This window comes from Aedes albopictus, chromosome 3 (genome assembly GCF_035046485.1).
Source record: "Aedes albopictus strain Foshan chromosome 3, AalbF5, whole genome shotgun sequence".
Classification (NCBI taxonomy): Eukaryota; Metazoa; Arthropoda; class Insecta; order Diptera; family Culicidae; genus Aedes; species Aedes albopictus.
This window is the reverse complement of record NC_085138.1, coordinates 109,619,343-109,691,431: the sequence shown is the minus strand read 5'-3', so window position 1 is coordinate 109,691,431 and position 72,089 is coordinate 109,619,343. Positions and strand designations below refer to the sequence as shown.

The 72,089-nt window shown below is 40.1% G+C and overlaps 2 protein-coding genes across 2 annotated transcripts; one reads left to right on the top strand and one right to left on the bottom strand.

Annotated features, from left to right (window-relative positions):
* Positions 1-14,373: 14,373 nt before the first annotated feature.
* Positions 14,374-34,083, bottom strand: LOC109414724 (probable protein phosphatase 2C T23F11.1). Its single transcript, XM_029875678.2, has 3 exons — positions 33,910-34,083; positions 33,382-33,627; positions 14,374-15,744 (listed from the first exon to the last, which is right to left on the bottom strand). The coding sequence occupies exon 3, from the start codon at positions 15,703-15,705 to the stop codon at positions 14,545-14,547; it is 1,161 nt and encodes a 386-aa protein (XP_029731538.1). The 5' UTR covers positions 15,706-15,744; positions 33,382-33,627; positions 33,910-34,083; the 3' UTR covers positions 14,374-14,544.
* A 4,503-nt stretch (positions 34,084-38,586) lies between these two features.
* On the top strand, positions 38,587-47,343 carry LOC109414743 (probable splicing factor, arginine/serine-rich 7). The gene is made up of 3 exons (XM_019688576.3): positions 38,587-38,742; positions 38,819-39,294; positions 45,934-47,343. Exons 2-3 carry the CDS (start codon positions 38,890-38,892, stop codon positions 47,101-47,103), a joined length of 1,575 nt encoding a protein of 524 aa, XP_019544121.1. The 5' UTR covers positions 38,587-38,742; positions 38,819-38,889; the 3' UTR covers positions 47,104-47,343.
* The last annotated feature ends 24,746 nt before the right edge of the window (positions 47,344-72,089 follow it).

The following is a 72,089-nucleotide window of genomic DNA, read 5'->3' as shown; positions in this document are numbered from 1 at the left end:
GTAACTGTCACTGTTGAAGCAACTCTCCACTAATGTAATAAGCCTAATGAATAATGGGACCAATAGTGGTGCGGAGGAGCTCGTCACGGCACTACGGTAATAGTGCGAGTTTAACATGGCCACCGCCAGGTTGCGGAATGGCCCGTTAGGGACACAACTGGTCTTGATTCGGCTACCTTTTGCGGATAACAATGCATCCGTAAAAGTTGGGACGCTCAGAGTGGCATGGTCGTTGTGCAGCATTTAAGCGTTTACCAGCCTCCGGAGACTTGTTTCAGGTATTTCGAACCGGGACACTAGTCTTGGAACTGCAAAAGCTCAGACAGGAACAAGTTTTGCCGGCGATAAGGAGTACATACTCAGTCCAGGAGCTGGTGTCAACATCTAACGAAGGCTGTGTGGTTATGAAAGTAAGCGGGGTCTTCTTCTGTAGCTGTTGTGCGTCTCATCGGTGCCCGGATAAAAACTAACCATAGGGTGTTTGGTGAAAACCATTCCTTCACAATACAGTGTACCAGCTACAATAAAATGTATCGTAATGAAATGGTTCGCTAAAAGCTTTGCACATTGTAGCTACTATACATTTACATTCGATTTTTATGTAACAATATATTATACTGTTTTTCTTACGTTTGAACCATTCACTTTTCTAAAACATTATTTTTCCGTGCATTTTTAATTATTTATTCAGTTTTTCCGTGCTTTGTTTTGTTGATGTTTGTGACTTTTTTGATGCAAAGAGTTTATTCGGGTAGTTATAACTATAGCCGGCAGAGGCCAGGTCACGCAGATGTTGAACAGTATATATCGGCAGAGTTAACAGAGTGAAGCCCGGTGGAAATAGAGGGTGATTTCAATTCCTATGCCGGAAGGAAACCGTTTCTCAAACCAACCGGATCAAATCCTGCTAGAGGCACTGACTATGCTCAAAATGTCGATCTAGTTAATGTCGATACAAAAAGTACCTTTAACAGGACGGAGCAATCGATTACCTGGCGGTCCGCTACAGTATCGTCGACTACAACAGTAATACATAGGCAGTGGGTGGAAGAAGGGCCGACCAGAGGATTATCCTCAACAGATAGTTGAGATGCACCGAGGGTGTAGATGATAACAGCTCAACTTCCGGAAGGGGAGGTCGACCGTAGACGCTATCGTGTCGATTACCAGACCGCAGAGATAACTCTCCAAATTCCCTACTGTGCAGTAATGAACTTCGATGAAAGCAATGCGTTCAATAGCGCCAGTTGGGTAGCTATTGCCAAAGTGCTCATAAGTATGGGTATACCCGAGTACCTGTACAACATTTCTTGAAAACTATTTTCAGAATCGAGTACTGATACAAGATAAAGAGATGTATTCTCGCATAAGTTTAGGAGTCCCACAAGGTCATGTACGACGTAAGATTGAAGTTCCTAGTGGGTGTTACCATCGTCGGTTTCGATGACAATATTACGCTGGAGGTCTACGGTGAATCGATCGAAGATGTGAAGCTGACTACTGCCCACTTGATGGCGGTTGCGGATCAATGGATGAGCTCCAGGTAACTGGAATGGACTTACCACAAAACCGAAAGTCGGACCAGCAACCAATGATTGGTATGGGCGAATGCACTATGACTTGGTTTCGTCAAAGTGAGAGGGATGATCGACGATAAGCTTACCTTTGTTATGCCTGCAAGAGATCCCTCACAGCTATAGCAACACTGTACTGGATGATGTCCAATAGCTCTGCGGTGTTTGCCAGTAAGCGCAAATTTCTGGCTAGTGTCGCCTCGTCTATACTATGCAGGCCCGACTTGGGACACGGCACTATGTCTCGACAACTATCGTGGTAAGGCGCTGTCCATAAACTACGTAGACTCATTTTGGGTCATCTCAGACCCCCCCTCCCCCACCGTAGACTTTTGTGCATACAAAATTTTCGAAATTTGTATGGAGCGTAGATTTCGGCCAGATCCCCCCGTCCCCCCTAAGAGTCTACGTAGTTTATGGACAGGCCCTAAGCTGGAATGTACGTACAACCTAACGTGGCTAAGTGTGGAAAGTGCGTACCGAACTGTGTCACACTCACAAAATGCACTTTGTGTTATGACAGGTATGATGTCTGTCGGCTCCGGAGGCACGTTCTCCTTCATTTGCGAAATTTGGAGGCCATCGTCACTGTAACTGTCATCGTCTCGAAACTACAGGGAATGTGGCCTTGGATGTGGCACGTGGACTCAAGAAATGGCTACGTCAGTCGCAACCAAAATGTGGTTCGGAAGTCGGCTACCCAAGTTATACCGGTGCTCTGATGCCGTACTCGACCCTTTTATCGGACAGTCAGCTGTGCGGAACTCTGGTGTCGTGGCAACAGCCTAATAGGTTGGATCCGAACTTGTGATATGGTTAGAAAAACAACAGTTCCCAGACTGCACTACCGGTTAGGTTCTGGGCTCAATCTCTGTTTTTACACGATCACATCTGTGTTATCCTTTGTAGACGAAATACATAGATCTAATATCTGGCATATAACCCAAGTAACACACATGTTATATAAAAGTTACGACAGCGCAAGTTTTGGTTGTATAGATGTTTATTTTACGTTATTTCAACACAATGTTAGAATTACGTAAAATAAACTTCTATACAACCAAAACTTGCGCTGTCGTAACTCTATTATAACATGTGTGTTGCTTGGGAAGTTTTTGAATGAAACAAAAAAAACATGGGGAAGCAGTTTTATGAAGATAACATGGTCACGGGAAGAGACAGAGGCAGTGATGTTGGGGTAGACGTTGATTGTGATGTTTTCAAGATATTGAATAATAAAAATATGTGTGACAAAGGTGATTTTTATCGCCACTCTTATGGACCTGGAAAACCTTTATACTAGCAGCAGGAGGAATATCGACCTAGTACGATGACTTTTAAATTCCACCATTAACTTAGCGGCGGCGATCCATGCTGTGATACATCAATCTCTAGAATAAACAGACACCTTCTTGTGAAAATATTTATTTTAAAAATATGCTTGCTTTGTTGCTCAGACAGTGCACTGTAGGCGAGCTGCACGTGCTCGACAAAAAAGGTTACATAACCCCGGTTATTCCTAGAGAAAACAGAAGAACCCTCTACGTACGTATGGTATGTATGTACAAATAACCAAAGCGGTAGTCGAACACTGCTAGAGGGACCACCTACCTTATACAAGGGTTCGGCGGAGCCAAGTACTGTCAAATGTCATTCTCATAATGTGTTAGAAGGGACTCCTTTAAAAAACGGGTCAATGTACAAGACTCTACCAGACTTTTTCTTTTTCATCTATCGCTAGGTTGTTTATTGTTTATTATTAGGTATATTTATTTATTATTTGGGGGGTTTGCGCGCTTTCACACGAACACTCACCGCGGCAACGGTCATCCATCCTCGAAGAATTTCACATCCGATATTACAACACTGTTCGACATCATCGGCAAGAAGCCACCTTAATTTACTAGCAGTTTTTTAAAGTGTGGAAAAGAAAAAAAAACGGAAAACTATTGCCCTATTCCTAGATAGTTTTGCTTGCATCGTACGTAATTATTCACCCTTTTTGAGACCAGTACACATCAGATTATACACTTAGTTTTTGTCCTTTATCTTTGAGAAAAAAAACTAAGTATTAGATCCGACGAGTATGGTCTATTCCAAATTCAGCTCAACGAATAAGTTCGCGAGTGTTGGGCATGTTAGATTAGATAATATAGGCTGCTGGTTGCTCATCATGTAAAAATGTATTTACTACTATAGGGAGTTATCCTCTTTCACTATTAGGTATACAGAAGCGTATTTATCCATCGTTTATCGTCGTCATCTTCATTGTAATTGCATCTTGTCCTTTGTATTTTGATCTCTTAGAATTTTCTTTTTTTTCGCTTTTTATGTTTTTGGCTCGTAGTAATGTGTTTTCTTGGTTTGTACTTCTAGCAGTACATCAGAGTGACAAATATCTAAGTTGTTGTGAGTAAATCAACGTAAAGCTCCTTTTTATTGATACATATCTACAGGTTTTTTTTTTCTGGTATTATATCGTTACAATAGGTACCACTTGCTGTAAGGGAAAGATATTTCATGGGATACTTAAAGTTAACGTACGTCTTCAACGCTTTCAAAACTGACATAGGCTCTTCATGACGTCAGTAGCCTTTCATTAGAAGTGCAGTGCAATTTAGCACAAAGGCATTACCAAAACAGAACGTTCTTGTAACATCCATCTGACTATAATTGATCATAATTTTTTTAACTCGATGCGATTTGATAATTCTGTAAAGGAACTCGAATTGATTGAAGTTCATTTTTAGTGAAATGATTATGTACACGCGAGGTGTAGAAATAATGAACACCGACCAATTTTAGTTGAAGAATCAAAATAACACATAGTAAAGCCTGAAGTATTTACACAGTGTCAAATATTTTACAAGCAAACGACTCAAGAAACAACATCAGTTTGGCACTAATGAAAATTTGATCGAGTCAAACAAGATGGTTGAGCATTGGTCTTTTTGGACAAATATTTGTCCCTGTGTACTAACAGCTTAACGATCTGAAAGATATAATAGCGACAAAGCATAATGCCTCGAAAAGAAGTATGAAACAACTGAGGTGTTGCTGAGGAAAATCGTCTGTTTCTTGCTAAAGGCGTACGTTACCTAATTATTTTTACGTTACATCAAACTAATTCGCACTGTATGACAAAATACTTATGAAACGCGAAGAAAATCAATAGCTCAACTCGAAGTGGAAAAATACGATTAAACTTATCAATATCAGGCACGCAAAGTCTGTACGGAATCAGTCAAGTATGCTAGCGGTTAACTTTAAACTTTCCAGCTGTTCAAAATTCTCACGCTGAACCCGATTGGAACTTCATACAGATGATTCAAAAATGTTTTAAATTACAATTCTAGGTACAGATAATTCTAAATCTTAAGCGGCTGGAAAGCTGCATAAGATGCTTTTTGGAACTTTCATATTCCTTAAAGTTCACTGCGGTGCACACTGTTTCCAAAGGCCCAATTTCGTGATCGAAATTGTTTTGGGCATGAAAAATTGATTTTAGAGATTTGGTGTCTTCGAAGAAGTTGTTTGGTATATCAGAGCCCTTCTTTTGGAAGTATCACTAATGTGATTGATCCACCTAAAAGTGAGATAGAAATTCGATTTTTTTCACAAGTGAAGATAGCGTGTTTATGTCTTCAGCAAAGTTGTAGAAAAAGTCATTATGAGAAAACTTGCCGAACAAACTTTCTATCTGCTCAATTTCTAGAGATATGGGCCATTATTTGTGAATGACTCCTTAAAATCAGTTTTTTTTGTTGTTACTTTTTTCCAGACATTTTCAAATGTTCTACAAAGTTATTTAGTATGACAAAATACGTGTTTCTTCTGAAGACGGCAACATTGTATCTTTGATAGTTTTTGAGATATTCAATAATTTATTTAAAAAAAAGCCTTTTTTACGGCTTTGTGACATTTACAGAGGCAAAATGGGGCAAGATTTTTCAATTGAATATGAAAGAAGTTTATAATAGGTGTACATTTTGTTTCAACTCAGGCTGGACACTTGCTTCCTTGACGGTAAAATTGAGCTGTGAAATATTTTAGTTCGTAACTGAAATTTTCAAAAAACTCAAAAAGTATTGAAGATAGAACTTTGTCGCCTTTAAAGAAAACATGTATTTTATCATATATAATAACTTCGTAGAACATATAAAAATTCCTAAGAATGTCTGAAAAAAGTTACAATAAAAAAACTGATATTTAGGGGTCGTTTTCAGGAAATGACCCATATCTTTCAAAATGGAGCATATAGAACAATAGTTTGTTCGGCAAGTTTTCTTATAATGATATTTCCTACAACTTGCCTGAAGACATCAGTATACTATATTCACATATGGTAAACACTGAATTTTCATCTCACTACTAGGTGAATTGATCACAAAAGTGATACTTTCAAAAGAAAGATTCTTGTCTATCAAACAACTTCTTGCAACAAACTTATGTCCTATCTGCTCCGTTTTGAAAGATATGAGTCATTTTCTGTTAACGACTCCTAAATATCAGTTTTTTCATTGTAACTTTTTTCAGACATTTTTAGGAATTTTCAAATGTTCTACAAACTTATTATATATGAATTTCAAATAACTCAACGTACATGTGTACAGATGGGTAAATTATTGGTTAAATTGGGAAAAAATCCACAGCTCAGGTGAGATTTGAACTCACGACCCTTATTCGCTAGACAAGTGCCTTACCAACTAAGCTACCGAGCCAATTAATGACCCGGCAACCTAGTTGTCATAAGGTTCAATTCTAATCTCATCGATCTATATCATCTTCCCCTAAACCGCAAATATAACCATCTCATATATGATACCGTCTACCCCCGTTGGTTTGACCTCATCTAATCTGAACACTTTTTAGTTTGACCCCCTCTAATCTGCACATCGTTCAAACTAAAAATGGTTCAAAAGTCATTCTGCTAATGGAACGGTGTGAAACGGAACGCAGAACCAAAACAAAACACCAAATCAGGTTGCCAGTGGTGTGTTTTTCGATGCTAACAGAGTTGCTAGACGTTCAAATTAAAAATGAACCTCGTTGGTTTGCATGAAGTGTCGTTCAAACGAACGGGGGTAGACGGTATATGATAAAATGCATGTTTTCTTTAAAGACGACAAAGTTCTATCTTCAATACCTTTTGAGTTTTTTGAAAATTTCAGTTACGAACTAAAATATTTCATAGCTCAATTGGGTTGTTTAGCGAATAAAATATTGCTATTTTCTATAGCCTAATCGAAAGAGCTCATTTTTCTGAGTATAACGTGATTTTATTGGATTTCAATACCTTTGTTTTGATGGTTAAATCAATAAAACAGTTTTAATTTTCGTGGATAGAATGACAGTTCAATCGATAAAATGACAGTTCGACCCGAACAAAAAAATTTCCCCATACAAACTTTAAATGCATTTTAAAAATAGTTCCCGGACTCCAAAAATTATGAAAATTTGGATTTAGACTAATTTTTGGGCGGAGAATCTGATTATGAAATAATCCGGATAACCCTAAGGAACCCAATTTTACTGTCAAGGAAGCAAGTGTCCAGCCTGAGTTAAAACAAAATTTACACTTATTATAAACTTCTTTCATATTCAATTGAAAAATCTTGCTCCATTTTGCCTCTGTAAATGTCACAAAGCCGTAAAAAAGGCTATTTTTTTAAATAAATTATTGAATATCTCAAAAACTATCAAAGATATAATGTTGCCGTCTTTAGAAGAAACACGTATTTTGTCATACTAAATAACTTTGTAGAACATTTGAAAATTCCCAAAAATGTCTGGAAAAGGTTACAACAAAAAAACTGATTTTAAGGGGCCATTCACAAATAATGGCCCATATCTCTAGAAATTGAGCAGATAGAAAGTTTGTTCGGCAAGTTTTCTCATAATGACATTTTCTACAACTTTGCTGAAGACATAAACACGCTATCTTCACTTGTGAAAAAAATCGAATTTCCATCTCACTTTTAGGTGGATTAATCACATTAGTGATACTTCCAAAAGAAGGGCTCTGATATACCAAACAACTTCTTCGAAGACACCAAATCTCTAAAATCAATTTTTCATGCCCAAAACAATTTCGATCACGAAATTGGGCCTTTGGAAACAGTGTGTGGTGGCTCAACATCATAAGGATGACTAAATTGTTTCCTTTTTGTCCACAACATATCACCCTTGATGACATTTGGACTCGCTTATCTGGGACTTGAAGAAGAAATAACCCCGGATAATCGAATTATCTGCGTAATCAAGCTATTTTTTGATACCTTCAGTTTTTTTTTGTGTTGGGGCAACTTCTGAGGATTCTCCCAGCAATTATTTTTGGATCAATTCTATAAATTTATCCAGCAATTCCATTCGTTGTTTATCTTTTTGGATTTCTACATGAATTCCCGGAAGCAATTCTTCTAGAAACTCCAACTGAAAATTTCTCTACGAATTTTATCTCTGGATTATTTCAAGAGTGCCATCTGTAGATTCCTTCAGATACTCTGGAGTGTCCTACAAAACATTTATCTGAAGATTCCATTCCGGAATTCAATGTGAAATGGGTATTTCACCTTGGGTGCCATCTCATATTCAATTTCCCAGTTGCAAAACAGAAAGTTAGACAGTGCCTAAAATAAGTGGAAAAAAATAGTGACGAAAAATTAGAAATTAGCTACGAGTGAAAGAATTAGTGATTCACCACCTCGATGTACAAAATAATTAATCAGACCCCGACAGTTCAATGTAGAAAATTTGACGAAGAACGATAATACCGATTAACCCCTGAAGAAGACCAAAAAAGTGGTCGAAACGTTGGGCAAAGTCAAATAACATCGTTTGATTTCATCAAGAGACTGCTTAGCCGGTTACGTACAATAAAATCAAAGGTAAATTGTATATTGTTGACTGGAAGAGTAGTACTAAGTTAGTTTATTATAAGTTAAGTAAATGTATACAGATTAATCCAATGAATTTCAGCACTGAACGGTACTCCTGCAAAATTTCTAGAAGGAATTCCTGGAGCAATCCCAGAAAGAATTTCGGAAATCCTGAAGTTCCAGAGGTGATTCCCGAGGAACTTATGAAGATTTTCAGAATGAACTTCCGGAAGATTCATACACTGAGGATACTGCAACTCCGAAAATCATACGAATCAACTATGATTTTTTGCCACAAAAATTTCTTGCGAAAATCATAGTTACGAACTATGATTTTGGATTTAAAGCACCAACTATTATTGTCAATCTGTTACTGTATAAATTTCATAACACTTACGTATGAAAATCATATCGATAACGTATAAAATTTGAAACCATTTCTTATGATTATCATACATATTTTTATGAAATATTTTGCACGAATAAAAAAAATCGCAACCTGGAATCGAACCAGGAACGTTAAAGTTGTCGAGTGCGTGCTTTACTCATCCGCCCATCGACGCATTTGAAGTTTAAGTGGTTAAAAGCCAATAAAAGTTTTTGTTATTTTTTGGCAATGATGTTTCATAACACATCCTATGATTTTCATACGAAGCTTCTTATGTGATTTTTCATACGATAAGTCTTATGGATTTCGCTTTTCAATGTATGAAAAGCATACGAGAACTATGAAATGATGAAAAAATAAAAATAACTTATTCATAAGATGTAAACTATGAAAAACATACGAACAGTATCCTCAGTGTAGAAAAAGCACCTGGAAGATTCTCAGAAGCAACTCTTGGAGGATTTCCAGAAAAATGTCTTGGAGGTAACATCCGGAAGACTTCCGCAAGGAACTCCAAATGATTCCTAGAATGAACTTCTGGAACATACGCAGAAGAAGCTTTTAGAAGATTCCCAGAAGAAACTGCTGGAGGATTCCTAGAATGAACGTGATGATTTCCAGAAGGACGTCTTGGAGGAAACACAGTAAGATGCTGGAGAAGTTCCAGAAGGAACTCCTGTACCAATACCACACTGAACTCCAATGGAAATCCCAGAAAGAACTCTCGAGAATGCTCTTGGATGAGTTCCAGAAGAATTTCCTGCCAAAAGGAACTCCTAATATTGGGAGAATTGGAAGAATTTCTGTGGAAAGTTCTGAAGAAAACCTCAGAGCAACTGCTGCAGGAATTTCAGCAGAAGCATCTTGGGTAACTCTTGTATGAATTTAAAGAGCAACCTCAGAAACTATTTTGTAGAAATTCTAGGAGTCAAACATTGACGAATCTAGTTTTTTTTCTTTTTTCTTGTTCACTCTCCTTAACAAACACTCGAAAGAGAAGGATGGAAAGGAGTGCCGCGGGATGTGTTTATCAAGGAGGATGAGTGAGAAAAAAGAAAAAGCTAGATTCGTCAATGGAGTCAAAACTTCGTTTTTGGAAACTTTTTATTGAATTTCAAGAGAAAACCGAGCAGAATGGTATTAGTTAACTTATTAGTTAACTGGTAAAGTTCCAGAAGAGAACCTACAAATAGTTCTGGAGTTATTTCAAGGCATTACAAAAAAAAAATCCTGAAGGAAAAATGCGAAAAAATAAATATCTTAGCTCGGAATACAAATAATCATATAGGATTTTATTCGTGAGTATTATCTTAATTGCTAATTCTCAACAAGTTTTGATTGCTCAAATTCCATTCCCAACCCAAGTAAACTTTTTGATAATAACATGGTTTTAATAGGGTGTCCAGTTAGCTTACTGGTTAAGAAGGCTATGGATCGCCAATCCGGAGACGGCGGGGCCCGGGGCAATTCCTGTTCCGATCGGATTTTTTTTTTGATTCTCTGGGCACAGTGTATCATTGTACTTGCCCTCCAATTAATAACTGTGGAAGTGCTCAAAGAACATTAAATTGAAGTGAGGCAGGCCAAGTTCCAATGCGAACGTAGAGCCAGAAAGAAGAATATGATGGTTTTAAATCGGATATAAATCCATATTTTTGTCATCGGAACCACAATAAAACCTAAAAGGTTCCTGGGATTGGCTTTTGCAGAAACTCCTCCAGTATATTCTTTCAAAATTCGTCCATGAATGCATCCAGGATCATTCTAGAATCTTTTAAGAATTTCTCCTGGAATTTCTCCCGATCACCTTACCGTAAATCTTCTCAACAATCCGTAGTAGGGGTATGTACATATATTCGCCTCATTTCACTCATATTCCGCGTCATTAGTAGGCGCAGCTTTTTTTGTCACTTATTCCAAGGGGACGGCAACCTATTTTTTTCATTATGGAGCTTGAATTGTGCCTCCTTACGTGGAGCATAAATTTATGCTCCAGCCAAAATATTCACCAACACAGTCATGAAATTTGAATGTTTACCTTTTTATGAGGGATATTGGTGCAAAACGCTTGCATCACATTAGATCTCTTAAAAGTGTTTATCATGAAAAAGTGGCTTTTTGATAATTTTCAATTTGAGAGTGTCAATATTTAGGTAAAGTTCCTACAGAGAGTGGAAATTGTCTGTGGAACGACCTACAACACCTCTTTTCGCAAACTTTGTTCACCAAAGTGCATTTTTCTTATTTTCTCCCGCTGCTGTATTGAGAGAATGTCGGTATTACTGAGCTCTGGTTGCGTATGATAAGCGGCAACAAAATCAGATCACCGTAGCACCCCCGTGCCCGTGACTTAGGGTATTTTAACCAATAGTGGACCCCTTAGTAGCTGAAAATTGCTCTGATCGTTAAAACAGTATGATATTCCAATTAAATTGCCCCTGTAAACGTTTGCACAGCAAGTTCTATGTCTTTCCTGCACATTGCACACAAAAACCTTACCAAACCACCCTATATTTCCCATAAATTAATCATTTCAAATCTGGCTCAAATTATCCTATAGTGGTCCCCCCGGGGTCCACTATAGGATTGTTGGGGTCCACTATAGGATAAATCGTATTCTCTTACCATGTTAAAACGGAGACAATAGTGGACCCCCTTGGATTTAACCAATAGTGGTCCCCCAGATTTGTTTACATTTACAAATTTCAAAAAATCAAATTATTGCTTTCCAGCGTAGCTCCACCACTTGTAACTACTGGCTAGGAACATGATCCATCGTCTCCCGGTGGAAGTTCACCGGTAAAAACAGATTTAAGCAGGAAAATTAGGAAAAATATAAGGGGGTCCACTATAGGTAAGGGGTCCACTATTGGATAAAATACCCTCCTCTCCTCTTCTTGGCGTAACGTCCTCACTGGGATAAAGCCTGCTTCTCAGCTTAGTGTTCTATGAGCACTTCCACAGTTATTAACTGAGAGCTTCCTCTGCCAATGACCATTTTGCATTCGTATATCGTGTGGCAGGCACGAAGATACTCTATGCCCAAGGAAGTCAAGGAAATTTCCTTTACGAAAAGATCCTGGACCGACCGGGAATCGAACCCGTCACCCTCAGCATGGTCATGCTGAATACCCGTGCGTTTACCGCCTCGGCTATATGGGCTAAAATACCCTATTCTCCTTAATACACGAAAAGGGCGAGAAGAAAGAGGGTATGAAAACGTTCGCTGCAGAATGATTTCCAATACGAACAAAGGTGCAAAGTGAAAATCAGGAACCCTGATCCTTTGGGAGAATCCATTAATTCCTCACAAAAAAAAATTCAAAAGTACATAAGGAAAAATCTTAAGAGAAACTCCAGTACAATTCCCAAGAGAAGACTTTTAAGGAGGAACTCCGGTAGAAGTTTCGCCAGCCACTCCTACATGTGCGAAAGTATAGCGCATTTGACCCTTTAGTTTCAATGTCAAGTACGTTTGTTATGTACTTCAGCTAGCGTGCACTACTTTGGAGCTGGGGCCAAATCGCTGTATAGTTACGCGCATGCACTCTGGGAGGCACTCTTGTTGGATTTGTCCTGCAGAAATCCCAAGGGGAAAAAAATCATAAAAAAGACCCCCGAAAATTCGAGAGAAATCTTGCGAGGAACTCTGACAGAAATTCTGGAGGAGCTCTTGAATGAAATACACTAGTAAATCCGGAAGAAATACCGAAAGAAATCCCAGGACAAGGCCGATAGAAGTTTCGTAATAAAATTTGGAAAAAATGAAAAAGGAATCTCAATCCTGAAAGGGATTGCGAAAGGATTCATGGGAGGAAATACGGATTTTTTCCTGGAAATTAATTCAAGGGGAATTTTGGAGGATGTTTTGGAGAAATCTCTATACACCCGGAGACATTCGGAGAAGAATAACTAGATGAATCCTGAATAGGTTTATGAATACCGGCTTCGCCAGCTCCTACAACATCCATTTTCACTACCCAGCACTTATTTGATGTTCCGGAGAAGGGAAGTAAGAAAACTATCAAAGTTCTGCAAGATCTACAATCTACATGATTTGGCAAGCGATCTACATTGATTTTATCCATTCACTATTTCAAAATTCCTGGAAATTGAAGGGAGGCATTTTGCCCCGTTGTTTTACCATGACAAAATATGATCATCGGCCAACAAACGCTTCTTGTACGCGTTTTGTTTTCTCCCATATCAACCGGTTCGATAGCCGAGTGGTAGCGTGCGAGCCTGGTGATCTCAAGGTTCTTGGTTCGAATGCGATTGCCAACAGAAACTTTTTTAAATTGTAAATCGGGTCCATGATAAAATTGAGAACATTAATCTGTTAAAATGAAACGAAAATCAGTCTGCACAAATTTAGTGGCGTTGTGTAATTAAATTGACCCTCAGAATAGTAATTTCAACCGTAAACCGTCTTTCAGTGCAGTTTACCGTAGGTATGTGGCAAGCAGAATGCGTCTCCCGACTGTACTGTAAAATCTACCCAAATGTTGTCCTGGAGTGGTACGAAGCCCAGTGGTGAATGGCATGTCCAGGGACATGAGCCATGCAACACGACAAAATCATAGTCCATCGAAAAATAATGTGCTATTATGAAGCAGATACGGACCCCAGCTCAACGAAGTCAAATCTCAGGATGACATGAAGAAAAAGTTGGTACAGAAGAAACGGCAGCCGTATGTGTACAAATCCTAATGAGGCATACATTTACGGTAACCAAGTCGCATGGAATAAATAGGCTAAAAGCTTTCTAATGTAATAAGTTATATTTTTTTTTTGTCTCAAAGTTTGAGAAAGATTGGACAACTAGGAATTTTTCTACAGCCTTTTTTTCGTGATGCAGTATTATATGGGACAGTGCAGAAAACTTTATGAACCTTACTTATGAGAAGATACTACTAAGGGTTGAGTTCGCTAATTTTGATTCACACAACCCGTATTAGGCCTAAATGAGAGTGGCTGAACTAGGCATTAGAATAATGCAAATTAAGCATTAAGATGTCCCACATAAACGTTATGGTGGCCTTTATGAGCATAAGGGGTGTCTAATCAAAATTCGGGTTACCCGAATGAACATTGTGATAACCAGAATAAACATAAGATAAACGGTCGCCCTTGTAAGCATTTTTTTTTCATTTTGAGTTAAACTATTGAATTCATTAGTGTTTCATAGGTGCTTTTCTCGCTTTGCAATTGATACTTATTGTTCAAACGCAGCTTAATCACGTGTTGTAGTCTATTGCAACAAGAACCACCATTTTCCAATCATATGAACGACAAGCAGCCACTTTTCGACTGTATTTCACTATTCCTCTACAACCCAGTGTATATTTCGCTTATACTAATAATTTAAAATCCAAATGAGCAAAACACGATCCTCTACATAATTTGTTCTCTTTGCACCCGACTTTGGACGTCAACGATCCAAAAATAAGATCCTATACCACGCTGCATCATTGGCTAGGAGCGATTCCGGCGGGGATGGAGTCTTTCACAAGTAATTTTAAAACTTAGTGCGTAAGAGTAAAATAAAAACAGTCATCAGGATTTTTAACAATCTAAGGGAATTTTACAATTGATCGGCAAGGAACCACAGAAGAGAAAAACAGAGCATCAAAGGAACCTATGGAAAACTCTATCTACTACGATCACTCACGCCGTGCGCGGTGCGGCCTACTACGCTGTCTGCCTACTTCAGATCCAGTTCCTCGCTGGTGTCGTCGTCCTCATCCGGCGAGGACTGCCCATCGGCAGGTTTTGTCTTTTCACTGGGAGACGCCTTCGGGGATTGCTCGGGGGAGGAAAGCGGCGACGGGTCACTAGTTTCGCCATCCTTTTTCGGAGAACTCTTCGAACTGGACTGCTGCTGCTGCTGCTGTTGCTGGGGGACAAAACTCGACTCGTGATCGATGAACATCTCCGAGACCTTCTTGTTCATTTCGACCACGTGTTCCTTGCACCGGTTGACCAAATCCTCGTACGGCCGTCCGTGCAGGAAGCAAACGATGATCACCGTCATGTTATCCCCTCCAATCCCGCCCATCTGGCAATCCGGAGCGAGGCACCGGGTCATCAGGTTCTCGCAAATGTTCTGCGGGTAGATACCTTGGGCGATCTCATTCATAACGAATTCCAACACCGACTGGCTCGGCAGCACGTCCCAAATGCCGTCGCAAGCGATAACCATGAACTCGAAGTCCTCCGTCACCTCCCGTTCTTCCACGTCCGGGTAGGCCGTCACAACCTGCTCCTCTGCCAGCTTGTCGCTGTTACGCTTCAAACTGAAATCCCCTAGAGCCCTCGAAAGTGCCAAATACCCATTGACCCTATTGTATTCCACATAACCCCCCGCCCGCTTTATCCTCTCCAGCTCGGTGGCATTGTTCGGTTTGTGGTCAAAGGACAGCACGTCTAGCTTCCCATTAATGCACGCAATGGCCCTTGAATCCCCAGCGTTTGCACAGTACAACCTATCGTTTTTGACCATTACGGCAACGGCCGTCGATCCGGCCATCTGCTCCTTTAACGACTCATCGTTCAGCATGGCCTCGTCAATGTCCAGGAATCCCCGCTGCAAAGCCTGCTTCACGTCCTCCCCGTACTCTGGCCTCTTGGTAACAAACTTGTGCAAATGCTTACCGGCGTACTGGGCGATGTTGGCTCCCCCGTGGCCATCGTACACGGCAAAGAATGCCGTCCCTGGGTCGTCCGGCAGCGAGAGGATGTGCGTGTGCGAGTCCTCCATGTGGATGCGCCAACCCTGCATACAGCTCGAGCCCACCTTGTAGTAGTCATTCTGGCAGAAGGCCGACTCCTTCGACGTTTCCGGCTCCGACAACGTCTGACCCATGATTGGTGGGTATGGTTTCTTTGGTGACTAGCAGTCGATCTGGAATGGGGAAGAATCGGACGAAAACTGGGTTGAGTTGAGGGTCAGTGATAGAGTGATAGAGATACACACACATTTTTTCCATTTACAATGTTAATAACTTTTTATATGTAAATCAAAGCTGCAACGGATGTCGCACGCACATTCCTTTCCTTCTTTGATGACCGTGAGGACGGGGCCGGCGCTGTCATTGACTTTTTAAAGCTTGGAACTCTCAAAGATGCACATAGTAGGTGGTGAGCCAACCAGGCTCCATCTGTTGGTACTATGTGTAATTTTGATTGTTCTTATCAATCACGGAGTGGCAACTATGAATTGCACGGTCATCTATGCTCATCCCAAGTAACATTTTTCAGTCAAATAGACTAGAAGATATTCTTAAAATCATCATAAAACGAAAATAAAAGAGATTAGGTTTTATGACGGTTCTCAAAACCTCTACAAGACAATTGGTCATCAAAATGCTACTTGGAATGTAACCTATAGTTTAGTCAAATGATTTTCAAAAGTTTTGTATATTAGCCATATTTAAAATTCCATTTTATTCGTTTGACTGAATCCTGAGATATAACAGTTTAAAAACGGCTGTATGACAACAAATCATTATACCAGAACCGCTCCAACCTTGTTTTAGGTTGCAAAGAAAGCACATTCAACAGATAGGATGATCCGTTGTCAAGCGCCACAGTCGATGCAGCTGACTACGACAATTGACCACAAGCTCGTTTGTTATCGCGCGATTGATAAATGATGGGAGATACTGTTTGTTTGTCGTATTTGGTGCATAGGACATGGTAATTCTTTATCATCAGTACCGCGGCCGGCCATTCCAATTCAAGTTTGCTATCGCCTTTGTATCGCTTTTGTTGTGATGGAAAAAGACAGATAAATAATCATCACTGAGCACTTTGCAGCAGTTACGACCTTGACGGTAATTAATTCTGCAATACTGAACTGGACTAAACATTACAAATCCCGTTCATTCAGTATCTCCAGTAACGAATATTATCGACGTTGCAGCCTGAGCTGATAATAGATCGCGAATTCGATTAGAGACTTGTGGTCTTGACTCGTATATGTTCGATTAAGCACGTCTATATTCTACCTATTACCGTTTGTATATTCAAAATATTATCACATTTGGCGCCATGCTACCATGCTACAAGCACATTGCCATTCGGAACTGAGGTTTGAAAACATTACCCCTCCTTTCGCGTATAATTGTTCTATGTCAAGTCAACTTTATGAATGATAGGGTAAGGGAGGTATTGTGGACCCCTTTAGGAAGTGGATGAACAATTCAGTGAAAAAAGAAAGTTTTAAAACATAGATGATTTGAGTAGGCATTACTTAGAGCAACATGTGTTCTGCCGAAAAAGGCCAACCGGAACTCAAAATTGTTGTAGTATCACATTTTATCATTTATACCGTTTATAATTGTGTTATACCGTTTATACATAATTGTATACCGATACCTTTTTATCTGGCAAAAGTGTGATCATATAAATGCATTAAACGTACCTTACATAGAATGTATAGCATAGCTCATAGCATAATGTATATTTGCAGCATTTGGTGGAAGCGCAAGTCAGAAGAAAGCCGATGATAAGGAGGAGTAATGGCTGAATAGTTTTTGCTGACCACACAAACGTCATGGGATAGGAAAAGAGTATTTTGATATGGCGCAGTATCATAAAGTCCGAGGCCATAATGTCCCAGGGCTTTATGTCGCATTTTTCGAGGCATAGTGTCCAAACATGCAACCATGCAAGTATGCCACGAAGCCCAAGGAAAGAAGGTACATAGGATATTATGACGCACCTAAACTTTATTTCGCAACGTTATTTCGCAAAAAAAACATGACTTAACGACCGGGACAGTGTGGCCTCGGACGTTGTGATCCGGCCCCTTTTGATATTGGGTCAGCAAGTTTGTACAGACTTGACAACATCAGTCCTATTCAGCTTCAAAGGTTCAAAATTATCACAAAATTCTACTGACAAGTACCATGAGATAACAATATGCTACTAATAATAGGCAAACAAGAATTTGAGCTTATTTTCAAGAAAGTGACTCGAGAGCTAGTTATTCGTTTAAAGTCATTAATTGAAAAATAACTTATACAGCGAAATGCCGAAATACAACTTCTCATCTACTTATAACAAAAAAGCTATCAATTTCGATTTTATAACATAAAGACACACCATTGATCTAAGTTTGCAGTTCCCAATCATAATGAGCAGCTCTAAACAACGTAAAAGTGCAGCATAATGGCCTGTTTTTCCACATTTCCAAAAGTTGTATGCAACTCGTTGCAAAACTTGATTTTTCAAGTTGTACGACTCGTGCTGAAAAAATCATCATTTTGCAACTTGTATCTTTCCAAAAAGACTAAGAAAATAATTTTATCAATGAAATTTCAATCAAATTTGGCATACACATTCCTTAGGATGTGGAGGTGGTAGTAGGGGTATTGGAATTCAAGATGGCGGCTTAGGTTCCAAGATGGCGGCCTAATCTCCAAAATGTATGCTATTTAACGGCAATGCTGCTTCAGATACTATGCAATATAGGTATCTATTGATCCGGCTTCATGAGTAGAACTCAAAAATGAATATCCGACGCCAGTTTAAAATCCAAGATGGCGGACCTTATCCAAAATGGCGGCCATGGAATGGTAGTTTGAGCTATAATATCATGCATCGATCGAGCTTAATGAGTAGAAGTCAAAAATCGATATTTGACGACATTTTGAAATCCAAGATGGCGGACCATATCCATAATGACGGCCACGGAATGGTAGTTTGAGCTATGATACCATGCAATATGGGTATCTATCGATCGGGCTTGATGAGTAAAAGGGTAGAGGGTGAGATAAAGGGTCAGGGTAGATGGTAGGGTAGCGGGTAGAGTAAACGGTAGAGCAGACGGTCAAGTAAAGGGTTTGGATGAATGATAGAGTAGAGGGGGTGGAGTAGAAGGTTATCACAATATATAGAGTATGGTGGAGGGTTAGAGTAGAGGGTACAGTAAAGGATAAGGCACTGCCCGCATAAACGATAACCATAAGATGTGCTTAACCACCCATTCGGGATACAATTTGAACAGTATGTGGTATTGTTGAACCGTCTACAGTGCGGTCCGTGTATGGTGTTCGTTTATTGGGACTTCAAAAGCATCGAGAATCGAACTTTCGGCGGACGTTGTGAAGGCGAAGATGTGGCAGGATGTTAAATGGCCGCTGAATACGTCAAGCCAAGGAGCGTTATACACGAAGCAAAAACCACATCATCCGGCATCCCAAGGCAGAGAAAAAAGCAGGAGTGAGCTTTACGTGCAAGAAGCTCGGGAATTTTACTGCAAATTGTCCCCAGAAGCAGGGTGCTTCTAAGTTCAAGACAAGTGCTCTGTGTGCCATGCTGACCATTAGCAGTGGAAAGGAGCATACTTGGTTCTTTGATTGCGGAATCAAGTTCGCATATATATGCAAATATACTTCTCGGTTTCCTAGTAATTCTTTCTAAAATAGTGCCAAGAAAATTTATGTTATGTGATTTCTATAGAATATCTCGTACCACTACGCTTGTTGGGGTATGCAGTCATCTTCGGAGCGGTAAACCAACTATCGAAAGCAGCTTCCTGATAGCAGCTTCAATGCTGAAATTCATTTCTTTATCTATATCTATATATATAAAAATGCAGTGGCATACGTGGGACCGCGCATAACTTGCGAACGGAAGGTCCGATTTTGGTCGTCTTAGTTTTGTTCTGTTAGTTTTCACCCAAGGAAGGTTTATGAGGTATAAAACATGGACAAATTGATAGTTTTTGAAAATCGATCTTCCATACCGGGGACCGGGGATTTGGTCTTTGCTACAAACTTAAAACGTCAAAAAACGCAGTAGGCAAGACAAAGTTTGCCGGGTACAGCTAGTTTTATATATATTAACATTAATTATACTAAACTAACTTACATTTTGGTATTTAAATTATTCGCCCTTCCGAAGCGCTACCTCTTCACCCAACACTATACTATTTACTTCTGCTCTTCCTACTAATTAGTGTTGCCAGTTTCACAGAGAATGCTAAGTCACCACAACAACGCTTTTTTATTTCTTGGAATATTCCTTCTAGGAATATTCGAGGAGTTGCTGCGGGAAATCCTCTAGGAGTACTTTCTGCAAATCTTACAGAAGGTTCTTCTGAAAATCTTTCAGAGGTTCCTTTGGAAAGCCCTCCTGATGTTGCTTATGAAAATCTTCCAGATGTTATTTCTGTGAAGCCTTCAGGAGCTCCATCTGAAAGTTCTCAAGAAGTTCCTTGTGCAAATCCTTCAGAAATTCCTTCTGGTAATCTTGCAGCAGTTGTTTCTGGAAATACTCTAGGAGTTCCATGTGGGAATCCTTCAGGAGTGCCTGGAGTAGTCCATAGATCGAATTGCCAGACGAATGAAGGAATCCGAAAAAGTCCACAAAAGGCATTTAAGACGGAATTCCCAAAACGATCTTTCAGGGAGAATCCCCATCAGAAATTCCTGATGGAAAGCAGGATAACATTTCTGGAGTAATCGACACATTGTATTTCGGGAAAGAATCATCAGATGATATTTCTGTAGCAGTCTCAAAAAGGGAGTTATAGGAGGAATTCACAGATTAAAATTCTAGAGGAATTCCAGGCAGAAATCCATGTAGGAATCCCCTGATGGTGTTCCTGAAGTAATACCCAGATTTAGTTCCTGGACGAATCTCCAGAGGGAATTCTTGGAGAAATCCTCAGTTCTTGAAGGTATTTCTGGAGAATCCTCAAGCTACGGAATTCATGGAAAAATCCTGGAATTCACCTTGAAGAATTCCGGGAAGAATAGCTGGAACATATTAAAAAATAAATGTCTGGGGGAACTTATCCAGAAATTCCTAGAGGAATTCGTAGTGAATTTCTAGAAAAATTCCGGAAGGAAATCCTGGGTGAGTCCCGGAAGAATCTTCTTTTGGGGGAATTTTCTGAAAGTTCTTCTAGCACGTTTAAAGTAAGTCACAGTGACTGTGAAAGAATCCCAGAATATATTCCTGAAAAAAAATGCAGGACGAATTTCTAAAGAAACTCCTTTGCTGGAGCTGCATGGAGTATTCTTGAAGGATTTCATGGATGGATTCCTGAATAAATTGGTGGATAGACAACTTTAAAATGTCTCGGAGATAATTGTGAAAGAATACCTGGATGACTTTTTGGTTAATTTCTTGGGTCCTACATCATTCTGAAATTAGCTTAAAAAGTTCAAATACAAATCGCTGGATCGCCTTCCAAGTAAATCAAAAAATCTACAGGTCATCCTGGAAAAAATCTTGGATGAATCCCTGGAAAAGATGATGGACGGATTTCTGAAATTTGTGACCCTGAATCAATTTTTGAAAAGCAATCCCCGACAGAACTCCCGGAGCAATCCCTGGAGGAATTCCTGGAGAAATCCCTGGAGGTATTCCTGCAGGTATGCCTTGAGTAAACCCTGTTGCAATCCCTAGAGGAATTTCTGAAAGTATGCCTGGAAGAATCCAGGCAATTATGGGATCAATCCGTGGAGAAATTTCTGAAGAAATCTCTTGAGGAATTCCTCATGGGAATTCCTAGACAAATTTCTGGAGAAATCCTTGGAGAAATTCCTGGAGGAAATCTTGGAGAAATCCCTGAAGCAATTTCTAGAGAAATCTCTGAAAGAAATCTTGGAGGAACTTCTGGACAAATTCGTGGCGGATTCCGTGGAGAAACTTCTGGTGGAATTTCTGAAAGTAGTATACCTGGAGGAATTTCTGTAGAAATCGCTAGAGGAACTTTTGGATGAATATCTGGAGGAATTTGTGAAGGAATAACTGGAGGATTTCCTGAAGGCATCCTGGAGGAATCTCTAGAGGAATTCTGGAAGGGTCATTTGGAGGAATTCCCGGAGCAATCCCTAGAGAAATCCCTGAAGGAATTCCTAAAGGAATTCCTGCAGGAATACCTAGAGGAAACCCTCGAGGAATCCCTGGAGGAATTTCAGAAGAAATTCCTGGAGGACTCGCAGAAGACATTCCTGGATGAATTCCTAGAGCAAAACCTGGAAAAAAATCCTGAGAGAAATCCTTGGATGTATTCCTGGAGGATTACCTAGAGGAATTCTGGGAAGAAACCCTGAAGAAATTTTTGAAGAAACCTCTTAAGAGGAAGCCTTACTAGGAATCCTGAATCTTACGAGAAATCCTGAGATAAAATTCTGGAGAAATTCTTGGAAGAATTTCCGGGAAAATTCTTTAAAAAATCCCTGAAGCAAATTCTGGAGGAACCTCAGGACGAATGCCAGGAGAAAATTCTGTACAAATTCCTGGAGAAATCCCAGGAGCAACTCCTGGAGAATTCACTTGAGGAATTCTTGAAGAAATTCCAGGAGGAATCCCTAAATGAATTCCTAGAGGAATCTTTAGAGGAATTCTGAGAGAAATCCCTGAAGAAATTTTTAAAGAAACTCCTAGAGGAATTCTCAGAGGAATTTCTGCATGAATTCCAGAAGGAATTCTCGGAAGAACTTCTGGAGGAATTACTGGAGGTATCATTGGAGGAATCCCTGAAGGGTTCCTGGTGGAATTTCTGGAAAAACCCTTGGAGGAATCTCTAGAGGAGAAATGCGGAGGGAAATTCCTGGATAAATTCTTGGGGTAAACCCTAAAGAATACCTTAAGGAATTCCAAAAACAAAAAAAAAATCAACAAAAAGGAATCCCTGAAGAATTTCATGAAAGAATTTCTGAAGGAATCCCTAGAAGATTCCTTGGCCAAATTAATCGAGGAACTGTCGTAGGAATTTCCGAAGGAATTCATGAAAGAATTCCCGGAGAAATTCCTGGTGGAATTCCTGAAGAAATACCTGGGTTAATTTCTGGAGAAATTCTTGGAGGAATTCCTAGATCAATTTCTGGAGGAATTCCTGGATCAACTAGGGTAATTCTTGGTGAAATTCTTGAAGGTATTCCTGGAGGAGTCCCTGAATAAAAGCCTGTAGAAATGCTTGAAGGGATCCCTATAGAAATCCCTGGAGGAACTCCTGAAGGAATGCCTGGAGGTATTCCTAGAGGAATTCTTTAAGGAATTCCTAGAGAAATCCCTAAAAAACTCCCTAGAGGGTATTCCTGAACGAAAACCTGGAGGAACCCATGGAGAAATTCCTGGAGACATGCATGTTCTTGAGAAATCTTCAGAGCAATTGCTACATGAATTTAATGAGGGATCCGTAGTGGAATTCCTGAAGGATTTCCTTGAATAATCACTGAAGCACTTTCAGGAGGTACCCCTGGAGGAATAAATGGAAGAATTCCTGGAGGAATCCCTGAAGGAATCTCTAGAGAAATTCCTTGATGAATCTCTTTGGAGAAATTCCTAGAGGAATTCAGAAGCAATTCCTGAGGAAATTCCAGAAGGAGTTACTGAAGAAATCCTAGGATGAAGTACTGAAGAACTCGCTGACATTCCTGAGAAAATACAGTTCCTGAAGGAAGCCTTGGATTAATTGCTGAGGGAGTTTCTAAAAGAATTCCAGGAGGAATTTCTAAAGGAATCCCAAGAAGAGTTCTTGGAGGCAGTTTTAAAATTATTCCTGAAGTTGATTCTGAAAGAATCACAGAAGGAATTCTCTGGAGGAATTATTGGGAGGATTCCTGAAGAAACATCATGAGGAATCCCGGAAGCAATCGCATGAGGAATTCCTTAGGGAATCTCAGGAGAGCTTTCTTAGCGAATTCCTGGAAGAATTTCTGTAGGAATCCTCGGATAAAATATCTCAAGAAATCCATGTCTGCAGTAATTTATGGACGAATTATTGATGGAATACTTCGAGGGACTCTTAAAGTATTTTTTGTACAAAATTCTTAAACAATCCATGGATTATTTTTTGAATAATCTGAAGGTATTGCTTCAGAAAATCCTCTAAAAATTTATGCCAGAATTTCTCTAAATTTCTCCAAAAGTTCCTTCAGGAATTCCTCCAGAAAACCTCTAGGAATTTCTGCCAGAATTTCTGCATAATTTTCACCAGGGATTCCTCAAGGAATTCCTTCACAGATTTCTCCAAAAAATCCACGAGGAATTCCATCAGGAATTCCTTCGTGGATTCTTCCAGGAATATCTCCAAGAATTCCTCCTGGGATTCAACCATGAATTTCTTCAGAAATTCCTCAAAAATTCCTACAGAAATTCTTCCTGGAATAACCTCAGAAATTTCTCGAGGAGTTCCTGCAAGAAGCCTCAAATATTTCAACATAAATTCCTCAAAGAATTCATCCAGGCATTTCTCCAGTTATTCCTCCAAGAATTCTTCAAGGAATGCCTTCAAAACTTCCTTCAGGTATTCCTCCAGGTAACCCGCAATAAAATCATCTTAGATTTTTTAACAGATTTCCTCCTAAATTTCCTCTAGAGATTCCACCGAAAATTACTCCAGGAATTCCTCGAGAAATTTATCCATCCATTGATTGAAATTCTTCCAGGAATAACCTTACAAATTCCTCGAGGAGTTCCTGCAAGAAGCCTCAAATATTTCTACATAAATTCCTCAAATAATTCCTCCAGGAATTCCTCCAGTAATTTCTCCACGAAATCCTCCAGTAGTTCCCCCATGAATACCTCCAGTGGTTCGTCTTTAGAAATCCCCGGGTGAGTTTCTCGAGAAATTCCTGGAGGAATTCCTGAAGAGTACGGGAGAAATTTTTTTGAGATTTTCTGGAGGAATCCGCGGAAAAATTCCTGGAGGGATCTTTATAGGAAATCTGACAGAAATTCCTAGAGGATTTTCTGGAGAAATACCTGCTGGAATTCCTGGAGGAATCTGTGAAAAAACTCCTGGAGTAATCCATCTAGAAATTCCTGGAGGTATTCTTGAAGGAATTTTTAGAGGAATTCATGGAGGGACTTCGTGCGGAATTCCTGGTGGTATTTCTGAAAGAATTCTTGAAAGTTTTTAAGAGGAATTTATGAAGGAATTCCTGGAGGAATTCTTGGAAAAATTCTTGCAGGAATTTCCGGAGAAATGAGGCTTCCTAGAGAAAATTTATGTAGGAATGTCTGGAGGAACTCCTCGAGGATTTTTTCCTGGAGAAATCCAGGATCCCTGAAAGAATTTCTCGAGGAACTCCTGAAAGAGGAGGAATTCTGGCAGAAATTCCTAGAGGATTTTCGCTGAAGGAATTTCTGGAGGAATCCCAGGAGAAATTCTTGGAAGAATTCCTGTAGGAATTCCAGGAGAAATTTTTAGAAGGACTTTTTGGTGGAATTCGTGGAGAAATTACTGGAGAAATTCCTGGAGGAATTATTTAAGGTATTTATGGAGAAATTTAAAGTTTCCTAGAGGAATGAGGGAGAAACTCTTGCAGGAATTTCTGAAGGAATTCCTGGAGGAATTTCTTGAGGATTTTTTGAGGAATTTCTGAAGAAATTCATGGATGAATCCATGCAGGAATTTCCAAAGAAATTTTTGGAAAAAATCCTGGAGGAATCCTTGGAGAAATTTATTCGTTCTTTGACATCAAACTTCTAACTCTCATCGTTTTCTTGAAATTTTGATTTAAATGTGCGGCACAGTGCGCAAAAAAGTGCTTACCATGACGATTGAAAATTTATGATCTGAAATGCGACGTTTAAATCAAAATTGCAACAAAACGATAAGAGTTAGAAGTTTGATGTCAAAGAACGAATTGTAGAGTGGAACTAGGGCCTCAACTTTGCCAAAGAAAGAATTTTAATTTATTACGCATTTTTCAAAGATAATTGACAAAAACAAATTAAAACACACAACTTTTAGGCTATTTGCTCTAGAAAACTTAGTTATTAAACTGGTTAATCGGTTCAAAGATGCCATTTGATAGAAAATTCAATGATCTTTCGAATAAGGGTAAAAAAACTGCGATAAGTTTGACCATTTTTAAAGTTATAATCAGTTAAGACAATAGGAGTTAAAAACATGGGGAGTTCAATAACTACGTAACGGTTGAGATTTGACCATATGCGTAGAACATTTTTTTTCATCATTTATGGTCCTCTATCACCCTTTAAAAAGTTTGCACTCAGGAACCTAACACCCTGTAGAAGCAATTAGGGCATTCCTAATGAAAATTATTAATCAATACCTACTCATAAATAAAATAATTAAATTATTTTTCGTGTAGGATTTTGAGGAGTAATCCGAGGAGGAATTCTTGGTGGAATCCCTGGAGGAAATTGTGGAGGAATTCTGGCAAAAAATCCTAGATGATTTTCTTGAGGGTTACCTGGAGGAATACCTGAAGAAATTTTTGGAGGAATTCCTTGAAGAATTCCTGGAGAAATGTCTGGAGGAATTCTTTGAGGGGTTTATGGAGAAATATTTGAGGCTTCCTGCAGCAACTTCTCGAGGAATTTCTGAGGTAATTCCTGGAGAAATTTCTGAAAGATTTTTTTAAAAGAATTTCTGAAGAAATTCGTGGATTAATCCCTGCAGAAATTTGTGAAGAAATTCTTGGAGATATTCCTAGAAGAATACCTGGTGGAATTCCTCGAGAAATTCTTGGAAGAGTTGCGGGAGAAATTTCTTAAGGATTTTTTGAATGATTCCGTGGAGGAATCCCTGGCAAAAAATTTGGAGTAATTCTGGCAGAAATTTCTAGAGTGTTTTCTAGGGGAATTCCTGGAGAAATTCCTGGAGCAATCGCTGGATAAATTTCTGTTGGTGTTTCTGGAGGAATTCCTGAAGGAACTTTTGGAGGCGGAATTTCTGGTGTCATTCTTTAAGGAGTTTCTGGAGAAATGTTTGGAGGAATTCCTCGAAGAATTTCTGGTGGAATTCCAGGAGGAAAATCTGGAGGAAGTTGTGAGGAATTTCTGGAGAAATTCGTGGATGAATCCTTGGAGGAATCCCTGGAGGAATTTTTCGAGGAATCCCTGGAGGAATTTTTCGAGGAATTTCTCGAGGAATTCCTGAATGAGTTCCGGAAGAAATTCATTTGGGATTTTCTGGAGGAATCCGTGGAGGAATTCCTGGAGGAAATCTGGTAGGAATTCTAATGGAATTTCTGGAGGAATCCCTATAGGAAACTCCGGTGAAGTCTAGAGGAATTCTGGAAGGAGTTATTGGAGAAATTTATGAAGGTATTCCTGGAGGAATTATTGGAGGAATTACTGGAAATTTTTTTTGAGGAATTTCTGAAGAAATATTTGAGACTTCCTGAAGGATTTCCTGGAGGAATGTATGCAGTAACTCCTCGAGGAATTTGTGAAGGAATTCCTGGAGGATTTTTTGAGCAATTTCTGAATAAAAACATGGATGAATCCCTGGAGAAATTCCTGATGAAATTTTTGGAGAAATTCCTGGAGGAATCCATGGTGGAATTCCTACAGGAATTCCTGGAATGGAACCGGGTGAAATTCCTGGAGAAATCCATAGAGGGGTGGAAATCTTGGAGGAATTCTGGAAATTTTTCTGGAGGAACCGCCTGGAAGAATTTCTGGAGCAATCCCTGGAGGAATTCTTGGAGCTATTACTGGAGGAATTCCTGAAGGAATTTTTGGAGACATTTATGGAGGAATTGTTTCTGGACGAATTCTTTGAGGGATTTCCGGAGAAATAATTGATGCTTCCTTGAAGAATGTCTGGAGGAACTGCTCGAGGAATTTCTAAAGAAACTCATGGATCAATCCCTGGAGGAATTTCTGAAGAAATTTATGGAGAAGTTTCCGAAGGAATCCATGGACGGATCCCTAAAAGAAATTCCTGGAAGAGTTCCGTTAGGATTTTCTGGTGACATCCATGGAGTAATTCCTAGAAGAATCCCTAGAGGAAATCTTGGAGAAATTCTGGCATAAATTTCTAGAGAATTTTCTGGAGGAATACCTAGAGGTATTCCTGGAGGAATCCTTGTAGAAATTCTTGGAGGGACTTCTGGAGGAAGTCCTGGAGGGATTCCTGAAGGAATTTTTGGAGGAATTCCTCCAGAAATTACTGAGCGAATTCCTGAAGAAATTATTTGAGGAATTTCTTTAGAAATATTTGAGGCTTTCTGAAGGAACCCCTGGAGGAATGTCTGGAGGAACTCCTCAAGGTATATCTGGAATTTTTGGAGGATTTTTTAAAGAAATTTCTGAAAAAAAATACGGATGAATTGCTTCGGAAATTATTTTAAAAAATCCTCCAGGAATTTCTTCAATAATTTCTCCAGGCATTACTCATTAAATTCCATCAAAAATTCTTTCAGGAGTTCATCCAGATATTACTCCAGGAAATCTTTCACAGATTCCTTTAGGAATGCCTTTAGGGATTTCTCCAGAGATTCCTTTAAAATTCCTCCAGGGATTTATCCTGGAATTCCTCCACGGAATACCGCGAAATGAAGTACCGAAGTGTTATACAATTATGAGATGAGATGTGCAGATAGTGCATGAAATTTGAATATGTTGCATGATGTCAGTATGGTGCATTTGATGGCAATAATACAATTAGTCTCAATATGGTACAATAGATGTTATTTATGAAAGGGGGGTCAACTGCTCAGTAGTTAGGGTTGAGACACAAATTTCATAACGCCAAAATTGACCTTTTTTGATATTCACCCACTCTTTCGTCAAACTATATGAGGAGATTACTTTGTTCGAGCTGTAACACCATGAAGGACACTCACCCACCCCACCCGGATTTATTTTCTCGAGTTCCCAAAAAATCTGGGAATTTCTTTAAGAAATCCTTCGCTAATTCCTCGGAAATTCTCCCAGGAAGTCCTCTCGAATACCTTCAGAAGATCCCTGGGAATGTATCGTGGAGTTTCTCGGGAATTCCCCCAGATCACCCTCGGAAATTCCCCCAAGTGGTCCTCGCGAATTCCTGCAGAAGATCCTCAACAAATCCTCCTGCAGATCCTCAGCAGTTCCTCCAAAAGCTCCTCAGGAATTCCTCTAGGTGATCTTCAAGAATTCTGCCAGGAGTTCCTCGGAAATTCCTACAGGTAATTCTCGGGACTTACTCTTGGACTTAATCGGGAATTCCTCTAGGAGGTCGAGTCGAATCGAAATCGGATCGAAATCGAATCGAATCGAGAAATCTTCCAGGGGTTTCGGGAGTTCCTGCAGGAGAACCTCGGGAGTTCTTCCAGGAGATTCTCGTAAATTGCTCCAGGAGTTGATCGGGAGTTACTCTAGGAGTTCTTCGTAAATTTCTCCCGGAGCTCCTCGGTAATTCTTCCAGGAGCTCCACGAGAATTCCTCCGGGAGATCCTCGAGAACTCCTTCAGATAATCATTGAAAAATCTTTCAGGAGTTTGTCGGAAATTCACTTATGAGATCCATGGAGCAAATCGACGAGAATCTTCAACAATTCCTCCAGGAATTCTTGCAGGAGTTCCTCGGGAATTTCTCCAGAAGTTAATCGAGAATTCCTTCAGGAACTCCTTAGAAGTTTCGGATAACCTCCAGGAGTTTTTTGGGAATTCCTCGGGAATATTCTGAGGAGTAATATGCTTCTCGGGAATCTCTCCAAGAATCCCACGCACAGTTCTTCATAGTTTCTCGAGGTTCTTTTCCGGCAGTTCATCGGGAATTCCTCTTGGTCCCCAGAAAACCTACTCCACGAGTTTTCTGGGAATTCCCGACGATTTCCTGGAGGGAAAAATTTCCGAGAAATTCTGGAAGATTTCCCGAATAACTCCTAGAGGAATCCCCAAAAAAAACTCCTGGAAAAAAATCCGATGAACGCCAGGAGGAATGGCCGAGGAACTCCTAGAAAAACTCCGAAGAATGGAGCAATTTTCCAAGGAATGTCCTAGCAATTCATAAGGGAGTTCTCAACGAATTCCTGAGGAGCTCCTGAAAAAGTTGATGGCAAACTCCTAAAAAAATCCCGAAGAACATCTGGAAAAAATTCCGAGGAATTCATGTATAACTTCCCGACGAACTCCTGAAAGAATTTTCGAGGAACTCCTGTTGAAGTTCCCGAGGAACACTTAAAATATCTCGAGGAACACCTAAAGGAATTCTCGAAGAACTTCTGAAGTAATTTTCGATTAACTCCTGGAGAAATTCCCTAGGAACTCCAGAATGAATTCCTGAGAAACTTCTAGTGGAATTCCTGAAGAAATTCTGGTGGAATTCTTGAGGAACCTCTGGAAGAATTTCCGAGGAACTCTTGGAGGAAAGGAATTCCCGAGGAACTTCAAGAGGAGTTCCCAAGGATCTCCAGAAGAATTCTCGAGGATCTCCTTGGAGGAATTCCCGAAGAACTCGTGAAGAAATTTCCAATGAACTCTGGAAGAATTCCCGAGTAACTCCTGGAGGAATTTCAAAAAACTCCAGGAGAAATTCCCGAGAAATACATCAAGGAATTTTCTGGGAACTCCTGGAAGGGTTCCCGAGGAACAGTTGGAGAAATTTCTGAGGAATTTATGTAGGATTTCTCGAGAAACTCCTGGAAAAATTTTTGAGGAACTTCTGGAAGAATTACCAAGGAACTCGCTGAGGAATTCCCGAGGAACTCCTAAAATATTTCTCGAGGAACTTCTGAAGAAATTCCCGAGGAATTCTCGGAGAAATTCCCTTGGAACTCCAGAATAAATTCCCGAGGTACTCCTGGAGAAATTCTCGAGTAATTCCTAGACGAATTCCTAAGAAACTCCTGGTAAAATTCCTGAGAAACTTCTGGGAGAATTTCCGAGGAACTCTTGGATAATTAACTGAGGAACCTTTAAATGAATTCCCGAGGAACTTGTACAGGGATTCCCAAGGAGCTCCAGAGAAATTCCCAAGGAACTCCTTGGAGAAATTCTTGTGGAATTCTTAAAGGAATTCTCTAGGAACTTCTGGAGAAACTCCCGAGGAACTCCTGGAAGTATTACCGAGGAACTCCTAAATTAATTCTCGAGAGCACCTAAAGGAATTCTCGATAAACTTGTGAAGGAATTCCCGAGCAACTCCCGGAGAAATTCCCTTGTAACTCCAGGATGAATTCCCTAGGAAGTTCTGGAGGAACTTCCGAGGCTCTCCTGAAAAAAAAATCGGCAAACTCCTGGAAGATTTCCCAAGGAACTGAAAGAATCCCTGATGTACTCCAGGTGAAATATCCGAGGAGCACCTAGAAGAATTCCTGAGAAACTTTTGAAGGTTTTCTTGATGGAATCCTGAAGAAATTCCCATTGAATTTCTACAGGAACTCTTCCGGGATTTTTTCCAGGAATTTCTCCGAGAATTTCTCTAGGAAATATCTCTGGGAATTCTTCCGGATTTTTTTTTCGAGGATTTCCTCTAGGACCCACATCAGGAACTCCTGCGGAGATTCCTTCAGGAATTCCTTAGGTAATTTTCACAGGAATTCTTCCGGGAATTTCTCCAGGAGTGCTCCATGAATTCCTACGGATTTCCTTAGAGAATTTTCCCAAGAATACCTCCATGAGGTCCTCCGGGAATTACTCCATGAATTTCTCCGGGATTTTCCTCAGTAGTGCTTTCAAGAATTTCTCCGTGCTGGATTTCTCCGAGAATTTTACTAGGAGTTCCTCCAGGAATATCTCCGGGAATGTTTCCGGGAATTCCTTCGGGAATTTCTTCAGGAAATCCGCCAGGAATTGCTCCGGAAATTTCTTCAACAAATTGTCCGGGAAATCCTCCAGAAATTCTTCCAGAAATTCCTCCGGGAATTTCTCCAGAAATTCCTCCGGGATTTTCTACAGGAGAACCTCCGGTTTTTTTTTTCAAAAAAATCCACTGGGAATTTCTCCAGGAAGTCTTCCTTCAGTAAGTCTTCCATGACTTTTTTTTTTCAGAAAACCCTCTGAGAGTTTCTCCAGGAATTCCTCCGGGAATTTCTCTAGGAATTCCTCCTTTGTTTTCTCCAGGAATTGCGCCGGAAATTTCTCCGGGAATGTCTCTGGATATTCTCTTTGGAATTTCTGCAGTAATTCCGTTAGGAATTTCGCCAGGAAATCCTTCCAAAACCTTTCCTGGAATTCCACTACGAATTTCTTTACGATTCCCTCCAGGAACTTCTCCGGGAATTCTTCCAAGACTCCCATCAACAATTCCTCCGGAGTTTCCTTCAGTAATTTCTCCAGGACTTTTTCCGGGATTATTTTCAGGAATTCTGTCGGGTATTTCTCCTGGAATTCTCCCGGGGATTCCTCCAGAGATTCATCCTGGAATTGCCTTCGGGGAACATTAAGGTTGGAGGATTCCCTGAAGAATTTTCCAGGGGAATTGCTGGAGAAACTACCGGAGGAGTTCCTAGAGAAATTTCCTGAGGAATTCCTAGAGGGATTCTCAAAGGAATACTTGGTGAAATTCCCAGAGAATTTCCTGAGAAAACCCCAAAGATTTCCTTTAAAAATTCCCGGAGGAATTTCAGGAAAGTCCCCGGAGGAATTCCTGAAAGAATTCCTGGAGGTGTTCTGGAAGATTTCCAGCAGAAATTTCCAAAACAATTCCTGGAGGTTTTCCTGGAGAAATTCCCGGAGACACTCCCGGAGGTATTCGTAGAGGAAGTCCCAGAGGAATTCCGGGAGAAATTCTCGAGTGTTTTGTGGGAAAAAAAAACACGAAAGACTTCCTGAAGAGATTTCTGGAAAAAATCTGAGAGGATTTTCTTGAAAAAAAAACCGAAAGTTTTCCTTAGAAAATTGCTGGATATATTCCTGGAGAACCTCCTGGAAAAATTTCCGGAGAAATTCCTAGAGAAATTGTTGGAGGAATTCCTATGCAAATTCACGGAGGAGCTCATAATGGAGGAATTCCCGGAGGCACTCATGGACGAATTTCTGAGATAATTCTGTGAAATTTCCGGAGAAAATCTCGAAAAAAAGTCCGGAGGAATTCCTGGAAAAAATCTCAGAAGAATTCCTGCAGAAATTGCCGAAGAATTTCTTGAAGGAGTTCTTGATGGGAGTCCTAGATGAAACCCTGGGGAAATTTCCGGAGGAATGAAGTGGTGGTCATCTAATTTGATCTTAACTAAAAACTGCTTCAAAATTTCCGCCAATATGAAGACCGAAAAATTAGGAATCTGTAAGTTTAAGGTTTTGAAAGTTTAAAATTTTATCTACAAAAATTGCAACGTATTTCAACTGAAATTGTTCCAAGGTTTGAATTAATGGTTTAAATTAACAAAAGTTTTCAAAAGTCTTCACAAAATTTGAAATGTCTTCCATATGTCTTCACAAAAATAAATGTCTTCACAGAACTTCAAATGTCTTCAATTTGAAGACATGTCTTCGCACCTCATATCCCTGGTGTTGACTTCAAAGTTGTCATTTCGTCGTGTCAATTAGGTAATTATTGTCAGTATTGAAATATTGAATATTTTGTTTTTCTAGTTGACTACTGAAACATTTCTTTCATACATCATCAGTACAAAGCAAGCGCTTGATTCAATTAATTCTGATCCAGCCAGCATCAACGGCGTCCATCCATCCCCCATATAACATAGGAAACTTCCCCCTGCGTAATCACAAGCGCGCTTAATCTCTATCATCCCTCTGATCGCAACAACAATGACGACGACGACGACGACGCCGACGCAACGAAAACAGGACGTGATCAATTATTGACATAAATAAGTAAAACGTCGTCTGTTTCCATCACAATAATTTGGATTGCGATTGGTTCGGGTACTCACCGCAAAAGATGACACACAATTCCGCAACCAGCAGTAGCCGTCCGTGCCTGTCTGTGTGGTTTAATTATTCCCTCTGCAGCTAATCGCGGCTTCACCTTTGCCCTCGTCGTCAGCTCAAGTCAAGATACCCTGCTGAGTGCTGGTGCTGCTGCTGCTCCTACTTATCTTTGTTCGCGCGCAGTCGGTCGTCGTCTCAGCCGCTGATTCTCAAACGCATTTCGTTGCGAAATGGATTCACGCAGATGACTAATCATCATTCAGCAACAATCGATAATTGTTGATGGCCATTCGGTCGTCCACAAGAAGTCCGGAGGAATTTTACAAGAAGCAATCCCGAATCAGGGAATCATTTTTTTTATTTGTGTTATGACGACAATCGACGACGATGAGGAGGGTGGGAGAAAAAGAAAAACAGTGATCAATTTGATTAGTCGCGCAGATCGGACTAGGCGCTTCCGGGAGGTTCCTCTCGCCCGGTAAACAAGCGTTCCACGTTCCGCAAGCACACAACTAGCAGAGCCTGCTCACCTGATCCGGAAAATTCACGGTGAAAACTGACTAAAATGTAATCGGATTAGCTTGTTATCAGCGCGCAGAGCCAATAATGGGGCGATGAGCGAAAAACGGTACCGTACGACGAATAATCACACACGAAACGAACGGGCAAACAAGTTGAAAACCGTTTGACGGATTTGTTTTGACAGTTCAGTTGGTGTGGGGCTTCGGATCAATACGCCTACCTTGTCGTTGCACCGCGCAGAGTTATGCACGGAAAAATAATTCTAGATTGAGTTTAAACAAGGGCGAAAGTAACATGAGAGAGTTCAGGCCAAACATTTCAATAGGTCCTATCTGCATTTGAGAGGCTCTCTTTGTTCACTTTCTCTTCCAATTATTGCAATGCAATGGTACACTTTTCAACTATTTTTGCAGTACAAATCAAAAGACGATTGTTTTGACCATCGTTCAATGCAAGGAGACTATCATAATACAAATAAACAGCTAAGATATTAACGAAAGAGAGGGAAACCAAAGAGAGCCTCTCTTCTGCAGATAGGACCTTTAGACATGTTTGGCCTGAGTTCTCCTCATCGACTCTCTCTTCTTCAAATTAAAGTGACAAGATGCAAGTATGGTTGCACTTTTTGGTCATAAATCGCTAGGTTGCGATGCAATCTAGCGTCTATGTAAAAAGTTTAATTGAATTTGCATCTTGTCACTTTAATTTGCAGAAGAGAGAGTCGATGAAGAGAACTCTCTCATGTTACTTTCGCCCTTATTTAAACTCAATATAGAAATTAAAGTGACAAGATGCAAGTATAGAGCTTGCTGACGTTTATTCACCTCTCTCTTTCAAGCATGCAGGCGGGATAGGATTTGTTTTCATCGGGAAACCTTTCCTGATGACAACAAGATCTATTCCGCCTGCATGTCTGAAAGAGAAGGGTGAATAAACGTCAGCAAGCTCTATGGCTGCACCTTTTGGTCATAAATCGCTACACGGAACCGCCAAACTACCCAAAATTGAGTTCTTTTGACGCAATCCCATATTTCCGCCCAATAAGCCAAATTTGAGTAAATCGATTAAACTCACACTAGGTAAATTGCCTTTACCTCCAGCAAAAAAATATACTTAAGAGTAGGTAAATTCAACCCAAGACCCCCCCTCATTCAACCCAAATTTGAGTATACCTACATTTACTCAAAATTGGCTTATTGGGCTCAAGGACCCCCATTGGGTAGATGCATCTCTGTTTGTTTTTGACAACATCGGTGGGGGAAAGAGGAAAAACAACCTAATTTTGGATAACTAGTTTATTCGATATACTCAGCTTTGAGTAAAATCGACCCAAAAATTAGGTAGTTTGATTTCTCCGTGTAGATTTCGATGCAATCTAGCGTCTAAGTGTAAAAAAGTTCGATTGAATTTGCATCTTGTCACTTTAATTTACAGAAGAGAGATGAAGAGAACTCTCTCATGTTACTTTCGCCCTTATTCAAACTCAATCTAGAATTATTTATTTATGTTCAAAATGGTTCATGCGCATAATATTACGTAATGCCAAGGGGTGGGAAACTCGGCACACTGGATTTTGTGCCAAACGTGCTGAAGTGTGCCGGCGTGCTGTCAGTTATGCTGTCAGTTGATTCAATACATTTTATGTATCTGGCAACCTTTTTCTTGTTTTGATTTCGCGATTTGTCCTTTTGATTCTTCGTATACTCATTACTAAAAAGTTCTTTGAATCTGCTGCGATTGTCTGCAAAGTTTATTTTGAGCAAAACATTCCTCTCGTCGGCACGATGGCCAAATCTAAATCCTAGAGATTCTGAATCGAACCAATGTTTGGGCCAGGGTTAGCGCCTCGGTACTTGGTATCGTATAAAAACCAGAGAAGTTGTGTATAGAGAAACGCGGAGAGGATTTGGGTTTATTTACATCCCTCCCAATAACAATAAGTTTTTTAGGTAAACAAAAATATATTTTAGCGTGCGTATTAGTCTGAACTGTCCAAAAGACATCAAGCAAATAGGTGACGTCACGGTTTTCACTAACACACTCTCATGTTGAGTTTTGTTTACCATGTTGTTCTCTGTTGTTCTAAACCCTTGAATTTGCTCGATTGGAACCGCGTTTGACGGTTCAATTGGAACTTTTGGTTTCCCAACTAACAATTGCAAGTCACAAACAAGCAAGCTTGCTGAATTGTTGCTTAATAATGGTAATGATAGCTGAACTAAAATTATGCTCTACACATTACTGTTTAAATGATTTTTCAATTGAGAAAGTAGTCAATGTTCGACTTTAGTCATCGGTATCAACAATGATAAATTAAAACACTTTTCAAAACTTTAACGAGAAATTTATTCGACAAGCATTGATTCCTTAACAAAAGAGTTTAACAATACATTTGTCTGCATCTTATTAAGCTGATGTATCGAGAAGCATAAGCTCCTGAACAATGTGCTTTTCACTTGTCAAATAAACGCCTTCAGCCCGTCAGTTTGAAGCGGAACTTTGTTCGGATAATGGGATAAATCATGGCTAAAACTGTTGATACAACCAAGTTATTAAAGAACCAATATATTGAACGAATCACATAACATAAAACAGAGTTGAATTATGTAGCTTAACATTGAGTGCCAAGAGACGTAATCAACGTAAAAATGAGGCATTTTTTTTATTATTATTAGTCTGTAACAAGATATCTTGTACCTTGATTATTAACATCCGCAGCAGTTCGATTGTACGAGACGCTTGGATCGATGTATTTGACATTTCAGTGTTGTCGTGTTTACTGAATATTGTTCCCACAGTCACCTAGATAACCAAACAGCATTCAGAAATCGACACATTTCAAGTATCCCTAAACATCCTTATGCACTATTTATTGAACATAATATCAAGATTCCATGACAAAAGAATAAAGAAAAAATTGCTTAACGGATCTTCGACTGAGCATGAGTAGATTACTTGAACAGATGTTGTGAATGCACCATGTCCAAGACCATACCGCATCACATATTGTCATACATTTTTTTAAATCGATATTTAATAATAAAAACAAAAACATATTCATATCGCAATTAGTTCGTCTGGAAACAATATTTTCAATAAGGACCAACACTTTTTGGCCGCATTCTATTCAAGTTTTTTTACCGTGCGATAAAAATACTGACAGTGAAATCAGAATGGAAAACACCTGTTTTGGGCTGAACAGCTGTTGAAGTATAGGCGTTGTTCGGTTGATTAACACATGCTGTGCTAATTCACCACAGCTGAACACAAGTTCAGGAGTGATCATTATTGAGTCATGAGAAGACAAGTAAGAAGATTATGTTTTGCTTTGGGTGCTGCATCTCACCATCTCTAGGATGGCGCAGATAGGAAGGCATGCGGCTGGCAAACGACAGGTCTCGAGTTCTAATCTGGATTTAGGTAATTTTATATGTAATGCTTTTTTCATAATAGGTGTTCTCAACATGAGAGCAAATAATTACTCTCGTGAGAGTTCAACATTTTTGCATTTTATTTATTTTCAGTCATTTTTGCCAAAGCTTAACAACAACTTTCCTGTACATCTGCAAAACGCTTTGAACAACCAAAAATTTAGTTGGTGCACAGCATGATGCTTTATAACTTCTCCAAATTTGTATGAACAAAACCCGAACATAGGTTATACGTGAAAATATTTCAAATGTTATTTAACATTATGCTGAATTAATTCGTCATAATGGTGCCTGTTAAATGAGTGATTGTTAGTTGGGTTCAGTCTTCGCGTTTATCTATATAAACAACTAGCTGTCCCGGCAAACTTTGTCTGGCCAAGTTTTGGTGGTTTGACAACTGTTGAGGTCATAACGTCACCGCACTCTAGATTGGTTTTATTTCAATCGTGTTGATTTCCTTCCCAGCTCACGGAAATCAGTACTTTATCAATTTTCTTACTCTTTTAGTTGTTTTTCGTAACTTTTTGGACATATAAACACAGCCAACTCGAATACGAACCGAACCGTGCAAGAGTCAAGCTGATCGGTTCATCCGTTCTTGAGTTTTGTTGCCTCAAAGGGACTTCAAACTCATTTTTATATATATAGATTTCTCTGATAAAAACCACCGTTGATTACGTTCTTCTGAGGATATTTTTCCAGAAATTGATGGAATGAATATCTTGACCTTGGCTCTAGACAATCTAAACTTCTGGTCCTGATTCTTGTTCTCGTCCTAATCATGCGTTCCAAGAGATCTGTTACTTCGTTTCTCAGGATGAAAAATCTTTCGATATCTTCTTTGGAATGCATTTAAAACGGTCTGAAAACTCCATCATGCTTAGTTGAGATCTAATATGAGTTTCGGACAGGGATTCTGAATTTGATTTCAATTCAGATTTCAATAGCAACATCCGCAACCGAGTCTGGAACATTATGCATTTTTTTATCAAAGTGTTGACATTTACAAGTTGTCTTCGTTTTTTTTTCATTCTTCAGAAAAACACAAATAAAAGTGTTGCCAGTTTGATGACAGCCAACTTCATAAATGTGCCGGTGAGTGTGCCGAAAGTGTGCCGGGCACTTTGTGCCGAGTTTCTCACCCCCTGGAATTTCCTTAAAATTTACGTTCTGGGGATAAACCCTATTCAAAAATAACGCGAACATTTTGATTCACTTTCTGATAGGTGTAATTATGGTAGGTATAAAAAGTCCCGAACCCATTTGCTTACCGCCACCCCTCGTTTGAATGTGTGCGTGTCATATTTTGTACCTACCGAGGCTGACATTTTTCTCCGGGCTTCATTTTTGTGCACCAGAAAACGTTTTCCGCTTCATTCGCTGAAGTGGAGCCCGAAAAAGTGTATAAAAGTGAGTTTATTACCTTCCAAAAGGGCATAATTCAGTAGTACGCAGTGTCTAACGTGTGGTTCGTATCGATTTGCAGCTAAATTGACCCGATTGCAGTGGTAATCGACGGCCGAAGTGTGGGCTTCAGGTTTTCACCCCCGCTTCGAAATGGCTGGCGGCGGATCCGGCACGAAGGTGGTGCAAATCACCAACATTGCCCCGCAGGCGACCAAGGACCAGATGCAGAACCTGTTCGGGCACCTCGGCAAGATCGATGAGATCCGTCTGTATCCGACGATTCGGGACGTTTCCTGCCCGGTGGTGTCCCGCATCTGCTACGTCAAGTACTTCGAGAGCAGCTGCGTGGCCGTCGCTCAGCACTTGACCAACACGGTGTTTATCGATCGGGCGCTGATCGTCATTCCGGTCCAGGGTGGAATGATTCCCGACGAGTACAAGGCGCTGGAGATGGCCGCCAATGGGACGCTGGTTCCGGGGCTGCACAGCATCGAGGGACCGAGCAAGCTGCCGCCGGAGGTCGTTAACCGGATCGACGGAATGGTACCGAATCAGGTGAGTGTGGTAAACCTATTCCTTTGAAGTGTGTTTACTAGCAGGGCTGGTAGCGTCATGTTATCGGTTTAGAAATTATTATTGATACCTAATTTTAACTTATAATTTTAGGAAATTCTTTGAATGATTTCCTTTCAAAATCGTTCTCAAAATGGCATGAGAAATCCAGGATTTTTTTGTCAATACTGATTGGACTTTCCTCAGCGATTCTTATGTACAATTTAAAGTTACATGTTTTATATTTTTAAAACAAGTTTTGGCTTGGTTCTCCTAGTGAATGTTGAAGGGAATAACCTGGAATATTAGGGGAATATCTTCAACTCTCAGGAAAAATAGCGCATTTCTTGTATAGATCTACTCAGATATTGCTCCCAGAGTCTCTTGTGGGATTGTTGCTGCGTTTTGCTCAGACATTTTCGTGAGATTTCTACCAGGATTTATACCGAGATCTCCACAAGAGTTTCTCCGTTGATGTTATGGAGTTTCTCTTGGTATTCCTCTTGAAGATTTTCCATCATTCCTTCCGGTGTTCCTCTTGGAACTTCTCCAGGAGATCTTCTTGCGATTTTCCCAGATTTGCAACAGGAGTTATTCCTGGAATGTCTGTCTACTAGATTGGAGGAACTAATTAGTTTTTCACTAATTTTCTGTAGGACCTCCTCCCGAGAGTTCTTCAAGAGTATCTCTTGTAATTTCCGAAAGAAATTTCCGTGAGCTCTCCCCGTGATTTCTTTTGGAGCTTTTTTCAGGCTTTTCCTCGTAGTTGTATACCGGATTTCTTGCAGTGATTCACCTGAGAGTATTTTTCACGTTTTTTTTCTGGGGATTATTCTCAGAGCTCTTCCCACAATCTCTACCAGTAATTCATCCAAATTTCTGGATGATCTTTTAGGGATTTTTTAAATAGTTGCTCCCGGAGTTCTTGCAGGGATTTTTTTTTCGGAATTTCGCTGGGGATAATTTACGAAGTTCCTTGTAATAGTTTCTCGAAGAAATAGCGAAAGGAATCCAGTTGAAATCTTACGAGAAACTCCGCAAAGACTTAATGGAGAAATCTCGAGCGGAACATCAGAAGAAATCTTGATACAAATTTGGACAATTCGAAAAAAAAAGTCCTGGGAGTAATCCTGCGAGGAAATATTAGGAAATTGCAAGGAGGAATTCTAAAAGCCCTAAAGAAACATCTCAGGAGAATTTACGGGCAAAATCCTGCGAGAAAGTCCAAGAAAGAAATGTCAGAAAACTTTCTGGAAGATATTCCTGGAAGAACTTTTGCAAAAATGTCGTGAAAATCTCAAGAAGGAAAGCTTTCCCGAAAAGCCACTAAGAAAAATTCCTGAAGGAACTTTGGATAAATTTTGGAAGGATCTCCGGGAGGAATCCAGCGAGAAACTCTTTTTTGATCAAATTTGTTTATTTTATTGGCTTTCTTTAAAACATCCTACAGGAGCCGAGAGCCTTGCAATACAATTTGTTATTCTAAAAACTATATTGAAAACAACAATAACGCGTTCTTCTAGGGACCTTCACTCTCAGTCCGGAGCCGAGACTGGAACCAACAACAGAATCTGTAGCCGCGAATTGGGCCGGACGTTGATTAGCTTGGGGATTGGACATCGCTTCCTGGATGGCTTTGGCCACCTGTTCCAATTCCTTGATGATTTGTCTTCGTCTTTGCGCCTTTTCGTAATCAGTTCCACAATTGCGCTCCTGTGTTCGTTCCGCATCCGATATTTCCGGCAGATCAATATTTTCTCCATCTTCTTCCTCTGAAACTTCAATCCGGTCTTCTTCAGAAGTTTGGGCATCCCTAATTACTTCCGGTACACTTCCTTTCCCAGATACAACGTCAGCGTATGAACAAGATTCCTCGTTAGCTTGCTTTATCTTATCCTGCATGGTCCAACTCTTACGCTGAGGGAAGACGCCCTTCCGATGACCAAATCCGAGACACAAAAAGCAAGTGTCCTGCAGACCTTCGTAGAAAACCCTTGCTTTTCTTAAGGACAGACTTGTTAGAATCCCAAAATGACCGCCACAATGGCCGACTTTTGCACCTACTCACGATTTCGAGCGAATCTCTTCGTAAACAAAACCAGCGCATCTGAGCTTCTTATTTTAAGCATTTTACAAGTGAGCAAGAACAGAATAATAAAATGCACTGTTGTTCAAAGTTTGCATCTTGAGATTTGTGCGTGTGAAGTTCTGATGCACCGTTGAAGCGGGATTTCAAGACGTTTGTCCTTAATCTGCTAGGAGTGGTTAAAGCTTACTACCCATGTTCAGACCGAAGGTCTGTTTATAGTATTTTTCCCGGAAGTTAAAAAAAATAGTTCATACAGACATTGGCAACAGAAAGATAAGCATCGATGTGATTTTACGGCACTCGGCACCGTTTCAAGTGTCGGCGCAGGCTTTGCTGAACTTAAGTGGCTAGTACGCTCGGAAATGTATCCTGAGCATTCCTGGGGGTACATAGGGCCAACGTAACAGATCTCTATTCGGGGCGGCTGCTTGCTTTAGTCTGGGCCCAGGTCTAATTTCTATCGAGTCAAAAATGGCAATTCTGTTGGTGTTTTTGACTGGAAATGCTCTATAGTTTTTAAAAAGTAGGTACATATATATAAATTTTATAAAATTTGGGCTAACTTTTGAATTATAAATTTTTGAAATTCGTTCCTGGAAAAACCTGGAAAACTATTTGGATTTGATTTTGTCTTATGAGTATGAGACACCCTGTCAACATTTGTTGTGATTTTTGCAGCTTGCAAAAAAAGCCCTCGTTTGGTCTTTACTCCCTTCGACATCTCCATGTAATGTAAAGTTTTCTTCAAGGTTACCACAGAGAAACTCTTTTTTAACGTGTATCTGGTGTTCGTGGTATCCATAGTGGACACTGGTAGCCAACACAGTCCGCACAGTGAATCCGGTAAGAAAGTTGAGGAGGTTACCCAGAAGTTTGCGCTCCCGTTCGCTGCGTCTCGGTGATGGTTCGCCAAACTGACCGGAACTACATCAAGATCTTAATGTGAAGGGAACGCGTGGTCTTCCTCAACTTCACTCAGCTCTTCATCGTCTGTAAGCTCGTATCCCTCAGTCTGATCTTCTTCTCAATCCTGCTCGTATGTCATCGGTACTGTCAAATGAAATGGCCTTGTTGCCTTTTTCCGCAAGCCGTTGAAAGGTAATCTGCAATGCTTACCGAGTATTCGGACTTCGGGAAATTCAATTTCTGTAGCTTCAGCTTCACATCAGCTACTGCAAGATCTTCTCGAACTACTGTCGTCATTTTTTTTTTGTTTCATTTAAATGGCTGCCATATCTTGATGTTTTCAACATTTGTCATGTTAGGATCGCTGGATCCTTCGAAGAAATCCTAGTGAAATCTCGGGAGGAATGCCTGGAAGTATTCATCGATGAATTCATGTAGGAACTCCTGGAGGAAACATCGGTGGCATTCTTAGAGGATTCCCGTGACAAATTCCCGAAGGAATCCCTGGAAGAATCTCAGTGGAATTCCTGGAGGAATTTCAGAGGAATCTTTGAAGAAAAACCTGAAAGAAGTCCTGGCATTTGAGAAGAACCCCTGTGGGAAACCCTGCAGGATGTCTTACAGAAATCCCTGAAGAAATTTCTGGATGAATGCCTGGAGGAATACATTCAAGTAACTCTGGAGAAATTCCCAAAAGAATCCCTAAAAAATACTGAAAGAACCGCTGAAGAAATTCACGGAGGATTTCCTGGAGGAATTTTTGTAGGCTTCTCTAGAGAAATGCCTGAAGGGATCCCTAGAGGATTTCCTCTATCGTATATGTTAGTGAGATCACTACTTCATGCCCAGAGCATCTTGATAATTGGTATGGGAATGCATGAAGATTGAGCAGTCGCACGGCATGTTTTAATTGCGTGCATTGCATGCTAAAAATGTCCTCGAAACTGGTTCCTACGTGTCAGGCTCCAGCGACTGAAGGAGGTGGGCAGTTTTATCAATGGTGATTTCCTGATCATCATAATTTGTGTAAAGAACCATAACCATGAACGATGAACCGTCTCTAGATCTTACCGGAACCAGTTCCGGAATACCTGGCTTGTCAGATTCTAGATGAAAAACCACGCCATGTGAACCATCAAACCGAGCCTCTACACGAAAATATGTATGTGTCCCCTAGAGGCACCCTTCGGAATCGGTTACACTTACATGTCCCCATTAAAATCATGATCTGATTCTTGGAGCTCATACAGTATCGGACAATAAAAATGCACCAAAGCTGTTTTCCCATACAAACTAGTCAACTTTGGATTGCCATATCTCAGTTATGTCTCAACCGATTGTTTCCATTTTTCTGTGACGATCTACAAAACATTTCAATTTTCAAAAACTATTGAAAAAGATCAGTGATAACTATTGATACAAATGTTACAGATAGGTTGAATTTTGACAATAAAAATGCACCAAGACAAAAAATTGTGTTGCCAAAAATGCTGAAGCCAAATCACTATGGTGTCTTCGGCAAATATGTTTCTTGTGTGATGATCAATAAATTTGCTGGTTCCTTCTTGGGATTTCTCCAAGAGTTCGTTCTGAAGATATCTCCAGGATTTCATTTGGGGGTATACCCTAGGAGATCTCTCTGTAGATTTTTCCAAGATTTCTATCTGGAGTTTCCTCCAAAAGCTCATTTCAGAGATCGCTCTTGGACCCAGCCAACACACGATTGCATATGATTCAAAAGTGGAGGCGATATACACGGCTAAAAGGAAGTATGTACGCATATGGCATCCACTTTAGCATCCTATTCAACATCGTATAAGACTTTGTGTTAGCTGGGGAGTTCATTCTGGGGTTGCCTCCAAAGTGAACTCCTGGATAAATTGTTAAATGGAAGTCTAGGAATCGCTAGAGAGAATTTCTAGAGGAATTCCCAGACGGAATTCCTGTAGGAATATCCAAAAGAAGTTACAGGTGAAATTTCCAAGGGGAATTCCCAGAAGTAGAAGATAAGATTTCCTGGAGGAATCTCCAGACGGCAGTACCGAAGAAAATACAAGGAAAAACTCAAACTCCTGGTGAAAGTCCTAACTTCAGGAGGAATACCTATAATAAACTCCTGGAGAAATGTTTAGTGGTTCTTTTAGAAAAATCCTAAGAAGAAGCTCCTGCAAAATTCTCCAGCAGTTACTCCAGAAGAATCCCCAGAAAGAATCGGATCTCTGAGGGAATCCTCGGAACGAACATCAGAGGAATCCTTATGGGAACTTATGGAGGAATCTCCAGAGAGAACACCCGGAGGAATCTGAAGTGGTAATTTCTGGGGAATCGCCAAAAAAAAACTCCTGGAGGAATCCCTAAAACGAACTTTTTGTGGAATATCCAAAGTAAATTTATGGCGGAAACCTCATAAGGAATTCCTAGAGAAATTTTCAAAGGGAACTTCTATGGAATCCCCAAAAGGAACTCCTGACGAAATCTCCAAGAGGAACTGCCTGCAAGAGAGAATTTCTGGCAAAGTCTCAAAAAGGAATTCTCCGCGAATCCCCAGACGGATTCGGACAGAATTCCTAGACGCAATTCCCGGCGGAAGCCTCAGGCCGGATTCCCGGTGGAATTCTAAGACTAAATTCCCGGTTATCAGTAGGTCGGCTCTAGAGGCACGTTCTCCTCCATTCGGGAAATTTGTGCCATAAATTCCCGGTTAACCCACGAGCGATCGCGCTGTTGTATTTTATACAACACGTTAAAAAAATCTCGCTTTTGTACTCAGCATTAGCGTGGTGCTGACGCAGGTAGTCAACCGCGCGAGTTACGGAAGGTTAAATATCAAGAGCGAATTCCTGGTGGAATCCCCCATAAGGAATTATTTCCAGCATCCCTAGAGGAAACTCTAGAAGGAATCTTCAGAGGGCACCCCCGGCGGTATCCCAATAAGGAGTTTCTGGCGAGATCTCCAGAGGAAACTCCTGGAGAAATCCCTATAGGGAATTTCTAGAAAGAATACCCAGTGGGAACTGCTAGAGAAATCCTCCAGAGGGAATTACTTGTGAGTTGTGAAATCTCCGCAGGTAATTCCTGGGGAAGTTTCCAGTGGAAATTCCCGGCGAAATCTACAGCCAGATTCGATAGGAATTCCCAGAGGAATGCCAAAAATTAACTCTAGATTGAATCTCCAGACGGAGTTTCCGGCGTAAACCCTAGAGGAAATATCCGGCTGAATCACCAGAGGGAATTTTCAACAGAAACTAGGAACTCCTAACGGGATCCTCAGAGGAACTCTTGGAAGAATTCCCAGAGCGACCTTCAGGCGTAATCCCCAAATAGAATTCCTATAGGAATTTCGCTATAGCGAAATCTCCAGAAAGGATTCATTTCGGATAACATCCGAATCCGGGACATCCTAATCTTTAATAATCATTTCTATACTTTTCAGTTCATCAGTATTGAATCCGATCACTGGATCAGTAGATTTCCCATTGAAGTCAAGCTCTTTGAAAGGGGAGGAGGCCAACTCAACATACCTACTGTTGGTAACATTTTAAAAAGAAAAGAAAAAAGTATCATTCGCAACCAACCCTACAGGGATACATTTTGATTCTTTATTTAACAAGAACTATGATTTGTAATCCATTTTTTAATTTTTGCAGGTAATGAAAACCATCGATCCGAAGTTGGACGAGAACAATCTTCCGGAGTATCCACCCTTGCCGGTTAACTTTGATGCGAAGAAAATCGAAGAGACCCGCCGCACCCTCTTGGTGCTGGACATCAAGTCCGACTGGCGTCTAGAGGAACTGATGGATCACTTCAAGCTGTGCGGCGAGATCAAGTACGCCCGGTATGCGGAGAATGAGCGATCTAGGTTCGCGCTGCTGGAATTCTGCGAGCAGAAGAGTATTATTGCTGGGTTGAAGATGCATGGTTCTGAGTTCCGCGGTTACCGGTTGAACGTGCACCACTCTACGCAGCCGATCGTGAAACCGGAAGCGAAGAGTAACGAAGCCGCTCAGAAGGAGATCGAGGAAGCCATGTCGATTGTAAAGGAAGCGCATCATATGATATCGGCCGCTATCGATCCGGTGATTGGGATGTTGGCCAAGGATAAGAGCTCAAGTCGCCGACGATCGCGATCGCATTCTCGCTCCAAGGATCGCCATTCGAGATCCCGATCCCGTAAGCGTTCAAAGTCACGCTCGAAACGATCGCGCTCGCGTAAACGCTCCCGAAGCCGTTCGAAACGTTCCCGATCGCGTTCCAAACGATCGCACTCGAAACGATCACCATCGCGAAGCAAACGATCGCGATCGCGTTCGAAACGTTCGAGATCGCGTGATCGCCGCAAGCGTTCTCGCTCTCGTCGCCGTAGCCGCTCGCGTTCGCGTGACCGTCGCCGTTCGCGATCCCGTGATCGTAAGCGTTCCCGTTCGCGTGATCGCCGTGATCGTAGCCGCGATCGCAAGAAGTCTCACCGCAACAAGGACGAGAGAAGACGTCGTTCGCGGTCGCGTTCCCGCAGCAGAAAGCGATCGACGTCGCGTAGCCGTGGAAGCAAACCGAAAGAGCCGACCAGTCGCCCTTCGAAAAAGCGCAGCCGCTCGCCCGATAAGCGACTGAAGAAGATTCTGGAGGAGAGCGTCTGCCGGGACTACGATGCCGAGGAGCGCATCGGAGGGGTAGAGGAGGAAGCCTCGGGTACGAAAGGATCCCCGCCTCCAACTGTAGCACCGCCTCCAGCGCCACCAGTTCCGGCGCGCGAGAAGACAGCAAGTCCGACCACGGAAAAGTCGGACAACATGGACATTTCCAACTCGCCGTAGATGTCCTGCTGCGCTTGACAACCACCAGTGACGCAGGCGGTTCAGGGATCTCTCGCTAGGGCGGACTTGAAATCTATGCTTTTTTCCTTTCTTTTATTAAGATTGATAGTGATACACAAGCGAGAGCCATCTTCCATGCTTGCAAGAAGTTGAAGATCGCTCTCTTCTGATTAAATTTTTCGACTACCTTCTAATGTCTCTGTATAAGTGTATGGAATGAACCTAGGTTTGTTAAGTCTATCGGAAGGGATGTTATCCATGTGCGGAACGAAAAGAAAGCCATCATTCAGACGAAACTGATAATCCTAGGGGGTGGCCGAGCTTATAGATTGAGAAACAGTTTCTGGTAAGGGAAAGCCATAAATTACGACAAACTTTTATTTAAAAAAAAAGTCCTAGGCGAATGCTAGAAGGAATTCCTAAAGTAATCCCAGAAGGTATTCCACGAGTAATTCCAAGAAATTCTTTCAAGAATCTCAATACAAATACATACTGAATCCCACAATACATATATTGAGAAATCCCAGATGGAAATTCCTGGAAGAATTTCATAAGAAATGGCTAGATGCATTTCAGAAGGAATTCCTGGATGGAAACCTTGAAGAAATTTTTAAGGGAATCGCAGTATGAATCATTATAGTAATTCTAGTAGGAATTCCTGGAGAAATCCTTGACGGAATTTTAGGAGGAATTCCGAAGGAATTTCAGAAGGATTTTTTAAAAGATCTCAGAAGGTTTGGAGGTGTAGTAGGTCGAATATTTGTAGAAATCTTAGAAGGAATGCCCAAGAAAAATCCCCGAAGATAGCATAAACGAAATAACCCATTAGAAATTTCAGAACGAATCTTATAAGGAATTCCTGTAGGAATCCCAGAAAGAATTGTTATATTATTCTAGAAGGGAGAAAAGAGTTCAGGCAAAAATTTCAGAATAAATTCTAAAATTATTTCAGAGGGAATTATTGGGTCAACGGCAAAAAGAATTTCATAATAAATTGCTGGATGTCTGGACCCCTGCAGGAACAAAAACAAAATACTGAATGAATCTCAGAAGGAATTCTTAGACGAATCTCAGTAAGAGTTCCTGGAAAAATCTCCGAAGGAATTTCTGGAGGGAACCTAGAAGGTATTCTCAAAGGAACCCCTGAAGAAATCTTCGTGGAAACTCCAGAAAGAATTTTTAGGAAGGAATCCCAGAAAAAATTTCAAGTGAATTTCCAAAAGGTTTTCTTGTATGAATTTCAGAAGGAAAACCCAGAAAAAGTTCTTGGAGGGAACCTAGAAGCCATTCCCGGAGTAATCCCAGAAGAAATTCTTGAAGAAGTCCCATGAGGAATCCTCCACAGGAATCCCAAATTTCTAGAGGAAGTCCTGGGAAAAAATCTGAAATAATTCCTTTTGAAATTCCTAATCGGAATCCTCGGGAAATTTCAAGTGGAATTACTGGAAAAAATATGAAGAAATTCCTGGAAATTTCCTGTTGAAACTCCTGGGAAATTTTCTAAAGGAAAACCTGCGCAAATTTCGGAAAAAATCCTGGGGAAAGTCATGCAGAAATTCCTGGCAATATTCCAAGAAAAAAACTATTAAAGGAGTTCCAGAGGAATGATTGAAAACAATTCCTGGAAGAATTTCTGAGGAAATATCTGAAAGTAGTCTTGGAGAAATTCCAGAAATAATTCCTGGGGAAGTTCGCGAAGAAATTCCCAGAGGAATTCTTAGTGAAAATCCCAGAGGAAATTCCTGGAAGGTGTTTCCGGAAATTTTTGTTGAAAAACCTGGAAAGACTTTCTTTTAAAATTCGTTATGGAAATCCTGGAGAAAGTCCTGGGAAATTTCCTAAGGGAGTATTCATAGATGATGTAGCATTTTAGGAATTAGGATGGAGTGTCTTATATTGCTACGAACCATGTATGGGAAGGTATGTCAGGTATGGGAAAATAGTCTACGAGTGGAAAGTGTGGTGTTTAAAATTGTCCAAAAATGCTAAGTAATTTGGGGATGATCCTTAAAGGAATTTTTGAGGAAATATTTGAAAAAAAAAAAATCTGATTAAAATTTACGAAATTGTGAAACTTCTTTAGGAATTTTTGGGGTTATTCGTAGAATTTGTTGTGAAATTTTTGAAGGAATTGTGCGGAAATTTCTGAAAGAATTCCTGGGGAAAATTATGAAGAAATTTCTGAGAATATTCCTCGAGGATTTTTTTTTAAATTCCTAGAATTTCTGGTGTAATTTTTAGAATTTCTGAGGAAATTCTTAGAATTTCCTGAAACAGTCCTGAAAGAACCCCATATGAAATCTCAGGGTGAATCAAGAAGGAATTCTTAGAATCTCAGAAGAAATTCCTGGAGAAATTCCACCAAGTAATACTGTAGGTATTCCTCGACGGAGCCTAGTAGGAATATCAGGAAAAATCCCAAAATAAAATAATTCTGGAGGAAATTTAAGAGGATTCACAGAGAACATTTTTGGATCGATCCCAAAAAAAAAACTGCTAGAGCAATCCCAGGGAGATTTTTTGTAGGAATCTCAGAAGAAATTTCAAAAATAATAAAAGTAGTCCCTGGAAGAATCTTAACAGAAATGAATCCCAAATAGAATTCCTGAAGGAATGCTTGCAGGAATTTCAGAAGTCCTTGAAGAATTCCAGAAGAAATTTTTGGAGGAAGTTCAGAAAGAATTCCTGGAGAAATCCTAGGAAAAAAATCCGTGAGAAATTTTAAGAATAGATACCTAGATAGAATTTTAGGTGTAATCCTATCCTATCCTATCCTTGTGGAACCCTATAAGAAATTTCCGGGTAGATCTGATAAGGAATTCATGGAGGGATCCTTGAAGAATGAACTAATGTATTCGTGAGATGCCGGGTAAAGATTCCTTCAGAGGTTCTTCTATTTTCTGAAGACTGGGATTCCTTACAGTTTTAAGACTATGCAGGAAAGTTTTCATTTGTAGAATCTTTCAAAAGTTTCTTTATACTTCAGGTGTTCTAGGAAAATTCCACCAGGAGATGCTCGGAAGTTGCACCAGGAGTTTCTAAGGAATTTATCCATACTTTCCCGGGAACATCTCCAGGAGTTGCTCGGAAATTTCTCTAGAAGTTCATCGACAATTTCACCTGAAATTTCTAGGGAATTAATCCAGGAGTACCATGAGAAATCCTCAAGGAGTTTCTTGGCAATTTCTCCAGGAATTCCTCGGTAATTTCTCCAGGAGTTCCCCGGGAATTCCTTCAGCATTCCCTTGGAGCAGCTCCTTGGAAAAATGTGCAGAGTTTCTTGAAAATTTTTCCGGAAGTTGATTGAAAATTCTTGCAGGAATACATTGAGTTCCTCAAAGGGCTTCACGGAAATTCCTTAAGGAGCTTTTCGGAAATTCCTACAAGTTCTCGGGAGTACCTTTGGAAGGTCCACGGGAATTGGTCCGGGAGTTCCTCGGGATTTCCTCCAGAAGTTCCTCGTTAATATCAGGAGTTCCACGGCATTTATTCCAGGAGTTCCCTGGAAAACCGTCCAGAAGGAAATGCTTCCAGGAATTGCCCGGGAATTTCTTCAGAAGTTCCTTGAGAATTTATCCGGAACTTCTTCTATAGAATTCTTCCAGGTGTTTTTTGTTCAGAAGCTCCTCGGAAATTCCTCCAGGATCTCAATTGGTGTTCCTCAAGGAGTTTCTTCAGGAGGTCTTCGGGATTTTTTCCAGGAGTTCCATGGCATTTTTTTGTTTTTCAAAAGTCTTTTGGGAATTCATCCAGGACTTCCTCGAAAATTTCTCCACGAATTCCAAGGAAATTTCTCCAGGAGTTCTCCGCGAATTTCTGCAGAAGTACCTTGGGAATTTCTTCAGAAGGTCTTGGAGAATTCTTCCAGCAATTTTACCAGAGATTCCTCGGAAATTCTTCCACGAAATTTCTCCATAACTTCGTGAAAATCCTTCAGGAGTCGCTCGGGGATTTCCATGGGTTATTCTGCAGGAGTTTCCCGGGAATTCATCAAGGAGTTTCTCAGGAGTTCCTCCAAGAGTTCTATGTAAATTCTTCAAGGTGTTTCTCAATAATTTCTCCACGAGTTCCTCGGGAATATCTTAAGGAAGTTCCACGAGAATTCCTTCAGGAATTGCGCGGAAATTCCCCCAAGAACTCCTCGGGATTTTCTCCAGGAGCTTTACGGGAATACCTTTAGGAATTCTTCCGAAATTCCTCGGAAAGATCTCCAGGACTTCCTCGGGAATCTCTCCAGGAGTTCCTCGGCAATGTTCCCAGGAGATTCCTGGCAACTTTTCCAGAAATTCCTAGGACATTGTTTCATAATTTCCTCCGGAATTCCTCTTCAAGGAAGTTCTCTGGGAATTTCTCAAGGAGTTCCTCGGGAATACCTTCAGGAGTTCCTCGGGCGTTCCTTCAGGAGTTCCCCTGGATTTCTTCCAGAAAATGCTTGGGACAAGCTTGGGAAGTTCTCTACAAGTTACTTGGGAAACCCTGCAGAAGTTCTACATAAATTCATTTAGAAGCTCCTCGGATGCTTTCTGAATGAATTTCTGAAAAATTCTGCCAGGAAAACTCTTGAACGAATCTCTAAAAGTCCCATTTGACGTGACAAATATTTGGCCAAACACGCCCAACAAATGACCAACACAACGTGAATCATAGCAACCTTGGATGAACGTCGGGCTTGAATGGAAAATATTTGTCATAATGTCAAACAGTCTAATGGCACCAAAAGGAGCCTTCGAGAAACTGATGGAGAAATTCCTGAGGAATTCGCGAGGATTCCCCAAGAAATTCCCGAGGAATTCCCGAGAAATTCCAAAGTAACTTTTGGATGAATTCCCGACCGACTCCTGGAAGAATTTCCGAGGAATTCCCGAGGAACTCCTGAAGGAATTCTCGGAGAACTCCGGGAGGAATTCCCTAGGAACTCCTAGAGGTATTGCCGGAGAAATCCTGGAGATATTCTCGGAGTATTTTTGGAGGAATTTCTGGGAAACACATGAATTAATTTCAAGGGAACTGCTGGAGAAATTCCCGGGGAACTACTACAGTAATTCCCGGGGAACTCTTGGAGGAATTCCTGGATAATTCGCGGGGAACTCCTGGAAGAATTTCCTGGGAACTCCAAGATGAATTCCTGGGGAACTCCTGGAGGAATTCCTGGGAAACTCCTGGAGGAATTCCTTGGGAATTTCAGGAGGAATATCCGAATTTTTTTTATGGAAATTCCTGGGGAACTCTTGGAGGTATATATGGGGGAATTTCTGGAAAAATCCTGAAGAAACTCCCGGGGAATACTACAGGAATTCCCAGGGAACTGTTGGAGGAATCCTGGAGAAATGCCCGGTGAACTCCTGAAGGAATTCCCGGAAAACTCCTGGAAAGAATTCCTGGACGCTACTGGAGGTATTCCCGGAGAATTCTTGAAGGAATTACTGGAGAGCTCTTGGAGAAATCTCCGGGAAACTCCTGGAAAGAATTCCATGGAACTTCTGGAGGTATTTCCGGAGAATTCTTGGAGGAATTACTGGGGAACTCTTGGAGAAATTGCCGAGGAACTCCTGAAGAAATGCTATGGACATTCCTGGAGGAGTTTTCCGGAAACTCCTGGAGGATTTTTTTTGTGAGAAACTTTTGCAAATATATTTTGGGGAAGTGGTGGACGAAAACAAATTTCGCGGAAATCCAAGAGAGAGTTTTAGGATCATTTATGAAGGAATTACCATAGAGGAATTCCCTGGAAAACCCTGGAAGAGGTTTGGCCAAAAATACTGGAAGATTTTTTGGAGAATTTCTACGAATATTCCTAGGAATTCCCTAGGAACTCCTAGAGGAATTCTCGTGGAAATTCTGAAGGACTTCCCGCGGTGCTTCTGAAAGAAGTTCTGTGTAGATTCTGAAGAAATTCTCAGAAGTTATTATGGAGGATTTTCCGGAAAACTTATGCATTCTTGGGGCACTGCTTAAGACAATTTAAGAATCAATTCTCAGAAGTGGGAGCGTCCATAAATTACGTAACACAAACATTGCTCATTTTCAACCCCCTACCTCCTATGTCACACTTTTTGTATGGGTTGTCACACTTTACTGAACCGCCCCTCTGGGGTATTCCCAGAAGAAACTATTTAAGGAATTCCAAATTGATGAATCCCACAACCCTAATAAAAATGTATTATACACTGCTGATAGGGTGAATGATTGAAGCATTCCCTGTATCATGAAGATGATAGCCCGAAAGGGTTGTTAAGCACTTTGTATCATATTTTTCTATTAGGGAAGGAACTCCTGTAGTCAATTTTATTATAATTCACATCCTTCTTTTACAGCATCGTTTCGTTAAAATGCTGTCAGTTAAACAAATGTCAAAATTACTTACGGAAAAGGAGGAGGAGTTTTATTTGAGCGCTCTACTTGAGAGCAGGAAACTTACCATTACCCAACTAACATTTATTGTGAATGTAAACGTCAACAAAGCGTTCTCAATACGGCTTGATATCGGCAGCTACGAAGCGCTGCTGTTTTGTGTATTTGGCAACATTACACGGCAATCAGCTGTTTTTTGGCTGGGACTCTTATTCGATTTGCACATCTTCCGACAAATTTTCCGGAGTTGAATTAAAGTCATTAAAGTGCGATAAAAGTAGTTGCAATAATTTCACAGCACAGAGATGGATAGCTGTAAAATAGTTGTTTAGTAGCTATATATCCCACTTAAAGTTTGTTATGACAATAATCTTTACATCCGACAAGCCGTGTTGGTATACCAACAGTTTCTTTATTACAGCTTCTAGCTGTAATAATATCGCATGACGGCCTTCAAAACGCTACTGGTTTGTGGAATTGTCAGTATTACGAAATGTATTGTAAGGTAGCAGCTGTTTTGTAGGGAGAGTTTGGTAGCTGTATAGTGCTTGTTTTGCAGCCGTGTATTAGGTTATGGTTCATATTTGACTAACTTCTCTTTTATTCAGCGTTGACTGCTTCAATTCGATGGTTACACAACAGAAATCAAATGACTGAAGCTTAAAGCGCTGAAAATGTTAGTTAGATATGGAAAAAAAACTACGGAAGGCAGTGCCGAAATAATTCTGGGAAGAAATGACAATTCAAATGGCAGTCACTGTAGAAAGTTTCTGCCAGGAATCGGTCAAGAAGTTTCTTGGGCGATTCCTTTCGAACACGAAACTGGGATATAACGTGGAAAAGAAAGTAATTCATTTAAAAACTGTCATCTACAAGGAGATATCAAAGATTGCTATGATTGACGTAATTTCTTTGTAATGTGGAGATTTTGTCGGGTAGTATCTGATACTTGGCCGTTTGAAGTAGTTAATTATTTTAAAATAAGTATAGTTTTCCCCGAATGATATTTCTTCTAAAATTACTGTAAAAGGTTCAATCCGAAATAGGTATATCAATTATGCATTTTCACTAACAGTGACCGAACTACGTTTCTTTCTCAATCATTATTTTCGATTCCTGTTTTGTGTTTTTCATCTTACTTTCGTTATGTTGTTCTTTTCGTTGATTGACTGCTGATCGGTGGTAGGTCATTGCTGGTATGTATACCTAAAGTTGTATATACACAATCATAAATTAACATTTAACAGTTGATGGAGAAAGGTGAATAAAACCGAAGAAACGTAAACATTAATGATTGTATACAGGTTCCCTTCCTTCCAGATTCCCTCTTGCGGGGCGCATCTACGAAAGTGCTGAACGAACGGTCTCAATAACGCTGCCTGCTGTTGTTGCTGCTGCACAAGCGAACGAACGACGTCATCATCATTGAAATCATATGTTTTCGCTGCGCCTGATGCCTTCTAGTAGTACCAACAACAGCCTCACCCTTCAAAAACCGTTCAAACCGGTTTTTAGCACACTGGTCACGACCACATGTGTTCGCTGTTGTGACGGAGTTGGCCTTAACCATATTTTTCCTTCTCCCCCCCTCTCTGTGTTATTAGAGTTGTTTAGATTGTGCTATTGTTGAACTGCTGATCGCTGCTGCTAGCTGGCTTCTCTTGCACATAAAAATACCTCCATGTACAACGATAGAGCCTACTTCTGTTTAAGTGTGTGGATTGAGAAGACGATAATGGCTAGATACATAGCACTCCTTCTAGATTTTCTGCAGTGTTGATGGCCCTGGGGTATGTTTTGTTTTGGTTTTCTCTTTGGTCTTCCAATGTTCTATTTTTTTTCCTTACTGCGCAGTTATACCTAGATATGTTTACGACCTGAACTCAGGATAAGACCAAAGAAGTGAAAATTATTAAACTTCCATTACTGCGCTAGAATTAATTGCTTTTGAGTAGCAACGTTGATGGTCTGGTCAAGAGTAGAAATAATGATTGCAATTCGGTGAAATTCAAGTTTGTACCTACCTTAGATTGATTCATTTTTATATCAGTAGCTTTTACAGCCCTAATTTCGTGTGGGTACAAAATTCGCTTTTCTCTTAATCTTTATTGATGTCTCAATCAATTCTCAATCGACACTCAAACAAGCAGTTCTGTTTATAATTACACCACAGCTACTATCATCCTAATTTGGAAAAATAATATAAATAATCATAATTTCGCCAATTTATAACATCTAGAGATCATAATTGTAATACTAGGGTAAAACTGTAAATCACATTGCCAGAACGTATTGTCACAATTTCTATTATTTCAAGTTACACAAATATGTAAACAGTTTTCCATCAGTTTGACGAGATCATATTCCAGTGAGTCGTTTCCGTTGACGCACAATCGAATAACAGAATAAACTCATAAACAGCTCAATAGCATAAACCATTTCTAAGAATTTCTATCGGACAAGAGTAGAACAAGCCTAACCCACGGGATGAACATTTATTTAAGAATCCGCGATTTGATAAACTTGGTCGCAATGCCAAAGGCATGAGTCAAAAAGTGCGTAAACAGTATCCACAGACGATAAAATGACTTACGATAAACATAGATAACGAGCGTGACTCAATGCGTATGAATGGAACTGTAATGTAAACATAATCATGTATCGATAGCCTCAAATTTGAGACTTAACCCTTTCCTTCCCACGACTTTGAAAGACTATTTCTATGCCAAGAAAGCATTTTCAAAAATAGTGCTTGAACAATAATTATTGCAAATTGGCCGAATTTTTCGAAATCGACGAAAACAAATTAGTTGTAAATCAATAGTATTTTGATTGTTTATCAATAGTTCCACTATTGAAACAAGTAGTTGGGAGTTGGGTTTACCTAATGTGATTACAATCATATTCTAAAAACTATTGTATCAATTTACATTCACCTCGTGGAGAATTACCTTCGCAGCTCCGTCACGACTTCGGTATGCGTGTGCGACCCCTACTCTATTCGGCAAACTTTTAGGCAACATCACGAGGCAAAAGTCGTCCATACATCGTTTATTGGTTGCACGCTTCTGAGCTGAGAAAATAGCAAGTGAGTGTAACTCTTTTCAAGTGAGTGTTCCCATCCTTGAAAGCCGCATTACACCATTATTTAGGGGTCACCTGTTAAGTGGATTTTTTACCACCCGAAACAAGCAGTATGTAATGTTATTCTTAGCCAATTGAGACAATAGCTATCGGCACTACATAGCTATTTAAGCTGATCAGGAAAAGAAGTTAACATTGATGGTCAACTTCTAAACGAGCAAGAACATTAGCATTAGCATTAAGCGAGTTGCACAAATTCGTAGGTAGTACAGTCCTAGACCGCTGTTATGAGGGTTGCATCCTTCCCGACGGAACCAAAGCACAAAGATTTGGGACTAATCTCTGACTCTCAGACAAGACTGACGCAATCCTCTAATGGTAGAGAATGGTCCTGGTCACGTCCTTGTGACAGGCCTGGTAGCGAGTCACTATTTAGTGACTTGGTCACTTTTTTCGTATAAGTCACTATAAAGTCACTATTTTCAGAGCTTTTCAACTAAAGTCACTTTTTCTGTTAAAAAGTCACTATTTTCAACTATTTTCAATGTCCTGAAATCTAGCTAGTAAGTAAAACAAGAATTGATATTGAAAATAGTTAAAAATCAAGCTGGAGACAATAAAATGTCTAGTATGTAGTAGGTCTGTTGACAAATTCACCAATTACCTTTGTACAAAGACTGACTTTGATTATTAGTGTTGTCTTTTTTCATATAATTCATGTGACTCCACTTTAAACAGAAATATGTGATGGCATTCTCGGCAATAACAAAAATGCATAGGTTTTTTTAACTGCTGGTAAAATTACTAAAGTATTTTCAGAAATCTTGCTAAAATTCTTGGCGGAGTTCATGTTAAAATTTTCAGTCAGCAGGACACAAGGTTGTTAGTGTTGCTGCAAAATAAATATATGTACTTATTTCTGGATTTCTTGCAAGATCTTCCGTATGATATTCTGGAAGTTCCTGGAAGAAATTCTGGCAGCATGGGATTAGTTCCCTGAAAGGGAAGAAGGTAAATATTAGAGTGGGTCATCGTTTATATGGAAAAGTGAAAAATTCAATGGTATCCCATCAGATCAAAGCTTTTTTGATCCCATTTCGGGACCCAAATAAGTGTGCAAAATTTGGGCACGATTGGTTATGCCTACGTTTTGCGCATCGCGTTTGAAGTTTGTATGGGGTTTTATATGGGAAAACCTCGGGGAAAACACACTTTTTTGCATTTCTTTCATAACAAGCTCGAATTTTTTTAAAACCGTATAACCGTTAAAGTAAAAACATGGCCTAGGGTGTCCTGAAAAACTTTGTCGAAGACCGCGAAGTGATCTGATGCTTATGAAAAAAGTTATAGTGTTGGCATTGCTTGGCGAAACATCATGGTTTTGTTGCTATTGTTATTCCTTTACATGTTAAAACATAAACACATGCATGCGGTTCGTTGGTTATAACTTTTTTCACAAGCATCGGATCGCTTTGCGGTCTTCAACAAAGTTCTTCAGAACATTCTAGGCTAACATTTTACAGTATCTGTTAAAAAGTTTCAGACAAACTTTTTCAACTTATGGCTAAAATGCAAAAAAGTATGTTTTCTCATACAAAATCCCATACAAATTTCAAGTGCAATGCGCAAAGTGAAGACGCAACCGATCGTGCTCAAATTTTGCACAGATACTCAGGACCCGAAACGGAACCAAAAAAGCTTTGATCTGAGAAAACGCTTCCGATGACCCACACTAGTAAATATGTACATTGAATAGTCTAATGAAGGAAAAAAAAAAATTAACTATTCAATTGAACCTGAGACTACCCAACCTGAGATTTGCAGATAATCTAGTCGTCAAAAAGCCCAATTACTTCTCCCGTAATGCCACGAAGAATCCGCCAGGAAATGAATGAACAAGTCTGTAAATATTTTGAGAATTTCATCATAGACTCTTTAAATGTGAGATATATAAAAGAAATTTAAAATTCTGTTACAAGTTCTTCTAACATTGCTTTGGATATTCAGAATGGTAGGGTAGAAGTTTTGGCCAGTCCGGAGTTCTAGCCATAGTGCGGTATTAAGCCTGTTGCGATCTAAATCGGCGTAAATTTATTTTTTAATAGTAGATCCCAATACAATGTGATGATTACAGCTGTGAAAACCAGACGTTTTGATTAAAAACTAGAAAAAAATATATTTCCTTTAAAAATCAGCTCCCATATATCTATATTGGCCAGGGTGCTTCTAATTTGGCCACTCCCATAAGAAATACACGTGATTGGCCAAAATAGAAACCAAACTTAAAAATATGGCCAATACTGCTGCAGTGCTTCTATTTTGGCCAGTGCCACTTTTAATACAAAAATCTAGTATTGGCTTGATTTCTGCATTTTTCCTTCAAAATATAGATTGAAACCTTTCATTTGACACATTGGTTGTTTTCATAGGATTATTGGTTATTTTTATAAGAATGATTTCCCTTAGACTGGCCAAAACCGGTGCCCGCACCCTAGTTGATTTTTTTCCCTATAATTTTTCAGATTTTTTTTCGAAGGAGGTACGCCGAGAAATACTTCAAGAGTTCCATCAAAATTGCCTTATTCCTTACTATTATTCGTTTCCACATTTTTTTTGGTATTAAAGGGATTCTTGCAAAATTATTCAAAAAATCATACCTGAGAAATTCTGACTCAAATTTAGTCATTTATTTTCTTTGCATATGTTTTCGTCATGAATTTCGTCAAAAAATCATCCAACAAGTTCTTATAAGAAATTCCACATTCGAAGCATTGTCTTTCCCTTGGGTGCACTGCCACAAACTACGAAAGTTGTAATATTTTTATTTTTATTCTTGGAAAATTTAGCAAATATCTCTCCAAGATGTTCCTCTGAAATCAGTCCACAAGTACGAAGAAAATACCCGCAATAAATCTATATATATAAAAATGCAGTGGCATACGTGGGACCGTGCATAACTTGCGAACGGATGGTCCGATTTGGGTCGTCTAAGTTTTGTTTCGTTAGTTTTCACCCGAGGAAGGTTTATGAGGCCATTGGAAAATTGAGAGTTTTGAAAATCGGGTTTTCATTCATTTTGAACGGGGACTTGGACGCTTGGCTAGGGACTGTAAACGTCAAAAAACGCAGTAGGTAAGACAAAGTTTGCCGGGGCCAGCTAGTATATTCATATAAATCTATTCAGAAACTCGTTAAATAAACCTCTGAGCGTTTCATCTTCAATTGCTTAGATAAAATCGCAAAGAATGTATTTACCAATCAGGGTTTTGTCGAAAAATCACTCAATGACATCCGTTTTAACTTCTTCTAAAGACTTCATCAAGAATTTTCTAAGAAATCCAATCAATGTGTCCCAAAGGGTTTCTGCCGTTACCGACTTAAGAGTTAAGGTGGCCAATACATCTACTTACGTTAATCAGCCTCTTGCCTATCTGGGGCAATCTAGTTCTGCATAATATATGCAGAAAATTGAATATACGTGCGATTTTGTACATTTTTTGGAATAGGCGTGAAAGTTTTCTTAAAAAAATATTCATTATGCGATACTCCAAGATTTTCTGAATAAAGTACTTTGGGCGGGGATATGCGCTTCGAAAAAAACAATAATTATTCACGGAAAATCTGTATTTGCGACTTGCTCTTACAATATGCTCTAGACTGAATCCAACGACACCGGAAACAGACCAACAATATACTGTCTTGAAAACAATATTGTGCGATATCGTTGTGACGACCCGAGCAAAATTTCTAATCGATTTCTTCTCTATGCTTACAGCTCGGCCATCCTACATCTATCGACCTCGATAGAGTTACCAAAGAACTAATGCTCAACCTGGTGACAAAACAAAATAAGAAACTGTCAGTTCAAACCACGCATCAAGCCTTCGTAGATGTTGAAGATAACAAAAATATTGAATAAACGCTGTTATGAATTATTCAATGGCATACTAGCAAGGAAGAATCAGTTCTCGTCAGGAAATCCGTGAAACTCTTCTTCTGATTCACCATAAAATTCCGGTTCGGAATCACTTGCTACTGACGGACTTTCAACTCTTGCCTTTGTATTACCCTGGCATACACCCTTCTTATATAGACGCAAGTTGAGAGGATCAAAAGTTCCATCGAAATGTGAACTAGTCACCTGATATCCTTCGAGATCTGAAACTATATAACGGTTATTGTTCAAAACCTTCTTTATCTGGTAAGGGCCTTTGAACTTCGCTTTCAACTTGTTGTTCGCGCCTTGTACCTTTACAGCCCTGATTACAACTAGATCGCCTTCATGATACCTTGTGTTATTTTTACATTTTTCATCGTGCTTCATTTTGTTATAGTCTTGTAAGGAACGGATTTTTGAACTTGCCTCCTGACGAATGGTATCTAAGTTTCGATTTTCCTCCTCATTGATGTGCAGTGCCGCCATTTTGGCCGCTGGACGAACCTGCTCAAACGTGTCACGAGATACCTGTTGTGTCGGCGACGGATATCGCTGCGTTGATCCCCGGGGGGCGTCGGACGTGCTGATTTTCGGAGCACTCCTTCTTTTGATGAACTGTTTTTTCCGTCGAACAACAGTCTGCTCAGATTCATCGGCCGACTCGTCAGAAGACATTGCTGCAACTCAAAATGGCGGTGTTTCGGCTGCCAACACAAACTCCAACTTCAGATGTTTTCTTTCGAAGGCACTCTAGAGCTAATGTTTTCCGCGATATTCACAAAAACGTGTTTTCACTTCCGTAATCCCACTTCTGAACTTTGGGCGGGGATATGCGCTTCGAAAAAAACAATAATTATTCACGGAAAATCTGTATTTGCGACTTGCTCTTACAATATGCTCTAGACTGAATCCAACGACACCGGAAACAGACCAACAATATACTGTCTTGAAAACAATATTGTGCGATATCGTTGTGACGACCCGAGCAAAATTTCTAATCGATTTCTTCTCTATGCTTACAGTACGTCCAATAATTCCTAGTCACTAATATTTTGTTGTGTGCTAAAAGTCACTATTTAGTCACTTTTTTGCTATCTGTAAGTCATTGTTTGGTCACTATTTTCGGGAAATTGGTCACTAAATTAACTATTTTGAGCATCATGTTTTGCTACCAGCCCTGTTGTGACTGCTGAGGCTGAGGGATGGTAAAGGATGGTTAGTTTTGGACACCTATGAAAGATGTAGACAGCTCTGCGATCCCTCAGGCCTAGGTGTCACGGAAATTTGGGCGTTGTTAGTAAAAGGGTAAACTCCAAAGAATACGTTTGGTTAATGTTTGACCGAAATACTAGACTCCTCGGTTGAAAATCTGAAATATAGAATAATTTTAACATCGTACGTCGAATAAGCTACATAGGGTATTGGTTCCCTTCTTAAGCATGTGGCTCCCATTTTCATCCTACGAAAAACATAGGATTGAAGCGCTGTTTGTTTTGTTTCTTATTTTTGTATTTTTTGTTAGAAGTGAGCACCCATGAAAACAAATAGAACGGAATCAATCGGTGCCATAATCGCTTGTTTTCGAATAGGATGAATATGGGAGCGTGAGATTAATGATGGAACACATACCCTACTAGTTATACGCTCGCCATAGTTACGTATTTTTTTACAACATCATTTGTATCATTCAATAAATTTACCTGAATCCTGCTGAACAAAATGTTAATTAGCAGTACTTTAAAACAAAATATTAGGCCAACAAATATTTATTTCACTTTTTGTCCCACTACTCCTTGGCTGGTCGAGGGGGGGGGGGGCAAAAATAATAAAGCATTTAATCTGAAAAATATTAAAAACTCATCGGATTTGTTAAAGAATTTTTAGCAAAACCCGATATTTTGATATATATTTTGTATCTGCCCCCTCAAAATGCCAAATCCTGCCAGAATTTTTTGAAGGGGGGGGGGGGGGACAAAAAATCAAAATTAAATTTGTATCCGCCTTACATGAAAATAAAAAATGCATCAAACTTTGATCTTGGAATATTTATAAATGGGTTTAAGATTATGTAGATCTTACACTGCAACGCATCTTTCTAAGGTACGGGTTGAAAAGATTATATGAATGAATCTCGGGGAAAATTCTTGAAGACATCCTGGATGAAATTTCTTAGGGAAATCCGAAAAGAATCGGTGAAGGAATCCCTGAAAGATCCAAAGGAAATCCCAGAAGAAACCCAAACAAAAATCTCGGAAAAAAATGTCTGAAAGAATGCCGGAAGGAACCCCGGAAGAAAAAATGAAGGAATCATACGAAAAATCCCTAAAAGGATGCCGGGGAAACCTTTGAAAGAATTTCAGAGAGAATTTCAGGAGGAATTCACGAAAGTAACTCCGGAAGAACCGATAAAAATCTCGGGATGGGTCAATCCTGGACTAATGATTAATGGAATTCCGGGAGTAATGAAGCCCCGGAGAAATCCCTGAAGGAATCCCGGAAGATAATCCAGGAAAATATCTGAAGGAATTCTGGAAGGAGTCTCTGAATAATGCTCAAGAGAAATCTCTGAAAGGATCCCCGAAGGAATCATTCTAAAATCTCGGAAGGTATCCCAAGCAAATAACGGGGGTAAGTTTTTAAAGCAAGCACGGGAAAACTCAATGAGGGAATCATGGGAGAAATTTCCGAAGGAATCGTGGAAGGATTTTGTGAGATATAAGATGTACTGCATAAAGCTGTGGAAAGGAGATTGATCACAGCAGGCGATATAGCGCATTTGAATGTGATGCGAACTGTCAAGCAGACAACGTTAGCATCCCTGCTTGCATAGCAACAACTCCAGACGTCACCCAACTGCGTTCACTCTTGCCACTTGCGAACCGACGTCAGCCTGGGTAAGTTGTGTGTGCTGCACGTGAGGGGTGATTCCTTCCCAGTGAAATACCAAACTCCACATTGGCGAATTCCTGCCAGTTTTTTTCGTTTAATTGAGGAAATGGAACCTATATTTTTGCTGGGAGGAATCACCCTTCAATGTGCATGCATTAGTGAACAAGTGAGGGAAACACAAAACCCATATGTGAAGTTCGGTGTGATATTTTTCGGGGGCGAAGCTCCCGCTGGAGCATGCCTGCGGGAAACTGTTTGTGCATGGGCAATTGGCTTCTTTAACGGTGTTGAGATAATTCCATATTCTGAATCTACATGCAAAACTGAGCCGAAATCCAAATTTTCATGAATTTTGGTGCCCGGGAACCTATTTAAAAATCAATTTGAAGTTTGTATGGGAGCGATTTGTCGAATCACCCCTCGTCGCATTTTATATTGGGCGGAGCTGTCAAGCAGTTGCCCAGCTGTCAAAAGGTGATTTCGAAAAATCTCTTCGAAATCGATTTTAGGTACCAAAATAAAGTTCTAAAAATCTGAAAAAAATCATGGTGGTTCAGAAAAAGGTGCTCTTTCGTATAAAATCAAAAAATCAAAACATTTTTCTTAATTTAAAAACCCAATTATTGACGGGGAAGAGTGTGAATGTGCAACAAAAGAACAAATTCCAGCAGCGCTAGAGTGATCGAATTGTTTTGTTTTGTGCTTACAGCGTGTTGTTTGTCGTGGAGGAAGACTCCCGGCAATGTCCGCTTACGAAAAGCTAAGTTAGAAAGATCCCGTTGTTTTGCTTCGCGCAAATGTCGGATCGAAAGCTTACAGCGTGTTGTTTGTCGTGGAGGAAGACTCCCGGCAATGTCCGCTTACGAAAAGCTAGGTTAGAAAGATCCCGTTGTTTTGCTTCGCGCAAATGTCGGATCGAAAGCTTACAGCGTGTTGTTTGTCGTGGAGGAAGACTCCCGGCAATGTCCGCTTACGAAAAGCTAGGTTAGAAAGATCCCGTTGTTTTGCTTCGCGCAAATGTCGGATCGGAAGCTTACAGCGTGTTGTTTGTCGTGGAGGAAGACTCCCGGCAATGTCCGCTTACGAAAAGCTAGGTAAGAAAGATCCCGTTGTTTTGCTTCGAGCAAAAGTCGGATCGGAAGCTTACAGCGTGTTGTTTGCCGTGAAGAGAGAGTCCCGGCAATTTCCGCTGACGAAAACCTAGATTGGAAAGATCCCGTTGTTTTGCTTCGCGCAAATGTCGGATCGGAAGCTTACAGCGTGTTGTTTGTCGTGGAGGAAGACTCCCGGCAATGTCCGCTTACGAAAAGCTAGGTAAGAAAGATCCCGTTGTTTTGCTTCGAGCAAAAGTCGGATCGGAAGCTTACAGCGTGTTGTTTGCCGTGAAGAGAGAGTCCCGGCAATTTCCGCTGACGAAAAGCTAGATTGGAAAGATCCCGTTGTTTTGCTTCGCGCAAATATCGGATTGGAAGTTTGCATCGTTGTTGTGACGGCCGAGAGAAATGATAACCACAACAGCTAACTGATAATTTCACTTTATTTATCACTTTTAATTATAATAATTCAGTGGGCTTTCAGCCACGACCGCGGACATGTTTCGTACGCGCGTCCGTTCGCTAACGGGTTTCAACTCTCATTTACACTCTAACTCGCAACGGCTCAATAATGGGAGGATTTTGGTACAACGTAAAGATCAAGGTACATATATGAAAAGGTAGGGTATAACAATCGTGTTGTTTGTCAAGGCAGATAAACGTTGGCAATGTACGCAAAAAAAATATTAGAAAAATCACGTAGTTTTGATTCGTGCAAATGTGGTATCGAATGGTTACAATATATTATTTATCAAAGAGTGTCGTCAATGTTGGCTGGCCAGAAGAAGGATTATGTTAATGCAGTTTGTTTTCTGTGACTAGTGTTCCAATGAATGGCAAGGCAATAAACTTTATCTATAATGTATTTTATCAGATATCTCGAATTTAAACGACGGAGCAATGGGATAAATTTGGGTATAAGATTAAATAGAGACTCAAAGAACAAGATTTTTTTTTCTTGATCACCCAGAACCAAAACGGTATTTTTTTTTTTAATACTACAAGTATAGAGGCTTGCATTACCAACATAACTAACGAAATGGGTTACAATTTGTAAGCATTGCCCTCAAAATTATTTCGCGAGCAAGGACGGCTGTATCGAGCGACCCCGAACGAGAGAAAGAGAGAGAGATGATGACGTCACTGTGCAAGCTCCTATTGCTCGTCGGAAAATATCATTCCCACATTTAAGCACTAAAATGTTCGAGCTATTTTGAAAAAAGTGGCGGCAGCATAGTCAGAATGGTACCTCACAATGAAACTGTATTCGGTAGCTTCATGGCAGCAATTGCAACGTATGCGATGATGTAATACAACAGTAACTTATTGCCCGTTGAGATGATTTATAGATTCCGACGCAAATGATAGGCTCATTTTCAGCGTAGGTGCGTTATAAATGTTTGCTTACAATGCTTACAACAAAACTATCATTAAATTTGTACCTAGCAACACAGCGTAAAATATTTACCAGGACGCGGTCTGGTTTTATATCTGTGGGCCCATGCAACTAATATTCGCGCAGGAGTTCAAACAGGTGGAATCTCCGCAATATGTTAAATCGTTGTAAGTAAACACTCCAAATTGAGATACGGAAATTCATTTTTTTTTGTTAAAAATGTGTAAAACTTCTTTAAAGTAGAAGGAGGATGTGAGATATAAGATGTACTGCATAAAGCTGTGGAAAGGAGATTGATCACAGCAGGCGATATAGCGCATTTGAATGTGATGCGAACTGTCAAGCAGACAACGTTAGCATCCCTGCTTGCATAGCAACAACTCCAGACGTCACCCAACTGCGTTCACTCTTGCCACTTGCGAACCGACGTCAGCCTGGGTAAGTTGTGTGTGCTGCACGTGAGGGGTGATTCCTTCCCAGTGAAATACCAAACTCCACAGATTTCCTAAAAGAATCCCGAGAGTCATTCCTGTACGATTCCCGGGAAAACCTCCAGAAAAAAATCCGAAGAGGAGTTCCTAAAGGAAGCCCGAGAGAAACCCCTAGAAGAATCCTCGGAGAATCCATGACGCAATCTAGTGAGTAATCCGTAAAAGAATGCCGACAGAAATCCCTGAAGGTCCCGAAAGGAATCAATAAAAAAAAAAACCGTTAGAATTCCCTGGAAGAATCCCGTGGGGACGTTACGCGAAAAACGTTACGAAAAAGAAGTCTTGGGGGGAATCCCGGAAGGAAATAATTGAAGGATCTCGGGAGGACTTCCTAAAAAACTAGAGAAATTTCAGAAAAAAAATCCTTGAGTGATCCTTGACAGAACGCTGTATAAACCGCAGGAGAAATTCCTGAAGCAACCCGGGAATGATAAAAAACATCAAGGAACGCATTTCGAAACCAAGGAAGAATCCATCGAGGATAATAATTGAAAGAATGCGGGAAAGAGTCTTAGAATGAATCAATGAACCAATGTTGTAGGAACTATACCCCGGAAGAATTGTTGAAGAAATATCTGAATGAATCTATAAAGGGATCCTTAAAGAAAACCCGGTAAAAATCAATGAGGAATCCATGAAAGAATCCGGAAGCAATCCCTGAAGGAACCCTGCGAGGAATCAATGAAAAAATCTCTGAATGAATCCCGGTGAAATCCATAAAAAAAACCCTGAAGGAATCCTATGAGAAATTAAAAAAGTTTCAAAATATGGGAATTGTCAATCACAGGGAAAAAAAAATCTCATAAATTGAACAATTTGAAACGTTTTTGTAAGAATATGTTTTTAGTTAGGGTATTGGTTCTCTTAATAAGTATGTGGCTTCCATATTCATCCTACTAAAATAAAGGATTGACGCGCTGTACTTCCAAACGAGCCCGAACGGCTTAAGTAAGATCTCCTCCATAGGTTCCTCCAGAATACCTCTACCGATAATTCTAAGCAGAACTGTAGGTATTCCTCCAGGTATTTATTAAAGGATTCCTCCAATAGTTTCTACTAGGATTTCTGGGACCATTCGAAACAATCTACCATGGATTTATATGGTATGTGGGGGCAAGATGGGTCAGTACCGTTTTCAATCGCACAATATATGTTTTGAATCTTTCAATAATTTTCCCAGATAAACGACGGGGATACACAAAAAAGTGTTTATTGTTTTGAAAATTCTATACGTTCCTCGCACAGAAAAAAACAAAATATGTTTTCGTTATACTTCTTATGCTATACATTCCATATAACTAGGGTGCCTGTACCAGTTATCGCACCACCTAAGAAAAACTATTTCTACAAAAATAAGAAGAAGACCGACGAATGTAAACAATAAGTCAAATGATAGATTAGTTTCTATACTTTACAGGAAAAATATAAAACCGGAGCCAAAACTACTTTTAGTATTTATTACGGCGTGTGCCAATGATAGGAACCCTGTACCAGTTATGGACACATTTGTTAATTTGGGTTCCACTTCGCACTATTTACATGCATTCCTTATGGGATTTGCCATAACTGGTAAACTATGGCGAAATAGGGTGCAAAGAGGCCGAAAAGTTAAGGAAAATGATTTATTTCTACCATATTTTGACCAAATTGTGAAGTTTGAATGATTGCAATCATCTTTTGTGATCGTGATCTGTTGTTCACGAAATTTTTCTTGTTGATTTATATCTTTAAAGGTTGAAAATCAACTATGGCGAATTTGAGGTACTATAGCCATAACTGGTACATTGAGCCTACGTGTATTGTGTAGACGGGGCAAGATGGGTCACCTGTAGGGTCCACTTCCGGCAGCAACTCTCGCAACGACAAACTCCAGCTCTCCAGTCCAGAAGCTCCGGTCGTTCGGATTCACCACACTTCCCACATGTTCGCTGTCCGCCGTCCGCCGAAGCTCCACTTCCTCGCAACTGTCACTCTACACGCTCATTCGTAACTGCTCATTTCGCACTATCTACACACTCAATGTAAACATAGAAAGTGCATGCCAGTATAAACCCTACACCCCCATCTTTCTTTAAAAAAATGATAGAAACCTGACATCTAAACAATCTCTCTTTAAATAATACTAAAACTACAGACTCCTTTGAATTCAGCAAATTTAATCCATGCTCTGAAATGCATGCATTATTATCACTCAGCACCCACCATTTACACTATGCAACTCAATACTTGAAAACAACAATCCACAACGCCTCCGCTGGACTTTTGCCAGCCCAGTCGCAACATTCCATAAGCAATCTAACATCAAGGACCTTCCCCACCTGCTATTGGAAGAATTTGCACATTGTGGAAAACTCATTGATATATCACATCTAGGAAGTCTCGAATACCTTACGATCGAGACGGGAATCCAACTCAGCTTCTCTGGGTTGGAAATTGCAAGCCCTATCCATTAGACCAGTGTTACCTAAACTGCGGCCCACGGCTTAGACGCTAAATCTCAATTTGGCCCGAGGTATGCTTCAGCCCAAGCACCACTGCATTAGACTAACTGGAGATCCAACATCTGTCAAACACGAAAACACGTCCGCGACCCCAGAAACCACTATCCATAACCTTCCGCTTCTTAATTATCAAACCCCGTCACACAAATTATCAGAACAATCCACAAAACAAGACTCAGTGTTCAGCAGCTACCATCAACCTCCTTGCATCTTTGCATGCTGGCCCACATGCTCGCCAACATCAACGTGATGTGACGTGGCTCAACTATTTTCGAATAACTTCCCCTTGGCTTTTCAAACCTTTTCCAATTCTTATTCCTTTTATCAATGAACAACAGTCAATAGCTTTGTCAATAATAGTTACACATACACACTTTTCCATGGCAAGGAAATTATTTAGAGAAGCTACTCTATTCGTCAAAGTTCGATAGAATTATATAAGCCGCACTGTACCAATGCGTCAAGCAAGTGAATAAATGAATATAAATAATGTATATGAGAGAAAATTTTTTTTTAAGTAAGACAAAATGCTTAAATAAATAGGACAATGCCTGTTTTAACACTCCAAATGTTTTAACTCTTCAACCAGCTGACTGTTTCCATTGGTGCAGAAGTTTCCGGGTCGATGTGAGTTCCAACACTTAACAAATCCAAACAAAAACATACCTTAAGGATTTCTTTACCTCTAAAAAATTTTAATTTTCATGGCACAACACATCTTAGCCATCCACAATGAACTCAAACCTTGATGTCACTATTTTTTCTTCTTAGTCACGTTTTCTGTCTGTGCCTTATGCCTTATACTCATTTGGTATGATAGGAGCCACGTGTGTCACTCTCCGAACTTATGCTTTATTCGAACTACACACGGCTTTTCATAATATTGCTGACCCCTTCAGTGTACGGTGGAAGATTTATTAATCATAGACGTCAACTCCTTTCAACACTGGATATTTTATTTTTCAGCCAACTTCTCAAGTGCGCAATTCAATGACGCACAAAGTCCAGCCAAATTTTCTCATTCTAATCCCAACCATCCGCGTACAGATAGCTAGCCAATCTTCAACAACCAAGTTTCAGCAACCCTTGGTATAATTAACAATTCATTCTTGAATCCAGCATCCGGGTCAGTAAACAAAACATGTCTCGCTTTCCCTTCCACTCCTTGCACAAACCATCAAACATCACACGCTCGGTTGGTGTAATTATGACAACTGTTGCATCAAATCCATCGAATTACGAAAACCCTGTTCTCCTCTTCCAAGCTTAAATCAATGGATCAATTAAGCAAACTTTTCTAGTGTTCACCGCATGTAAACAAAGGCGCCAGTGTATATAGACATTAACATTGTGACAGCAGTGGAGCTACGTCAAACACACAAGGCTACAGTGGCGCTTTCTGTTCGCTTCATAGCGGCCGTTTTAGTTATTTTAGTGATCCATTATATACATGTGTTACCCATTACAAGTACTTGTAATTGAACACAATGACTCACGCCCGCACGTCTCTCGCAAGAACTATCAGGCGATAAGACGATTTACTTCTAGTGCTCTCAAAGTCTCAAGCGCAACTTGGAATATCTAAGTCAGATCAATCTTCCTAGAGGGATCCTCAAACCATGGAAACACTACACTGCCTTCAAACACAACATGCAAGACATCGCCTCTCCATCATCCAGTCAATCATCACCCTGTTCCCAATCCATGGATCCACTAATATACCCTGGTTTTCTCCAAGATGTAATAGAAGCACTTCTCAATTCCCAAGCACCCTATTCAGGTAGGAAGGAGCTTCTAAAGCAAATTACTTTATTTCCATGCGCCCCCAGCCATGGAAATGTTACCATATTGTGGTTACAGGAACTGCCAAAACCGCTACCAACGGTTGAATTTATTTCGACCGGCACCCGCCACGGTCTCAATTGTCCTTTCAACCGGCACCCGCAACGGTTGAATTTCTTTCGACCGGCACCCGCCACGGTCTTTTTGTCCTTTTTAACTGGCACCCGCAACAGTTAAATTTGCTTCGACCGGCACCCGCCACGGTTAAAATTTTCTTTAACCGGCAACCCGCCACGGTTGAAAAAATTGTTCAGATAAATACCGATTGTACCACGCGCATTCACACTTCTCCACTGAAACATCATACAAGCACGCTCTCTCAATGAGCTGTCCAAAAATTATTCTTCAACACTTGCATTTTCAAAACACTGTGTCATCTATTCCGTGCAAATAATTACGCATCCTCTTTTAACTTCACCTGCCGAATTGTTGCACCGTTGCACCGTTTCTCCCATCATCACATCACCAACCAAACTGCCAGCAAGCCATCTCAAAACAAACACGTTCAAGGGGCCAAAAAACATTCACCGTATACGAGGCCTTCCATCCCATCCTCGTCGCCAATTGTAGGGTCCACTTCCGGCAGCAACTCTCGCAACGACAAACTCCAGCTCTCCAGTCCAGAAGCTCCGGTCGTTCGGATTCACCACACTTCCCACATGTTCGCTGTCCGCCGTCCGCCGAAGCTCCACTTCCTCGCAACTGTCACTCTACACGCTCATTCGTAACTGCTCATTTCGCACTATCTACACACTCAATGTAAACATAGAAAGTGCATGCCAGTATAAACCCTACATCACCCTAATTTTTCGGTATGTTTGCATAGTTTTTGAAAATGTTTTATTTTTCATGGAAAGGCTATTCTGTGACCTACATTATCGAAGCGATAAGAGCACTGAAAATTTGAGAACATATTTTTTAAATTTTCCTTCAAAAAATATAGGTTTTCAAAGTCCGTTTATGGCTACCCGAACAAAAATCTTCTAGTTCTGAGAATAATCTACCGATATGTTTCAACACTTTCTTCATGTAATCTGTACGTCTATGAAGCTTAGATGTATAGAGAAAAACTAGAAGATATAGTATTTTTTGTTGGAGGAAAATCGGGTTTTCTTATAGCTGACCCATCTTGCCCCCGTTAAAATGAGGTGGGGCAAGATGGGTCATGTTTTGAAAATTGTTTGTCAAGAAGCAGGTATCAAACTTTATTACCTTTTTATACTCTTATATCATAGCTGACTAGTGTATCTGAGAGTCGTGGTAGAATACAGAGAAATGCGATTTATATTCAGAAAGTTATAGGGATCCATTTCATAGGTGACCCATCCTGCCCCCACTTACCATACTGATACTGAATACCGGGAATTGTTTCCAGTCGCTCCATGTTTTTCAAATATAAAT

What these genes read in the sequence shown, in the direction of transcription:
- LOC109414724 (XM_029875678.2), bottom strand. Translation starts at nt 15,705, where the DNA reads ATGGGTCAGACGTTGTCGGAGCCGGAAACGTCGAAGGAGTCGGCCTTC.
- LOC109414743 (XM_019688576.3), top strand. Translation starts at nt 38,890, where the DNA reads ATGGCTGGCGGCGGATCCGGCACGAAGGTGGTGCAAATCACCAACATT. An exon ending in ACGGAATGGTACCGAATCAG is followed by an intron (nt 39,295 to 45,933) that starts GTGAGTGTGGTA and finishes TAATTTTTGCAG; the next exon opens with GTAATGAAAACCATCGATCC.